The sequence below is a fragment of the Helianthus annuus genome, chromosome 2, assembly GCF_002127325.2.
Source record: "Helianthus annuus cultivar XRQ/B chromosome 2, HanXRQr2.0-SUNRISE, whole genome shotgun sequence".
Lineage (NCBI taxonomy): Eukaryota > Viridiplantae > Streptophyta > Magnoliopsida > Asterales > Asteraceae > Helianthus > Helianthus annuus.
This window is the reverse complement of record NC_035434.2, coordinates 55,403,376-55,475,464: the sequence shown is the minus strand read 5'-3', so window position 1 is coordinate 55,475,464 and position 72,089 is coordinate 55,403,376. Positions and strand designations below refer to the sequence as shown.

Sequence of the window (72,089 nt, the reverse complement as noted above, 5' to 3'; positions counted from 1 at the left end):
TTCCGTACAGTAATTCATAGGGAGCCATTTTAATGCCACTATGGTAACTATTATTATAAGAGAATTCCACCAGTGGTAAATGGCCATCCCAACTTCCTCCAAAGTCTAAGGCACACGCTCTCAAGATATCCACGAGTGTTTGAATGGTTCTTTCTGACTGACCGTCAGTTTGAGGGTGGTAGGCAATACTTATGTGTAACTTCGTGCCCACACTCTCATGAAACTTTTGCCAATAGCGAGAAGTAAATCTAGTGTCCCGGTCCGAGACGATTGACACGGGCACCCCGTGACGAGATATGATCTCGTTCATATAGATTTCTGCCATCCTCTCGGAGGAGTAAGCTTCTTTGATGGGCAGAAAGTAAGCGCTTTTCATAAGTCGGTCTACAATTACCCATATTGTATCATGCCCTTTCTTTGTTTTAGGAAGCTTGGTTATCAAATCCATCGTTAGTTCCTCCCACTTCCATATCGGTATCTCCAAGGGTTGTAATTCTCCGTACGGCTTTTGATGTTCTGCTTTCACTTGGGAGCATGTTAAGCATTTCGCGACATATTTGACTATATCGCGCTTCATGCCCGGCCACCAATAATTGGCCTTCAAGTCCCGATACATCTTTGTAGCCCCGGGGTGGACCGAATATCGTGACTTATGTGCCTCGTCGAGTAGAGCGGCCTTGACTTCACAGAATCGTGGTATCCAAATCCAGCCAAATCGTGTCTTGAGTCCGGTCGAATTTTCTTCTAGTTTATCGATTACACCTTTTAATCTTTCTTTCTTTAAGTATTCCGCTCCGAGCGACTTTATTTGAGATTCACGTATCGTCTCAAGTAATCTTGGCGTAACTATCATCTTCATGGATTTTACACTAAGGGGAGACGGATACTCTTTTCGGCTTAACGCATCGGCTACCACATTTGCTTTTCTCGGGTGATAAAGGATATCACAATCATAATCTTTGATAAGTTCCAACCATCTCCGTTGCCTCATATTTAAGTCTTTCTGCTCAAAGAAGTATTTAAGGCTTTTGTGATCCGAATAAATTGTGCATCTTGTGCCATATAGATAATGCCTCCAAATCTTTAAGGCAAACACTACCGCTGCCAATTCTAGATCGTGGGTTGGGTAGTTCACTTCATGCGGCTTCAATTGTCGTGAAGCATATGCGATAACCCTTCCCCTTTGCATCAAAACACAGCCTAATCCCTGGTGTGAAGCGTCTGAATAGACCACCAGGTCTGCAGTCCCATCTGGTAATGTCAAGACCAGGGGACGTGATAGTTTCTCCTTTAATATTTGAAAAGCCTCCTCCTGTTCTTTACCCCACATAAACTCCTCTTTCTTTCTCGTCAATTTTGTTAAGGGTAAGGCTATCTTTGAAAAATCCTGTATGAACCGTCTATAGTATCCCGCGAGGCCCAGAAAACTTCTTATTTCAGTCGGGTTCTTCGGAGTAACCCACTTCATTACGGCATCAATCTTTGACGGATCTACTAAGACACCCTCCGAATTGATTACATGCCCCAGAAACTGCACTTCTCTAAGCCAAAAGGCGCATTTTGAGAATTTCGCGTAAAGTTTCTCCTTGCAGAGAACTTCAAGTACTTCACGCAAGTGCTTTGCATGCTCAGCTTTGCTTCGCGAATAGACTAAGATATCATCTATGAACACGATTACCGATTTGTCTAACATGGGTCGGCACACCCGGTTCATAAGATCCATAAATGCAGCCGGCGCATTCGTCAATCCGAAAGACATGACTAGAAATTCATAATGCCCATATCGGGTTCTAAACGCGGTCTTTGGAATATCTTCTTCCCGTACTCTAACTTGATGGTACCTCGAACGTAGATCTATCTTGGAGAACCAACTCGCCCCTTGTAATTGATCAAAGAGGTCGTCAATTCTAGGTAAAGGGTAGCGGTTCTTTACTGTCAGCTTATTTAATTCTCTGTAGTCGATGCACATGCGCATCGACCCGTCTTTCTTCTTAACGAATAAGACAGGTGCTCCCCAAGGCGACACACTCGGGCGTATGAAGCCCTTATCTAAAAGATCTTGTAGTTGTGTCATTAATTCCCGCATCTCGCTGGGAGCCAACCTATAGGGAGCCTTCGCAACCGGATTCGCACCCGGATTCAATTCGATACAAAATTATACTTCTCGTTTGGGAGGGAGCCCCGGCAATTCCTTCGGAAACACGTCTGGAAATTCGTTCACAATTTCAACATCTTCAAGCTGCGGGGAACCTTGCTAAGTATCTACCACGTAAGCTAAATATGCCCTACTCCCATTAAGCACATACTTAATGGCTTGAACGAGGGTACATAGCTTCGCTTCCACCTTTCTTTCGCCTTGTATATGTAATCGCCTTCCACTTGGAGTTTGGATAAATATTGTTTTGGTTTCACAATTAATCTCCGCATGGTGTCGGGCCATCCAATCCATACCCACTATCATTTTAAATTCTCCCAAAGCCATGGGTATAAGGTCGATATCTAGCTCTTCATCCTCTATAATAAATTTGCAGTTCCTACAAATCTTGCATAATAAGTAGTTTTTGCTATCTGCTATTTCTACTTCTAGAGGAACTGGCATTAATTCAGTCTTAAACGAGGGATGATTAGCTATCTCGTCCGAAACAAACGACATGGTTGCTCCGGTATCAAATAATACGTAAATCGGCATAGAGTTTAATAAAAAGATACCTGAAACAACATTCGGATGAACTTTAGCCTCTTCGGACGTAATTTGGAACATTATCCCTTTAGCTTTAGAGCTCTCTTGCTTCTTATCTTCCTTTTTCGATTCTTGCTGAAGTTTAGGGCACTCCGATTTAATGTGCCCCCTTTCGAAACAATTAAAAGAAGTCTTTGGGTTGTTCGGGCATTGGTAAGATGAATGTCCCTCCTTACCACATTTGTAACATCCCTTCTTGCCTAGCAGACACTCGCCAGTATGAAGTTTTCCACAAGTCTTGCAAGGAGTAATACCCCCCTTCGTCTTATCTTTCCTTCCTTGCTCTTGATACTTCCCCTTTTTAGATGGGCTCGAACTTGCACCCTTTTCGTTGGGTCTCTTTTCACCACTTTCTTCTTGTCTCTTGATTTCGATTTCTCTATGCCGTGCCAAGTTGATAAGCTCATCAAGGGTCTCACATTTCGAGGGAGTGATAAACTCCTTAAATTATGCCTTTAATACCCTGTAAAAACGATTAATCTTCATTCTTTCAGTCTTCACGAAAACCCCACAGAACTTCATCTTATCCATGAAAATGTTTGATATTTCGTTTATTGACTTGTTTTTCTGTCGGAGGCGCAAGAAATCCTCCTGAATCTTATCAATAGCCGACTGTGGGCAATGGTATCTCATAAAGGGCTCCTTAAATTCTTGCCAGGTCATCATTTGGAGTCTATCCTCCCCTATCTCCTTGCTATGCGCATCCCACCAATCTTTCGCCTGGAGAGTGAGTTGGCCAGTAGCGAACATTACCTGATCTTCCTTATCACATCTACTTCGTATAAATACCGCTTCTATATTTGAGATCCATCTTTGACATGCGATCGGGTCGATCTTACCATCATACGTTGCAGGATTGCACGCCATGAAATCTTTATAAGTGCATCGTCGTTCCTTACTTTTACTTTTTGACCCCTCAATCAGTTCTTTCAATTCCTCAATCTTACTGGTCATCATATCATCCATGACTCCCAAAACCCGGCTTTCTACTTCTTGAGCTAATCGGGGAAGATTAGCTTGCATAACTCCTTCTGCCACCTCTACGACTCTGCTATTGAATGCTTCTTGTCTAGTCATATCATCATCATTATTAACGTTGCTTGCATCAGCCATCTACGCAATGTCATGTTTACATTTAATACGGATCATAAGCTTTCAACATATCATAGTTCATTAGCCCATATTACTTATTCTCATTCTTACATTTCGAGCTTCACTTCATACGTTTGTCGTTTGTTTCATACCCTTACATACATTCCATTCAACGTTTAATGGTTTTATACCATTGTCATTATTTATTTATTACTTACATACTTAATTTGCCTCATAATGACTCGACAGAACCGTGAATCAGGCTCCCGGGAAGTACTGTTAATTAAAATTTGGAAAATCTTAAAATTTTCGTGGGCTGAATTACACAAGCCGTCGGCGAAGGCTTACCAACCCGTCGGCGACGGGCTTTGTAAATGGGCGTCGACCAGGTTATATCCCGTCGACAGAAGGTTAAGGCGTCGGATAGTGGGGTGGCGTCGGCGACGGGAGGGTAACCCGTCGGCGACGGCCCTTCGTTATGCAAAAACGCTGCAGATTAGTTTTGGGCATTTTTGTTCGTTTCTTTCTATTCCGTTTCGACTCTACAGCTCCTGAAACTTCTCATTCAACCTCCCCACATATCTAACTTACTAATTTCATCATACACATAATAAACACCCTTACAATTTTGTTTATAACGTAAACGTTACCTCATTGGCGATCTTGGAGTGGGCACACTTTTAACGAGCCGTCAGTTTGAGTTCAAGCATCTCATCATATGCTTGAATCCCTCAAACCTCGGCTCTGATACCAACTTGATAGACCCGCTTTTTCGTCTTTATAATTTAACTCACAAGGGTAATTAAAAGACTTTAAAATAACAACATTAATCATGATTTTAGAAAATTTGGGCATGACCCGTCCGTAAAACAAGCATGCCCCTGTTTTTAACATAATCAAGACAAACACCATTCTACAAGACACTACTAAAACCAAAACATCAAACGCTAAAAAGTGTATCCACCAACAAATTAGACAAAAAGGTATTTTGACCCAAAACATAAGTATCAACTAGCGGAAGCGTTTGGCATCACATACGAAGGACACGTGCTCGCTCCAATTCGCCGAATCGTCTAGATTGAGGATTTACCTACACATAACAACAAACTTTAGAAAGTTAGTCATAATATCTATTTTGCTTGCAATACCAGTTTGTAGTTGCATTCGTTTATATACTTTTCTTACTCTTACGCATTCGATTACCCAATTAAGTGGGTAAAGCATATACCCTAATAAAGAGGTTCAAGCATACCATTTCAACCCGGTAACATCGGGTTAATTGCTTTCAACATAAATCTTTCATTCTATCCATACAACGGATTGAACTTCATGCATTTGTATTTGCATTCATGACCACCTGTTCTATCCGGATGGTATATATTCTTATTCGACATGGTTCAACTAGTACCGGTCGACGTGCATAGCTTAATGTAACTTTCGTTGGCATCACCAAATCTGCAAGGGATTTGTAATCCACTTAATAATCATCATGTTCATTGTAACAAGGATTGTTTTGCATAATATAAACAAGATTTAAATAAGGTTTTCTATGCAACGGAACATACCTCGATCTTGTGCGCCTTCCGTTTTCTTGGTGCTTGTACCTTCTTCCTTTATGCCTACATTACAACATTCAATCTTTCATTTAGTCTATTAACCCATTCTACCATTTTCCATATACATTCATCTTTTAGGCATTTCATCGAACACGTGGTAAGCATCATAATTAAGGTACAAGGTACAAGTTTATAAAGCATATCACTACTAATTCATCATCACACAACAATCACATTCATTCAAATTTACATAGCTATTACATCCTACATCAGTTTAACTAGCATTCAAGTGTTGCAAATAAAATCAAAGCTAACATATAATCATAATCATTATGAGCTTCCTATTCATAACACAATTTTTACAAGGTGGGTTTTCACTATACCTATCATACAATCCCAAAATCAAGCATGATTCTTGTTCTAGAAAGCAATCTTAACTCAGATTTCTCTCATTTGATACAAGAAATCGAAATTGGGTTTAACCCCTCATTCTACAAATCACAATTTCAGAAAATTAAACTCACCACTTCACTAATTAGGGTTAGATTTTCGGAAAAGATGGCTCATGCAACGAATTTTCTTGTGATTTAGGCTTCAATTTCTTAATATCTTGAGTTTAGGGTTTTCCCTTCTCTTCTTGTTCTTGGTCGATCGATCCCCAGGGATCTTTACTATCTTTTTTTGAGTTTTAATTTGTTTTTAGTAATTAAGTTTAATCATTTAACACTTAACCCCCTTACACTTAATTACTAATTACAATTCTCAATGTTAAACCACATTTAGCTATCGTCTTGCCATACATCCTTAACTATGTTAAGTTTACTATTTACCCTTACTTATTATTTATCACTTTTGGGGTGTTACAGCTTTTTGTTTTATTTTCTTTGCACATTGTTTCAAGCTTTTTTTATATTTATTATAATAGTACTTGTTCAAAGTAATTTTGTTATAGTTTGGTAGTTTTGGGGGCGTTTTATGGCATGATGGCGTTTTACAAGCATTTGCCTGTTTGACATTTTATTATTTTTTTCATTATAGGATTAATGTACTTGTTGTTTCTTAGCTGAAATTACATAACAAACAACAGATAAAGATAATTGAAAAAACAAATAGAAGCAATTTATGATCTAAATCTTCAGTGCCATCAGTCTCTTTCTTCTTTTGAAACTACAAGAACTGTCACAAATAAATGGCGTTTTGGGTTTGGCGTGGTTTATTTTCTTTGTTTATGTGTTGAAGTATCTTTGTGGATGTTGGAGACATAGATCGACTCCGTGTGGGTGGATGTCATCTGCCCGTCGTCTTCATTATAATCATCGAGGCCAAAGTAACATTTACCCTGGGATGGGTCTCTTCTATTCATCCAAACCTTCTTCAAGAACAAAGAAGACAAAATGACATATGGGTGTCATCAGTCCCGCTTTCTTGAATTTAGTCCATCCCATGCAGCAAAATCTTACTCCCCTCACCTAACAAATCATTCAGCGAAACTTCATCTAGAACATTACTGAGTATGTTAGGATCTGAGTTTGGTTTTGATTGTGTTTTACGTTTGAATAAAGATGAAGATGAATGAGTTGTGCAGCGGAATTATAATGGAAACAAACTTTAGAAAGTTAGTCATAATATCTATTTTGCTTGCAATACCAGTTTATAGTTGCATTCGTTTATATACTTTTCTTACTCTTACGCATTCGATTACCCAATAAAGTGGGTAAAGCATATACCCTCATAAAGAGGTTCAAGCATACCATTTCGACCCGGTAACATCGGGTTAATTGCTTTCAACATAAATCTTTCATTCTCTCCATACAACGGATTGAACTTCATGCATTTGTATTTGCATTCATGACCACCCGTTCTATCCGGATGGTATATATTCTTACTCGACATGGTTCAACTAGAACCGGTCGACGTGCATAGCTTAATGTAACTTTCGTTGGCGTCACCAAATCCGCAAGGGATTTGTAATCCACTTAATAATCATTATGTTCATTGTAACAAGGATTGTTTTGCATAATATAAACAAGATTTAAATAAGGTTTTCTATGCAACGGAACATACCTCGATCTTGCGTGCCTTCCGTTTTCTTGGTGCTTGTACCTTCTTCCTTTATGCCTACATTACAACATTCAATCTTTCATTTAGTCTATTAACCCATTCTACCATTTTCCATATACATTCATCTTTTAGGCATTTCATCGAACACGTGGTAAGCATCATAATTAAGGTACAAGGTACAAGTTTATAAAGCATATCACTACTAATTCATCATCACACAACAATCACATTCATTCAAATTTACATAGCTATTACATCCTACATCAGTTTAACTAGCATTCAAGTGTTGCAAATAAAATCATATATCAAGCTAACATATAATCATAATCATTATGAGCTTCCTATTCATAACACAATTTTTACAAGGTGGGTTTTCACTATACCTATCATACAATCCCAAAATCAAGCATGATTCTTGTTCTAGAAAGCAATCTTAACTCAGATTTCTCTCATTTGATACAAGAAATCGAAATTGGGTTTAACCCCTCATTCTACAAATCACAATTTCAGAAAATTAAACTCACCACTTCACTAATTAGGGTTAGATTTTCGGAAAAGAGGGCTCATGCATCGAATTTTCTTGTGATTTAGGCTTCAATTTATTAATATCTTGAGTTTAGGGTTTTCCCTTCTCTTCCTGTTCTTGGTCGATCGATCCCCAGGGATCTTTACTATCTTTTTTGAGTTTTAATTTGTTTTTAGTAATTAAGTTTAATCACTTAACACTTAACCCCCTTACACTTAATTACTAATTACAATTCTCAATATTAAACCACATTTAGCTATCATCTTGCCATACATCCTTAACTATGTTAAGTTTACTATTTACCCTTACTTATTATTTATCATTTTTGGGGTGTTACAACTTTTTGTTTTATTTTCTTTGCACATTGTTTCAAGCTTTTTTTATATTTATTATAATAGTACTTGTTCAAAGTAATTTTATTATAGTTTGGTAGTTTTGGGGGCGTTTTATGGCATGATGGCGTTTTACAAGCATTTGCCCGTTTGGCATTTTATTATTTTTTTCATTATAGGATTAATGTACTTGTTGTTTCTTAGCTGAAATTACATAACAAACAACAGATAAAGATAATTGAAAAAACAAATAGAAGCAATTTATGATCTAAATCTTCAGTGCCATCAGTCTCTTTCTTCTTTTGAAACTACAAGAACTGTCACAAATAAATGGCGTTTTGGGTTTGGCGTGGTTTATTTTCTTTGTTTATGTGTTGAAGTATCTTTGTGAATGTTGGAGACATAGATCGACTCCGTGTGGGTGGATGTTATCTGCCCGTCGTCTTCATTATAATCATCGAGGCCAAAGTAACATTTACCCTGGGATAGGTCTCTTCTATTCATCCAAACCTTCTTCAAGAACAAAGAAGACAAAATGACATATGGGTGTCATCAGTCCCGCTTTCTTGAATTTTGTCCATCCCATGCAGCAAAATCTTACTCCCCTCACCTAACAAATCATTCAGCGAAACTTCATCTAGAACATTACTGAGTATGTTAGGATCTGAGTTTGGTTTTGATTGTGTTTTACGTTTGAATAAAGATGAAGATGAATGAGTTGTGCAGCGGAATTATAATGGAAACAAACTTTGTACACAATCAAACAGGAGAATTTCTTTAATCAAACATTTTCAACAAAGAACCGAAAGATTGAATTTATTTCAATAACGATTACAATGCATGAATGAATACAAACTCCCCCTCAGCCTGAGCTCACAGTATTTGTTCATGTAGGAAAGAAATGGTGAAAGAGCTAATAGAACAGTACAGAGCACTATTCTATTTATAGGCACGAGCAAACCACTGAAGCATCTAAGCTGACGTCACCATGAAAGTGACATCTAACCTCCTAACAAACTCTAACCTCTGATCTATACAACCTCTGCTATGCTAACTACTGATATTACAATACATTACATAAAGTAAACAAAACTACTATTGCATCCTTCCACTGCTGTGAACCCAGCAGTACTTGTCATGATCAGCAGTGCTTGACTCAAGGCAGTAGATTAGGCAGCAGGGCTTTAGTTCTTCATCAGTCTTTGACTAGATCAGCAGTTGTAGGTCAGCAGTTTGTATGATCAGTGGATAGGAGGTCAGCAGATGTTGAAATCACTTTCAAGGGGAGAGACTTGTATGCATAACATCTGCTAATTCTGGATCCACCGACCTGATCCAGTTTTGGCTCTAATTATCGGTTCCTCTGATAGGGTTCAATCCCAACAATCTCCCCCTGGAACAGATAATGCCAAAACTCTTCATTATTGTAGATCTTTATTGCCTCATCAGCAGTTCCCTTATTTGCCCTTTGAGTTGAAGTTCAAAGGCTAAGGCATCTGAGTCATCATCATCCCTGCTAAGTGGAAGATCAAGGAGATCCTGCAAATCTTCAAGACTCAGGCTAAGAGCTTGTTCCCTTGATATATTCTTCACTTCTCCACTAGACTTGAGCAATGTCAGTACGATGGTCTGTTTGTCAGTTTTCCACTTTAGTACTTTTGAGTCTGGTGGGGTTCTTGGGAGATTTTTATTGGACGAGGTGTTTGGTGATGCAGGCCTATTCATGACTGTCTGAGCAGTGTTTGTAGATTGTTCCAATACAAGATATTCTTTAATCATTATCTTAATGCCTGCTTTTACAAGGTCATCACCAGCCATTAGATCTTGGATTGTTTCAGCTCCCAACTGTTTTTGTGGCCTTCTTTTAAAGATGGCTGCACCAGCTGGAGTATTGTTTCTCCTGATTTGCAGTTTTGATGGCCCTTTTGAAACCTTTGCTTCAGGATAGTCAGGCTTTTGTGGAACTTTTGGATCTTTCTTTCTTAGTTCCTCCAGCCTTTTGTAGGTGGCCCTGACCCTATCTTCTCCCCACTTTGACACAGAATTCTTTGACCCATAATCAGCTGCTATCAGCTCCTCTTTCATTCTCTTCAACTCTAAAGCTTTGTCAGATACAATCTTTTTGAATTTTTCAGGAGGAGTATGTTTGACCTTATTTTTAATCATTTCTTGAATCCTGGCTGCTTCATTTTCCAACTCAGGAATGGTCCAGTCTTTGTACATGTATTTCTCTCCTTTGTATTTCTTGTAAGTCATTATGTTATCAATGTAGTCTTTTCTCATGGTCTCATCTGCCCTTTCTGAGATTTGTTGACATACATTTTTAGCAAATCGCTCCAAAGCACTGACTTGTGAAAGTAGAAACTGATAATTTTGCTGAAATTCTCTATCAGATTTCCCTTGTTTATTTCTATTTGAGATATCCTCTGCTTGCTTAGCCTTGACTTTCAAATATTCTTCAATATTGTTTGGCCTGGGATATCCTTCAACTGATGGCAAACTCCTTTTAGCAGGGTCATCCTCATAATAGAAAGATTCGATTTCTTCCCTAACTGCTATGAGTTCCAGAGGAAATAAAACACCTGCAGGAGGTAATGGCTTTTGAATTTGAGCTGAAGAGAGAGGAATGGGATTTGGAATTGTGACAAGTGCTAGAGGTTTTGAAGATGTTGGTGGTGGTGATGGAGAATCATCATCTGGTATGATAATCCTTCTCCTTTTTATTTTAGGAGAGGCAGATGATGTTTTGGGTGGAACAGTGGTGGTGATATGAGTAGCAGTGATTTGTGATTGACTAAAAGCTGTTGAAACAACTGGTGTTTCAACCACTGTTGTCATTACAACAGATGTTGTAACATCTGCTGTCTTCTGCTTTTTGACAGGAGGTGAGGATGAAGATGTTGTTTTTGGTGGTGAAGGTGGTGGTGGTAAAGCAGTGGTTTGTGGTGTGTGTTGAAGTGGTGTGTGTTGAAGTGGTGTGTGTTGGAGTGATGACAGATGTTGAAACAAATGAAGTATCAGCAGATGTTGATACAACAGGAGTTACAACAACTGTTTGGTTGGAGGTTTGATGTTGGTGGCTTTTGGATGGTGGTTTTGAAGTATGCTTTGTGAGTCTGGATGGTGTGGACTTGGGTTCCCTTACTTTTCTAGTAGGATTTCTTTTTTGGCACAGGATTTTGAACATCCTTTAGCCCAGAACAACCCTGAGCTTTCAGCTCCATGTAAGCTCTTTTCTCCTCATTCCACCTTGACATATCCTTTGCTGCTCTGTCCCTTTTTACACTTGCTACTCCTTCATCAAGTGCATTTTGGGTAACATCAACCTTCTTACTGCCATCTGGCAAGGGGATTTTTCTGAGCATAGCATCCTTTTCTGGCTCAACATACAAACCATCATCAATCCCCTTCTTCTTCCACTCCTAAATTTTCTCCCCCTTTTTGGCATTATCTGGGGGCAGTTGATCAATGAATAGAACAGTTGGAGGAGCAGTGCCAGTGGTTGTCAATAGATGGGCCTTTATAGCCTTGATGTCAGCTTGTGTGTTTCTGAACCTAGACTCCATTGTGTTTCTCAGCTCTTGGACATGTTTTTCATGTTGCTGAGTAGCCATTTGTTGTTGTTGTTGTTGGAGAAAAGGTTGGAAGAAGTTCCATATCTCGTCTGTAGCAGATGCTTGTGGTGGAGCAGGTGCTTGAGGTGGAACAGCAGTGGATTGCACCTTTGGTACTGTTAACAACTGTTGCAGCATTTCTTTGATCTCTGCAACCGAAGTATCCAGTTTTTCAACATGTTCCGTCAATTCCAGGTACTTTAAACCGTCACCCAATTTAATGGGATCATCTGATTTCCCACTAGCAGTGGTTTTATCAGAGGTTGAGGTAAGGAGTGTACTCCAAACATCAACAACTGATGCCCCTTTTTTCTTGGTACTGGGGTCTTTTTCCTTCAACACTTGACAACCTTTTGATGTTGCCGGTGGTCAAAACAAATCCACTGGTGGATGTCAGAGGTGCTATGGAAGGAATTGCCTCCAAGGAAGTCTTATGGATGTAACCACTGTCCAAATGCAAACCAGTGGGTTCAGCACTTGTATTGGCTGCTCCAGTTGGATTACCACCAAGAGTTACTTGTAACTCAAGGGGTGTAACCTCCTCAGGCATTGTTGGTGGGTTAACTATGATTGATACATCAGACCCAGTCATTTGTTGAAGTATATTCTCATTGACAGATGATTGAGAAGGACTGGTTTGTGCCTGGTTCAAATCAATAGCATCCAACAAAAATTTAGTTGGTGTGGGAATTATGGATGTGAGGCTGGGTGTACAAAGAGAATTTGCCCCGGGCATTGGGCTGTGGATGATGGAAACGAGTGATTCTAGAGCATCATAGAGTGGTGTCCCTTGTTGTACAACTTGTTCTTTTTTAGAAGAAACAGGAGGAGTTTCAGCCATGGTGTGAGATATTTCTACCAACTGCTGTGAGGAAGTAGCAGCAGTAGTTTGTTGTGACTTTTGTGTTGTCACAGGCAGTTGCTCTACTATCTCATCTTCCAGAGTTGCCTTTTTGGGAGGTTTGGGGGGGTTTTGAGTTTTCTTTTTCTGTGGCTTTTTGGTGATTGTAGGTGTGGGTTTCAAAGCAGTTTTTTTGCCACTTTGATCACCTTGAGCAGTGGGCTCAGCAGCAGATACCTGAGGAGCAGTGTTTGCTGCTAAATTCTGCTCAGGCACCTCTGCTTGTGTTTTGCAAGGTGTTGACATTCTTGTAAAAGTTTCAGCAGTTAAGCTGTGCATTTGAAAAGATTCACCTTGGTTTATTACAGAAATATCATCCTTACTGAATTTCTTTTCAAAATAATAGCTTAGAAATCTTGGAAACAGTAAGAATGATTTTGTTTCAACATTTTTAACCATATCATTAAAGATTACCTGGGAATAATTAAAATTTTCTTCTTGAAGAATAGCATACCCCAGGTTTTGAATCTTTAATGGTATTTCATTAAAAGAAGTTGTTTTATTTGAAGCACACATTAGCAGGGCATGGAATAAAAATCTTTTTGCAGGAGGGAAGAAACCTTTTTGTAAGGTATCCCTCTTCATCATTGTATCAGCATACCCTCTTTCAATGAAGTCAATTTTTAACTCATTTTTGGGAAAGGAAGTTTTCCGTTCTTGATCGTTGAGTGCAAAGACTTCAGAGATGGATTGTGGTGTGATTTTGACAGCTTTGCCCTTTAAGGAAGAGTTAATGGTAGTGACAGTCTCACCTTGTTTGTCAGGGGTTGCATTTTTCCAAAACTCTCTTTGGGTTGTCAAGTAAATTGGTGCATCTGCTGTTAACTAAGTTTTGTACTTTGAAGCAGTGATTATATCGAGGATGGAATCGAAAGCATCTGTGGTGCCGGGTTTTGTGAGAAGGCCCAGAAGATTGTGAGAAGGTTTATGTGGAATTTCCGTGGTTTTGGCCTTTTAAGAGGCTTATTTGGAAGATGATTTTGCGGAAGACTTCGATTTAGTCATTTTGAAGAAGACGACCGAAGAAATTTGTGAAGGAATTTGAAGAAATATGAAGGAAACTGCTTTGAGAAGAGAATTTTTAAGAATTCAATTCGACAGTAAAACCCTCTTTGGGGTTTTGAAAGGGGGTTTTATGGAGAAAAAGTGAGTGCTGACGTGGCAGCGGTTACAAAAGGTCTGACCACTATGTACTGTCCACGTATCCCCCTGATGAAGCGAAGGACAGTACTTTTCTGAAAACTACTGATGAAGGCAGTGGTTGCAACGGTAATGAAGACAGTGGATGATTTTTACTATCAGTGGATAGCACATCAGTGGATACAACACTGATTTTGAACAACAGTGCTTATCAAGGAATATGAGAACAGGGGATGACTTTCAGCAGTGGACAGACTTTTGAAGTTGCGCAGACTTTTGAACTCATCAGTGGTTATGGCAGACTTTTAGGATTTTGATGAAAAATTCATTTTTTTAGCTATTTTTAAGGATGGAGTTTTGATTTTCTGAAAACATTTTAATGCTTTTATTCCTAGAAAAACAAGATTTTGCCTGTTATTCCATGTTTAACATGCCAATCCTAGAGATCAAGCTTTCAAAGGTGGATGTGTCTAATGCTTTAGTTAGCACATCTGCCAGCTGATCCTTAGTTGGGACACGATGCAGAGAAATCAAACCTTTTTTATAGCAATCCCTCACAAAGTGATTTCTGATGTCAATGTGTTTGGTGGTTGAATGAGAAACTGGATTTTTGATGATATTTTCTACTGCCTGGCTGTCCAACATGAGTGGTGTCCTCAAGGCAGTGATACCAAAATCCAGTAACTGATTTTGAAGCCAGAGCAGTTGGGCTGTACAGCTTGCAGCAGCTATATATTCTGCCTCAGCAGTGGATGTGGAAACAGCCGCTTGCTTTTTGCTTTGCCAAGACACTAAGCAATTGCCTAGGAATTGGCACCCTCCTAAAGTGGATTTCCTGGTTTTGTCACATCCAGCAAAGTCACTATCTGAAAAACCTGAAAGCTCAATTTTACCATCAGCTGGATACCAGATACCAAGTGTGGGAGCACTTTGAGGTATCTGAATATGCTTTTTACAGCAATAAGGTTTGACTTTCTAGGGGCTGATTGGGATCTTACACAGACACATGTTGCAAACATGATGTCTGGTCTAGATGCAGTTATGTACAATAAAGACCCAATCATGCTTCTATATAAGGTCTGATCAACCAAATCATCCTTCTCATCAGACATGACTAGTTTATTGGTTGCAATGGGTGTACTGCATGGCTTACAATAATCCATATCAAATTTCTTTAAAAGTTCTTTGGCATATTTGCCTTGATGGATAAAAGTGCCATTTTGCCGTTGTTTTACTTGGGGACCAAGAAAACACTGGAGTTCACCCATTGCACTCTTTCAAACTCAGCTGTCATGAGTTCCCAAAACTCCTCACACATTTTGTTACATGTGCTTCCAAAGATGATGGCATCCACATAAATTTGGACAATCATCAAATCCTTCCCTCTCCATTTTAAAAACAGAGTTTTATCAATTCTGCCTCTGGTGAAACCAATGGAAAGTAGAAAGGTGGAAAGAGTTTCATACCAGGCCCTTGGTGCTTGTTTCAGGCCATACAAAGCTTTATTTAGCTTGTAGACATGATCTGGATTAAATGGATCCTCAAAACCTGGGGGTTGACAAACATAAACCTCTTCTTGAATCTTACCATAGAGAAATTCACATTTAATGTCCATTTGATACACCTTGATGTTGTGGTTGACAGCAAAGGCCAGAAATAATCTGATAGCTTCAAGTCTTGCTATAGGGGCAAATGTTTCATCTTAGTCAATGCCCTCTTCTTGTCCGTAACCTTGAACCACAAGCCTGACTTTATTCTTGTCAACAATGCCCCTTTCATCAGTTTTGTTTTTGAAGACCCACTTTGTGCCAATAGGACTAACATTCTCTGGCAGTGGTACAAGCTCCCATACTTGTTGTCTTTTGAACTGTTGGAGCTCCTCTTGCATGGCTTCTACCCAGCTATTGTTTTTCAGTGCCTCTTGGTACTTGACTGGCTAATGGAGTGATAGAAAACCAGCAAAAAGACAAATGTTTTGGGCTTGGCTTCTTGTGAGCACCCCTTCATTGATGTTGCCAATGATTTGGTCAGGTGGATGTGATCTCAAGAAGATTAAATCTCCTTGGTATGGTATGATGGCATTTGTTGGTGAAGGCTGCAGATGTGTATCATCTGTGCTAACCACTGCTGGTGACTTTGATGATCAAGCAGTGGCTTCATAAGGTGGTGGAATAGGAGGTAAAGGTGTGGACACACGCTGACTTTGATCCACTGTTTGAGGATTTTTATCAACAGTGTTTGATGATGTGGAAGCAGGGGTTAAGGTGCTACTTTGGTCAACAACTGTTGAGGTAGCAGTGGTTGAGCTTTGACAGCTGTTTTGAACATCTGCTGCTCTTCCCATTTTGACTGACTTTTGAGGGATGATGATTTCATACCCATAGTCTGGTGTTGAATCCTCTGATGGACCTGCACTGTTAGTCTTGACAGCAGTGTTTTCAAAAGTGAATTTATCAAGATCAAACAAATCAGCAGGATTTGCTGGGATTTTCATTGATGAAAGTTCATTGAACTTTACATTCAAAATCTCCTCCACTGCCTTGGTCCGTGTATTAAACACTTTGTAGGCTTGGCAGTGGTTGAGTATCCGAGGTGATAACCACAATCTACTTTGGCTACAAATTTTGAGATGGAATCTTATAAATTCAAAATAAAACATGGGCAGCCAAATACTTTAAAGTATGAGATCAGTGGTTTGATTTTATACAGAATTTCATAAGCAGTCTTTTTGTGCCTGAGGTTGATTAAAACTCTGTTTTGGATATAGCAAGCAGTGTTTACTGCTTCTGCCCAGAATGTCAAAGGCAAACCTAAGTCAACAATCATGGTCCTAGCAGCTTCAATCAGAGTCCTATTCTTTCTTTCAACTACCCCATTTTGCTCTGGTGTTCTAGGGATGTTGTACTGCCTTACTATCCCTTTCTTCACACAGAAGGCATCCAACCCCTTATTTTTGAATTCTGTGCCATTGTCACTCCTGAAGACTTTTGGTGGAAGATCAAATTGCTTTTCAACCTGTGTCACAAAGTCTTGCAAAATGCCTGCAGTCTCATCTTTTGAGTGTAAAAAGAAAGTTCATGTAAACCTAGAAAAGTCATCAATAATAACCAGTCAATATCTCTTCTTTTTGAGACTCATGACTTGAACTGGGCCAAACAAATCCATGTGCAGCATTTGCAAACACTGGGTTGTTTTGACTCTTCAATGGACTTAAAAGAGCTTTTATGCTGTTTTCCTTTTAAACAGGAAACACAATGCTCAGGACATGAAAACAATTTGTGTGGTAGGCCTCTTACTAGGCCATTTTTTGAAACTTCAGTGATTGTCTTGAGATTTGTGAGCCCCAGTCTTCTGTGCCAAAGTTCAGTCTCTTTGTTAGAGGCAGCTGAGAACAGACAGGCATCAGTTCTGGGACATTCTTTTGACATATCAACAACATAAACATTGACACTTCTTTGAGCAACAAGTTTTGTTTTTCCAGTTTTTATTATTGCTTCAATCTTTTCAACCATTTCTGGTCCAACAATCCTACAACACTCCTTTGTGAAGAATGACCCATACCCCTTATCACTCATTTGTGAGACACTCGGGAGGTTGAATTTCAGATTGTCTATCAGATTGACATTTTCAAATTTTACATTTCCAGACTGAACTGTACCAGACCCCAGAACTTTCCCTTTACTATTATTCCCAAAGGATATATCACCCCCTCCATGGATTTTGAAATCTTTGAGTAGGGCTTTACATCCTGTCATGTGCCTGGAGCCTCCACTATCTACATACCAAAGACTATCTAAGCATGTAGAAGCTCCCTGCACATGAAGTAAAAGGATTAGTTCATTAAGGTCTCTAAAGCCAATAAGGCTTTGGATAGGGTCTCAACAGTGTTTGGGATGGTGGCAGATGCATGGACAGTGGTTAGCTCAGGGTTTTGAACATTTTTGGGAATGTTTTTCTCTAACCACTGTTGGGGGTCTTGGCCAATCACCTGTTGATAACCAAAAGGATGCCTGTTCACTCTTGGTTTAGAGGGCTTTTTGTAAGCCTCATAAACATGTGGGATCCTTTGGTATGATGGTTGTCCTTTGCCTCTCCTGAATTGATTGGCAGGAGGTGCATCAGTCACTTGAACATCTCTTTGAACAGATGTTTGATTCAGCTGTTTTGTGACAGCTGTTTGGACAGGGACAAACAGTGGTTGTTTCTTGGTGAATTTGACAGATGATGCTGATGAACTTAAGGATGTTTTTGCAATGTACTCATTCTTTTTCTTATCAAAGTTTTTGAGATACACACATTCCTTAGTTTTGTGGTTATTTTTACCACAGATGGTGCAGCTTCCAGCAGGTACAATGACACTTGTTTTGTTTAGATCATGTGCTTTTAGATGAAAGCAGTCTTTTGTTAGATGATTCCTTCTTTCACAAAAATCACAAAACAAGTTTTTAATCTTTTCTCTCTTCTTCCTTTTCTTAGATTCCTTTGCAACAGAGTTTTGAACCACTGTTGGGATATCTTTGATAGGAATGACCTTTGCTTTTGGAGCTTTAACACCATCAGTGGTTGTGAAATCCATTGGTTTGAAGTTTTCCAGGATGCACACTCATCAGACCATGTGGGTTTAAATTGATATTTCTCAATCTCCTCAAAAGTTGAGGATCCCACAGATCTTTCCAGAGTAATTTTGTTACCAAGTTTGTCAGTTATTTTAACCTCTTGTCCATTCTTGTTGGTTGGTATTATTTCAATTGAACCAGCTTGTTTTTCAGCAGTGTTTACAAGATCATCATATTTTCTATGTCCTATACCAAACTTGACATTGCTTTCAAGCTGTTTTGCAAGTATAACCTCATACCCTTTACAAGATTCCACCCATCTTTCACAAGTGATTTGGGTGGACTCCAACTCCTTTTTGCGAACTTGGTATTTTTCTACCATAGTTTGGAGTTGAGTTTTGGTTATGCTCTGCTCTTCTTTGAGACTGCTGATCACTTTATCCTTTTCAGCCAATTTGTTTCTAAGTTCTTTTAATGATTTTTCAAATTTGACTTCGTCAGACAAGACTTTATCCCTAAGGTTTTCATTTACCTCTTTAATGTTAGCAAATTCAAGAACTTGAGGTGTTACCTTTGCAGCAGCCATCATGGCACAATTACATTGATGATCACTTTCTTCATCAACTCTCCCTTCTTCCTCACCAGCTTTCTTCACTTCTTCTTTCTCTTTGTCTTCTTTGGACCAAGGGTCAGACAGTGGTTCAATCAGGGTTTCTGAATTTTCTCCCAGATGTAGTTCACCAGCAACTACAGTAACCACTGCTTCAGCAACTTCATCCACTGTTTCAGCACTTAGCTATTCACCTTCAGTTTCTGCCCCTTCTAGTATTGACTCTAATGCCATCAAACAAAATTCATCATCAAAAGTATCATTAGAAGCATAGAGAGCAAAATTTTCATCACCAAGTTCATCAGGCATGCTGCTCCAATCAACAAAACCTTGTGTGAAAAAGCTTTGCTGATCTGGTTGTGCCACTGTTGGAGCAGCTTGTTGAGGTGCAACAGGTTGCACTTGTGCCTGAGGAACAGGGGCCTGAACATACTGAATTTGTGGAACAGTGGTTTGAACATAATGCACAGGCACAGGGGTTGTAGCATAGTGAGCAGTGTTAACATGTGCTGCAGGGGTATATTGGGTATAGTGCACAGTGTTTTGTTGTTGTGGTCTAGGGTTTGAGCTAGGATGAGTAATTATTAGACCAGTGGTTTGACTCCTGCATTCCCTAGCAAAATGACCTAGCCTATTACACTTGTAACACTTAATTTTTGACTTATCCAACCCCACCCTTAAATTCCCATGAAGCCCTGGGATTTTTCTCCCTGTTCTTTTGTAGAATTTGCTTGTTCTAACACTAAGCAAAGCCAATTGATGCAAAATGTCCATCTCTTCTAAGTCAGTGGGATCAAAATGTTGCAAATCATTGAGTTCAAAGCACAAGTTATCTGACATCTGGTTTTCACAATTTGCAGTGAAAGCATAATTTGCAGAGTGAGGATCAGAGTTGTTAAAACCAGCAGTTATGTCAATATGTAGGTCCCTCTAAGGATGACGAACCTAAACCTTGTTATACTAACCCACTAGCAAGTGCGGAATCCAAGCTAGTGAGCAAACCGGGATGAAACAAGCACAAACACAAACACACAAAGATTCACCGATTAACACCACTTGTATTAATGCGAATGAAAGGTTTCGGTTACAAGCACAATGTTTACAAATCAGTTTTGCAAACCCTCTAGTGTGTGTGTGTTTCGGACAGAATGCTCTCAAGTGAGTGTGTGTGTATCTGTCTTACAAGTCTCTCAAGTCTTACTTTGAACACACACTGCATGGGTATATATATACCCAGCATTGATTGTCTGTCCGAAGGATTCGATAGATGGTCGAAGGATCATCTATCGATGTCAAAGCCATCGAAGGATTCACAAGCACCTCGAAGGATGGTGTATCCTTCGAGGTCTATTAGTTTCCATCGAAGCATATCTTTCGTGGGCATCGAAGGATTTACACTATCCTTCGATGCCTTATCCTTCGACATAGACAACCATATTTCTAACAGATTGGCCAAGTCAAACCAGGAGGACGGTTGACTTGGTCAACTTACAGGACTGACAAGGACATCGTTTACATCGTGACCGAATACAGACAAAGTACAGACACAAGTGCACCAACAAACTCCCCCTTGGCTGTAGCTTTGTCTCGAACTTCGATGTTTGCAGATTTGTCTCGATATTGATCATCGTTGATCTTCATGTCTTCAAGACTCTGATGTCCTTTCAAGTCTTCAAAGTCGGAGGATCTTCAAAGTCTTCACGTCTTGAAAGCAGAAAGTGTATCAACAAACTACCCGTATCATGTAGGAAGTGTGTTGACAAACTCCCCCTTAACATAAGCTCCCCCTTGAGTTATGCTCGTGAAATGACTTGATCTTTATGAAGTGAGATCCTTGTGGTGTTGATGATGGTCAGCGGCAACTCGATCATCTTCATCCTTTGAGTGCCTTCACGTCGTGTCTTCATTCCAAAGCTTGTCATCGACCATGTTCTCCTTGCCTTTAGAATCTGCACATGCAAGAAATCTAAACGCGTAATGAGAACAACTGCTTGGAATATAGCATAAACAAATGACACACGAATGACCATGTCACAATCAAACACCGTCCGACAGTTTGAAAGTTTTACAAATTTATCAATTTTAATTTTCAACTTTCAAAACTTGCAAATTTCGACCGTTTATGAAGATTTAGTCAGTTCGGTTTTCAGTCAGGTTTCAGGTAACGAAGACTCGAGTTCCAACATCGTACGATCGAAAATAAAGTAGAAATAAAATCTTTTTGGTATTTTTGAATTTTTCAAATGTAAAGACTGAAAGCAGTAAATAAATATATACAGACATTCTTTTTGCGAGTTTCGAGGGTAAGAGAATCATATCAGTGTACGGTCATGCCAAAACACTCTTGTTGTTCAGTTAGTTAACATTAAGATAAACATCCTATAACAATTATCGGTATTGTTGTCCACTTAAACTCAACTTATCAGATGTAATCATGGCGAGGGGATACGTTAAGGTATGATTTATACTTACCGACCGGTGTTCATCCACATCACGACACATTCCCGTATCAAGGTATGCACGAGAGTTCATCTTACCGGTGAGTATACCGATTATCATCTGTTTGACCGTATATGATGTGAGATTCTCACTTATTTTGATTTGAAAACAAGCCCTATGTGATAAAATCACTTATTGATGAGGAACTTGATTTTCATATGCATGAGGGCACAGGTGCAAGTCCGTGAACAGGTCAGTACTTTCGTACAGCAGAGAGACGAACTTGACACCTGGATAAATGTGATATTTTATCACTTATTAGATTTGGACATGTGATTGTTTATCACTTATTGAGGTCGAATGCAGTATGAATTATGTACACGTATGTATAGTATCATGGAAGATCTAGACTTGCGTCCCCGTTATTTTTCGGTAAAAGATACAACCATGATACCCAGATGATAAGCAGCATAAAGACCGAATATCTCAGAACCTCGGCAATCTACCAAACGAAATTTCGGTACTAAGACCATATGCCAATGAATGGTTCCCACCTGGTCTTCAGTCGATTAAGATTTATATCACCCTGCACACTTTAAAATGATTGTGAGCCTACCGATACATCTTATATAGAGCTGCTTATCGTTTTTCATTTAAGGTTTAAAGAGGTTTGGATAGACCACTGACGTACTATCATTTTCTCTTTTGCTCGCCAGGAAACTCATTTTTGTCTTTCTATTGTTTTTGTGTTTTTGAAATTTTTCGATGTTTTTGGATTTTCAGATTTTTGGATTTACTCCCCCTAAAATCAATAAACTAAGACAAATTTAAAACACAAAGATATTTACAAAAATGATTTTCCGATGTTGGTTTTACTCTTATTTTACCTCAATGCCGTTTACCAAAATTAATTTTAATCAGAAATGATTTTATTGAATTTTGGAAAAATCAGTTGGCATGTCGGTAAGCGGTGCGGACCATGACAACATTGACGAGTTTAATAAAGAAACAATCACGTGTGAGGTGATATATGAGATCAACGTGTCAGGCCAAAGAGTGCTGTACGAGACGATATCATGCATATAGCAGCTTAAATATCGACAAGCATAAGAGAGATTAGAAGTTCAAAACCGTATCCTGCAACTGCTTCGTGCGTTGCAAGGAATCTGAATGCTCTCCCAACTGGATATCCACCCGGTGTGGATTTCAAAGTCGATTTTGTAGCTACTGAAGAATCGTTTCACAGCAACATGATCAAAAACCTTTGGTTCCGGCTGGCCTTCCATATTGCACCAGCGAAGGTCTTTGACTTTCTCTTTCAGAAATGATGTGCGGATGTTCAATCCATGCCAAGGCTTCTGCACACATTTCATTGTATTCTTTCCTGAGGACCCGATCAAAAACCATAACAACCAAAATTTTGTCACGTTCTTCATTTGGTCGAATTTTGCAACTTCATTCAGCCACATTCTTTCATCAGACATTTTTGTCTTCTTTTCCTTTTCCTTCCTCTCCATTAATGACAACATCATTCTCCTAGATATAACAATATTTCGGAGCCTTATGTCGCCAATCTTGTGCATGGACGCTCCACTATCAACAATCCTAAGACTATCAATAGTTCCTCCTGGAACATCCTGCACACTCATTCAGAGATTAGTTGGAGAGGGGGACCCAAGCCTTCACTGACTTGGGTCGTCCGTCATCATCGAGAATTGTAACATCCATTTCCCGATGATTCGGAATTGATGTAGCTCCCCCTGAAACAATTACCGGTTTTGGTATCCAAATTTGTTTATGTTTTTCATGTTTAACATCTGATTTAACAGATTTTGTTTGGATGACCTCCGGTTTTAAAACCTTTTCAACTTCTTTTCTTTGTTTCTTTTTCTGTTTCTTTTCTCGTTGTTTAACAAGACGAGGGTCCTGTTTTGGTGAAACATATCGTTTATGGTAATTTTTACCATGGGGGGTATCAACTTTCGACTTTCCCTTGGTGAGATATGGACAATTCTTAATGATGTGTCCATACTCACAGCATTCAAAACACGATCTCCGCTCAACAAACCTCGGAGTATATAACTGCAATAGCTGGATGATGAACTTCGTGATCTTGAGGTACTTGGTCCTACATCACAACCGTTTGTATGTTGTGTATAGTTGTTTTGACTGTTTCTTTTCAAAATTTTACTTTGTTTAACAGAATCCTTGTTGGATTTGTTTTTGAAAGTATCAATTTTATCAGTCCCTCTTGATTTCACGAAGTTTATCTTCCGATCCTTTTTCTTGTTTTCGCCCTGTTTGCCTTTTCTATTCTCTTGGGCGGCACGATTTTGTTCACGGGGATCATCAACCTTTGCTTTCAACTTATGAAGATATGGACAATTTCGAATTATATGTCCAATTGTACCACATTCAAAACAATATCTTCGTTCAACAATCCCCGAAGCATCATGTGATCGTCTTGCCGACGATGATGAACTTTGTGATCCCGAGGTACTAGGTTTTGAACAGTTTGGATCATTTCTCTTCAACACTGTTGCTTGTTTAACAAAATCTAAGTTAGATTTGTTCTCAAAAGTTTCGATTTTGTCCGTTCCCTTAGATTTCACAAAGTTCACATTCTTGTTTTTCTTTTGGGTCTGTTTCTTCTGACCCTGAGTCGGTGCTTTTCCTTTAGGTTTGGTATGATTTGGCTGCCTCTTCTCTGTTGGTAATTTCTGATTGCCATATTGTTTTCGAATTTCAGCCTTTGGAATAGGAGGACACTGTGTAACTGTAACACGTGATCCTGTCTTTCCCAAAAACTTACTTGTCGAATTTTGAAAGACTTCACTGATTAATGATTGATTAACATTCTTAATCGGAAAATCTTTGTCAGAGTAGATTTTATCATCACCAACAAGAGTGTACAGCAAGTTCACACCCTCCGACTCTTGTGCAGACGAGGACTCGATTGCAACAGTCTTAGCGGGTTTTGCAGGAGGATCACATAGAATGTAATTCTCGAAAGGTATGTCCCCATCTTTGACTTCCGCATCAGACTTTGCTGGGACAGCATCATCAGATTCATCATCAGAAGAATCAGCATCCTCAGTAATGACTGGAGGATCCTGATTCAGTTCAGCAGAAGACACACACGTATCTGCTGACACATCTGAATCTGATGATACTTCCTTCTTATATCCGAGTCCTGTTGCAAACTCCTTTACATCTAGAGGAACTGATGGTTCAAAGAACACTCTATCCTCCTCGTCAGGCATTGCATTATAATTGTGTCTCACTGGTGGTGGACATTTCTTGTAGCCTATGCATGTGACATCCCGTTTTTCTTTCTGAACGTCAATGATGTGATCCAACACATAGCTAGAGCTCAAATAACTGTCTAGCTTAAGTTGGATCGCCTCACTTTCGGTTTTCACACAAGCCATCTCTTTTTGCATAGTCTCAAGGCGAGATATATACAAATTTATGTCAGTTTGTTTTCTGGAAACCATTTTTGTTAATTCGGTTTTATCTTTCTTCAAGTTCTCAATTACCGACTTAAACTCTTTTTCATGGTTCTCATAAAACATGTTGGCTTCAGTGCATTTTGAAAGATCCACGGTCAACTTCTGGTTGTGGATAAATGTCACATCATATTTCTCTTGCAAAGCTTCGTGTTTGCTTTGCAATTCACACCACTTGGCATTCAATGAAACATGTTTGCCTTGCAAGTCAAACAAACTAGCTTGTAAAGCATCATGTTTGCCTTGCAACTCAGACATGTTTGCTTCTAGATCAGCACACTTAACTCTTAATCTAGCACAATTATCACAATCTACAGTAGTGGGTTTATCGACACATACCTGACTGGAATCACTCTCAGGTGTTGGCCTTTCTGTATCAGAATTAATAACCTCCCTTGATGATTTACATTCAGATCCATCCTCGCTTGAACTTGAAGTTGTATCACCCTCAACTGAAGTTGAGACATCTTCATCTGAACTTCTATCACGTTCAGAACTGTTATCATTTCCTGAGGATTCACCATTGCTTGCATCTTTGACAATTTCAGCATACAACGCCGATTTTGTCTGACAACTGTTCTTTGGATCAAGAGATGATGGTTTTACAGTAGAACAACGGTGTTGTAAACCAACTGGGGGTAATGGATTTCCATACAAGTCTGTGGTTGGAGCTGGCTTTACAGGAACTTGTATTGGATTGCCAAACCAATCTGTTGTAATTGTCATTTTCGGTTCACTTTGCTTCTGATTTGTAACAGATGCCCACATTTCTGCAGTAATTCGAGGTGGTGTGGGAGATTCGGCCCATGATGGAGATAAGCTTGTACATGTGTACTTTCCACTATCTGGAGCTGGAGTTCCCCACCAACTTGGATTCATCTTTGATAAGAAAAATAAATTCTATATCAATAGCTTGAAAGATGATTGACGAAGGATTAACTTATCGAAGGATCAACCGAAGGATCACACGAAAGACAAACACCAAACCGGTCTCGAAAGATGATCTTTCGTAAGTTGATACAAACGAAAAATGATTAGCAGATCTTTCGTAAATCTTTCGGGCACATGTCACAGATCTTTCGAGCACATGTCAGATCTGGATCTCACAACCCTAAACTTCATCAGCCGTAAGTGGGGCGGTGGAGATGGCGGTGCTTTGGGTCGACACGTGGGCAACAAAATACGAAAGATCGGCGGGTTGGCAACAAAATAATCTGATTTGATCACTTGGGCGGTGCACAACAAACAACAAAATGGCGGTGCTTTGGGCAGTGAACACAATGATTTTAATTGAAGCACATGGGCTGTTGGAAACTTTATTTTCTTAGTGGGGCGTTGCTTTGGGCCGACTTTCAATTCTTCGAAACAACTGATCTTTCGATTAGTATACCAAGGATCCTTCGAAACAACTGATCTTTCGAAACAACTGATCTTTCGATTAGTATACCAAAGATTTAATTGAAGCACATGGGTTAGTATACCAAGGATCCTTCGAAACAACTGATCTTTCGATTCTGGATCCTTCGAATCAATCCAGAAATCTTTCGAAAACCTTAATATCCTTCAAAATCTGTTCAGTCTTTCGATGTTGATGATCCTTTCGAAATCCATTTGATCTTTCGACAAGAGAAGATGACCCTTCGAAAACTTCAAGATGACCTTTCGAAATCAGGTTTGATCTTTCGAAGTAGTTGACTGGAAATGGTGATCCTTCGAAATCTTGTGAGATGACCCTTCGAAAAGATAAATGATCCTTCGAAGTACTGTTTTGATCTTTCGAGGTTCTTAGATGATCCTTCGAAGTATGAAGAAAATGATGAAATTTATCTTTCGAAATATGAAGATGATAAGATCATCAAGAACACAGCGACTGTTAGTTTTCCAGATTTGACGAAAACTAACCCAAGACTTGAACAAAACCCGGTCTTAAACAAGGTAAAGAGCCTTAGCTCTGATACCAATTGTAGGTCCCTCTAAGGATGACGAACCTAAACCTTGTTATACTAACCCACTAGCAAGTGCGGAATCCAAGCTAGTGAGCAAACCGGGATGAAACAAGCACAAACACAAACACACAAAGATTCACCGATTAACACCACTTGTATTAATGCGAATGAAAGGTTTCGGTTACAAGCACAATGTTTACAAATCAGTTTTGCAAACCCTCTAGTGTGTGTGTGTTTCGGACAGAATGCTCTCAAGTAAGTGTGTGTGTATCTGTCTTACAAGTCTCTCAAGTCTTACTTTGAACACACACTGCATGGGTATATATATACCCAGCATTGGTTGTCTGTCCGAAGGATTCGATAGATGGTCGAAGGATCATCTATCGATGTCAAAGCCATCGAAGGATTCACAAGCACCTCGAAGGATGGTGTATCCTTCGAGGTCTATTAGTTTCCATCGAAGCATATCTTTCGTGGGCATCGAAGGATTTACACTATCCTTCGATGCCTTATCCTTCGACATAGACAACCATATTTCTAACAGATTGGCCAAGTCAAACCAGGAGGACGGTTGACTTGGTCAACTTACAGGACTGACAAGGACATCGTTTACATCGTGACCGAATACAGACAAAGTACAGACACAAGTGCACCAACACAATAAAATGATCAAAACTCTGATCCTTACTGCTGCTACCAGATTCTTCCTGATCAAAAAGAGCTGTGCTGCCAAATGAATAGTCACCTGCAACTTTTCCAGACTCTTGCAACCTCTTTTTCTGGTTTAACTCCCTTTCATAAGTCAGGAGTCTACCATGAAGTTGGGTCAGGGTCAGATCTTTGAACGCAGCTGAATTTCTAGTGACAAAAGCAATTGTGTCTCATTTTTCAGGTAGTGATCTAAGAAACCGGCTATTTTGAGTTGCATTTGGAAATGTAACTTTAACAAGCCTTAGTTCACTAATGAGACAACTAAAACGTTCAAACTGTTGGGTTAATGATTCACCCTTAATGTGACAGAATGTTTCATACTGCTGATTCAGAATTTCCCTGTTGTCTTCAATGACCTCTTCCGTTCCCCCAAATTGTTCCTTCAATGCATCCCACAATTCTTTGGCACTGTTACAATGTAACAGCCCAGCATAGATTTCATTGGGTAATGCAGATGCTATGATGCTAAATGCTTTGGCATCGAGTTCGAACTTTTGAAAATCAGTTTCAGTATAGTTTTCAGTTGGTTTAGGTACGAACTTCTTTGTATCCTCAGCACTTGGCACCATAGGAACATGGGGACCAAAAACAACAGACCTCCAACATCCAGTGTTCTGTTGAGCAAGGATGTGACCCATCCTTCTCTCCCAGATGTTGTATTCATTACGTTTAAGCATGGGTGGTTTGAAAAGAGAGCCAATGTTGTTTTTATCATCTTGTGATTGTGACGTCATCCTGGTTATTTTACAGGCACTGATTAATCAACTTTAATGGTGATTAAACCTTGCTCTGTTTTTCAACAAAACGAACAAACTATCAGTATCAACGATTGCGAGCTGAACTATTTATGTCAAAATGATTGTTAAATCAAATTTGACTGTCCAAACTCTGATACCAATTGTTAGGATCTGAGTTTGGTTTTGATTGTGTTTTACGTTTGAATAAAGATGAAGATGAATGAGGTGTGCAGCGGAATTATAATGGAAACAAACTTTGTACACAATCAAACAGGAGAATTGCTTTAATCAAACATTTTCAACAAAGAACCGAAAGATTGAATTTATTTCAATAACGATTACAATGCATGAATGAATACAAACTCCCCCTCAGCCTGAGCTCACAGTATTTGTTCGTGCAGGAAAGAAATGGTGAAAGAGCTAATAGAACAGTACAGAGCACTGTTCTATTTATAGGCACGAGCAAACCACTGAAGCATCTAAGCTGACGTCACCATGAAAGTGACATCTAACCTCCTAACAAACTCTAACCTCTGATCTATACAACCTCTGCTATGCTAACTACTGATATTACAATACATTACATAAAGTAAACAAAACTACTGCTGCATCCTTCCACTGTTGTGAACCCAACAGTACTTGTCATGATCAGCAGTGCTTGACTCAAGGCAGTAGATTGGGCAGCAGGGCTTTAGTTCTTCATCAGTCGTTGACTAGATTCAGCAGTTGTAGGTCAGCAGTTTGTATGATCAGTAGATAGGAGGTCAGCACATGTTGAAATAACTTTCAAGGGGAGAGACTTGTATGCATAACATCTGCTTATTCTGGATCCACTGACCTGATCCAGTTTTGGCTCTAATTATCTGTTCCTCTGATAGGGTTCAATCCCAACAGAGTATTTAAAGAAAAGATGTTTGTCATCGTTGTATTTTTTGGCGTTTTACATTGATTTGTATTTTTTAGGAACCACTGTGTTTTTTCTGTGTTTTTTGGGTGTGATAAACGGGAGGTGGTGAGAAGTTTCTATTTATAGGATTTTTTGGCGCATAGTTTAGGCGGGATATTATTGTTATAACAAAAAATGTAATTAACATTTATCCGGTTGTAAGGCTTGGCGTTTATATATTATGGCGTTTCACATTTTGTGGCGTTTTTGTAGCCTGTGAGCTTAAATAAAAACACAGAAAAAAACTACGCAGTGATAAAATTGGCATTTTGTATTTATTTGGCCTTTTATTTTTCAACGGCGTTTTATGTGAGAGATGATGTTTTACCTTTTTACCCTTAATGAAGCGCGTCCACGTAATAAAATTGATGTTATTTATGAAAATGCCACCGCGCCAATCTAGTCCATAGTTTGTTTTGATCGGACGATCCATAACCGTTATCACACTTTCCACCGTTTTCTCTAAATACTGACCCTATATATATAGGGTTAGTTTCATTTGTAAATAACCCCCTTGATTATGAACCCCTAGTGAACTAATCATAGCCCTTGATTATCAAGACACAAGATACACAAGTGTAAATCAATGGCCAGGATTTTATGATGAAAATACACTAGTATATTATATGGGGTGGGGTTCTAGAGTGAACACTAGTGTATTTGTTAAGTCCGTTTTAATTTCCCTTCCAACTTATTATTTTTCTCTATTCAAAGCCCCAATCCAAGTGTTAAAAATCTTGGAGAGGATGCGTGGAGAATTCTTGTGGGGATACACGCTGGAACAAGCAAAGATGAATTGGGTGGCCTAGAAGAACGTTATGGCGGCCAAGGATTTTGGAGGTTTGGGTTTCGGGACCCTCCGGGATGCGAATCTTGAAATGTTGGCAAAGTGGTGGTGGCGGTTCAAAGTGGATCAAAAGTGCCTATGGAGGAACGTAATTTGGAGTTTGCATCATAATTCGAGGAATTGGAATTTTATACCGGTAAAATTGTCTGCTCTGGGGCCGTGAAAGCAGATTGTAAGCATTTCAAATGACCTTGCAGCTTTGGGAATCGATTTAACGACCTTTTTCAGGGCATCACCGGGTTCAGATTCAAAAGTGGCTTTTTGGAAAGAAAGATGGTTGGGTAAGCAGCCTTTGTGCAGCAGGTTTCCGCTATTGTATTCGCTGGAAAGGTATAAATCAACAAGTATTCGAGAAAGGGTTTTAAGTTCAAATAATGAGCAGTTGTCTCTGTGGTTTGAGTTGTCCAGAAATCAGTTTAGCCAACCAGAATTGGCTGAACTAGCAGAATTCACAGCAGCGCCTACTCGTTGGGGGAGGGTATCGATGGATGGTCTTGGTCAGCCTTATCATCAGGGGCTTTTTCTGTTCCGAGTATGAGAACGTTAATCAAGGGAAAATCTTTCAACAACACAGGGTTCAGGTTTTTTTTTGGAATGGGTGGGTTCCGCTTAAGGTGAATTTCTTGGTCTGGCGGGTCGTTTTAGATAGACTCCCAACTGCGGTGGATTTAAGAAGAAGAAACCTCCAGATTACGTCACTTACGTGCAAGGTTTGTGGTGATGGTGACAAGTCGGCGACCCATCTCTTTGTTTCCTGTAGATTTGCTCAGTCTATTTGGGATTTAATCACTAAATGATGCAGGCTTGGTACCATGTACATGCTCGAACTCAAGGATTTCGTGTCACTGCAGCAGTGTTACCGAGGGTCTCAAAAGTGGAAGCGAGTAGTGGTATCCGTTGTTCAGATTGCATTATGGATCATCTGGAAGAAAAGAAACGAAGTCGTGTTTGATCGGAAGCAATCAACCTTGTCGAGATTGAAAGAGGAGGTAAAAGCTTATGGGTATCTTTGGATAAAAAATAGAGCGAAGTGCAATGCCTTATCGTGGGAAGACTGGAACTTTTTTATCATTCGTGTATGCGGGTGTAATGTTTTTGTTATGTTTATCTGGTGGACGATGTAGTAGCTCTGGGTTAACTGTTGTTACCTTGGCTTTATTAATAATAGATTTGTTTGGCTTTAAAAAAAAAGAATATTTTTACCCATTTTTCAGGCTGATGTGACACTGAATGTGTTTTTAGCTATTGTGGGCTCGTATTTAGCTTCCATTTTTTAGATCATTTTTGTAGTCAAACTACATAAAATAAATAAAAGGTGGGAATGGTGCCAGTTGGTGGGTTCGGGTGGGAGGGTTGAGTATAATTTAAAAAAAAAAACTTTTTATTTAAAAATGGTGATGACGTGACATTACGTTTAGGTTTTTTAAACATTATGTTTAGGTGTTTTTTAGGTTTTGTTATTGGTGAGTTTTGAATTTTTTTTAAGAATAGATGTTTTTATGATGTGACGTTGACTAGACACGTTTTTAGGCGTTTTTATGTTTCTTATTGTGGATGCTCTAAGAGCATATACAATAATACGTTTTTGGGTATTTTTTTTACTCATTTTTCCACATCATCCATTTATCCATTTTTCCTTATTGGGGACCTTGTTTTTGTGCCCCATAGATATAGGGCTGTAAACGAACCGAACGTTCAGCGAACAGTTCGTGAACCGTTCGGCGGGAAGTTCGTTTATGTTCGTTCGTTTAATAAACGAACGAACATGAACAAGAAATTCGTTCGATTAGTTAAATGAACGAACATGAACAAAAGTCTCATCCGCAATTGTGTTCGTGAACGTTTGGTAAGGTGTTCGTGAACATTCGTTCATTTGCGTTCGTTTATGTTCGTATGTTCGTGCTTTAATTAAAGTTTTTTATACTTTCATATATTTTATCTATACTTTTTATACTATTAAACTTTTATTTATATCATTACCCTAACAATTAAACTAGGAAACCATCTTTCACCTTGTTTATACACCATTTCCCTTTCTTTTCTCATTATTACACCGACGAATATGATCTACATCCGTTTCACAATAAGGGATTCACGTTCTAGTGCTACTCTCTGGCCATCCACCTTTATCCTTCATCGCGTTCGCCAGATTTATTTGTGTTCGTGAACCGTTCGTGAACACGCTCATTTACTTAATGAACGAACACGAACATGAAATCTCGTTCGGTAAGTGTTCATGAACCGTTCGTGAGCACATTTATTTCCTTAACGAACGAACACGAACAAGGCCTCGTTCGTTTCGTTCGGTTTGTTTACAGCCCTACATAGATATGTTCTTCTACAAAAATGACTAAAAACAATCAAATGGCGGGCCACCTTATCCTTTTAGTTATATATTATTTAGGGTGAAGAGAGTGGTCAATCACTTCCCATTTTCACTACCCAATAATCTCATGCTATGTCAACTCTCTCCTTCACTCCTTATTTTTCACTCAAACACTAGCAATGGTCAAACACCCACTCAATAAAAAAATGATTGGTTGAAAAATGGTCAAGTCCCCTTTCTCTCCTCCATCACTTCTCTTCCCCGCTCGGTGTATACTCACCGCCACGACATCTCCCCGCTCCCCGAATTCACCCAGGCATCCGTTCACCGATCGGTGAACTTGACTCCCCGCCCCACTCCCCGAATCCACTTTGTCCCCCCTTAGATAGAGAAGGATTTTTTTTAAAAGGTGAGGATGTGGTAATGTTTTTGGATATTTTTAAGTTTTCTTATTGGGTGAGTTTTAGGTGTTTTTAAAGATAAGTATTTTTCTGATGTGTCAGCTGACTACTTACGTTTTTATACGTTTTTAAGTCTTATTATTGTGGATGGTCTAAATGCGATTTATAATTTGTCAAACACATGTTATACGTGTCATCTAATAGGCCCATGATTTGAAACAGAGACAACGAACTTGGCTAAGGACACACCAAAAAATATTTCAAAAAATACTTTTTAAATCAGGAAATATACAACTATGTGAATCCCGGCTACATAGATGTGTAATATTCTTTCGGAAATGAGACTTTCAAAAATATGGAGAGCACGATTATGTAAACCAAACCAACAACCTATATAACAATGATGTAATCAACAAAAAACCAACAACCTATATAACAATGAGGTAATCAACAATTAGGACAATGTGCCCCTACAATCCATCAGAATACTTACATCTAGCCACATATCATTAATCAATAAGCTAGCCATACAAGCATTTTACTTACACTTAACTACATATCATACCTCGATAAACTAGCCATACAAGCATAGATTATTATTATTTATTTTTTTTTGAAAAATAAACTTCATTAAAAACCACCTCCGACTCAAACGGGCAAAAGGCAACAAATTACAACATATACACGGGATATTTACACCACTCCGTCCAAATGATATGATTACAAGAAAATCTAGCTGAAACCCAAGCAAAACCTCTCGATTTTATCTCCCTAGTGATATCCTGCGCATTTCCTTTCTTCTGGTTAAAAACAATCTCATTCCTCTTTTTCCATCAGCACCATGCAATCATAGCCAGCCATATACAAGCATAGATAGTGTCAGTTTCATATTTTAGCGAATATATAAATTGAAAGGGGTTTTGTTGTATACTTCATTTTGGAAGAACATTATACATTTACTTTAGATTTTCTTAGTGACCGCACTACCGAAATCCAGAATCTCAACAAGTTACAAACTTTCTACATGAACTTATGCCTAAACTCACATGCCTCAACTCAAATCAAATAAACTCGTTAAAATTTTAGCACCAATTTAATCTATTAGTTAAAGAATCCTTTTAGTGATCAAAACCACTAGCAAACATTCATAAACTTTCACATAGTTAATAGTTGTAACAACCACTAGCAAACATTTATAAACTTTCACATTGTTAATAGAATTCTACTTTGAATCAAACAATTGACTAGTGACTAAATTTTATACATTTCACGTTACCAGGATTTTTCATTAAAACAAAATTTATTTCATAGATGAAATTAGCCACTTGTAAATAATAATCATAATTAAAAACATCACATTATATAAAAGACTACTGTAAATTACAATGGCAATTTCTCATATAATATTTTAATAAAGATTCGTAAACCAGATGTCAAGTTGTTAATGTCACAAATCATGTTTAATAATTGATTTACTTTATCCACTTGACCCTTTTTCAAAAGAACTTTAGCTATGTTTGATAATGTGATTAAATATTTAAATATAATTATTAAACCATATAAATTTGTGAAAGAAAAAAAAGACAAATACAATGTATCTATACATTTTAATTTCGCCCCTTTTTGCAAAAAAAAAAAAAAAAAAAAAAAAAAAAAAAAAAAGTTTCTTATTTAGCTGGTCAAATCGTAACTAAAAATCATGCCAACTAGAAATCTGCCGTTGATAATAGAAGAGAAAAATGCTCAGATAGTCCCTGTGGTTTCGCCTTTTTTCACCTATAGTCCCCAACTTTCTAAAATTACCTGAATAGTCCCCAAGTTTTCAATTTTTGTTCCCGGATAGTCCCTGGGTCTAACTTCAGTTTGTTTTCCCTGTTAAGTGGGTGTGAAATGACCAATTTACCCTTAATGTAAAAACAAAACAATTAATATATTAATTCAGGTGAGGCCCACATGGTTTATTATAAACATATCCCTTGTAATAAAAAAATAATAACTAAAAAACTAAAAGAAATATATTGGGTCCCACTTCATCTAGTTTCACCTGCCACACCCCTACCCACCCCCACTTCACTTTTTCTTCTCCGGCACCTGATTGTGGTCGGACCACTAACATTGATGAACTCGATGAAACCAACACCAACATAATCAAGACTCCCAAGCTTCCTCAGCAGATCCAGACTGCACCTAATTAACAACAGCACCAGCAACTACTTTCGGGAAAGATACAGAGATTCCGGCAGCGTCAGATCCAATGACCGGCAACGATCGGAAAACGTGTGAAGTTTCAGGTTACCTAACTCACGGAGGAGGACGACAGCTGGGAACGGTGTGAAGTTTCCCAACGATACAGAGGTTCATGCAACTGCTTTCGACAACTATCGGAAAAACGTGTGAAGTTTCAGGCTACCCAACGTCGCAGAGGACGGCGGCTGGGAATGGTGGTGATGACGATTGCGAATTGATACCGGCTATGCTTCATATTTTTGCTCACATGGTGTTGATAGCTGGTAATGGTGGCCATAACTATTGACTAGGAATGGTGGTGATTATGGTGGAGGAGGGTGGAAGAACTATTGCAGCTGATGTGTAAGTGGTGATGGATTAGAGAACAGCTGATGTGTAAATTGTGGAGGTGGAGGTGACGGTGGTGGTGGTACGAGAGAGAGAGCAGGGATGAAGAGAAAGGGATAATATGTGGGTGTATATATTTTGTTTTATGATAAGGGTATTTTAGTAATTTCACACCTATTTAACACCAAAAACTAACCCCCATCCGTTTCAGGGACTATCCGGAAACAAAAATTGAAAACTTGGGGACTATTCAGGTAATTTTAGAAAGTTGAGGACTATAGGTGAAAAAAGGTGAAACCACATGGACTATCCGGGCATTTTTCTAATAATAGAAACATAAAGTTTATAATCGTATCGAACGTGTCCCTAATGTTCTATATTTTACGAGGATTTTAATGGCATCAAATTATTTAAGATTGTTAACCGTGTCAAAGGGTAGCAATTTTTTTGACACGACACGAGAACAATATTAACATAGTTGGTCATGGGTTACCATATCTTACCAGTTTAATAAATGGGTTGTATTCGGGCTTACATATTTATTTAAGTGGGTCGTGTTCGGATTAATCTGTTCAATTAAACAGGTTGACATGCCAACATGTTAAACATTTGTTTATAAAACTACTAACACACGCTCATTAAACTTACTATTAAATCTACATATATGTTCACTATGAGACTGTAACCGTCAACCATTTAAGGAGTAACACATTTACTATACTCCTTGACGACACTAGGCCATAAACCCTTTGCGTTATTCTAATACTTTTCACACACTAGTGGTTCGTGTAGTCCGTTTTGTATATAAACTTTTCTTATACAATTATTTCATTTATCAAAGAAAATAGATAAATGAAATGTACAAGAAACTTTATATATAAACAGATGTAAACAAAAAATGTTTTGTAAATATTTATTTTTTATTTTTTGAACAACAATTTTTTACACCTAAATACCACATAATCTTGCGTCTACAAGAACTTAGACAAATATAATATCATTAGACAGCTACATCATGGTTTATACGTGTTTAATTAAACAACTCCACCCTAGGGATGAGCAATTTGTATTGGCTATCGAAAAATACCAATTGGGAACCGTACTACACCGGTCAAATTTCATTACCAATTTGGTACCCTTTTTTACGTTTTTCGGAATCGGTATTTTCATTTTGATAGCCTTTTTTTTACATTCGAATATCGTACCGTACCGTACCTGTATCTTATCGTGGTACCAAACACTTTCGGTACCAGTACTCTGATACTTTCAGTACTAGTACGGTACCAAGCGACTTCTACGGTACCCACTAACCTGATTATGACAATTCAAACATTTTTTTACAACCCACCAATCTATTACAAAAATGTGTAACCAAGAGTCCATGACCTGACTTCTGTTAAAAGAATGACTAAAAAGTTTTAGACCATGTGTAGTGGGAAGAGGATTAGGCGTTTTTTGTCCTAATTCACGCCCAAAAACGCCCCAGCACCGGCGTTTTTTCGAAAAAATTTTGTTGGGCATGGCCAAAAACCGCTAGATTGTTAAACTTTTGGCCAATGAAATATTTTTGATGAGTTTTTTTGAATCTTATTTAAATGCTACACTCATTTTTAACTTTGAGCCTGATTTGAGGTTATGTGTCGCTTCATGCCCAAAAGTAAAGACTTTGTTTCACTCACCACTACACATATACACATAGGCTAACAAATTTGGTGGCGTCTGGTCGCCGTGATCCGTCGTCATGGGCATCACTATACGGTTGCCAATACGTGTCACAACCATGCGTCTCGAAAGAATCAACACTCGAAACCGAAGAAAAAAGGTAGACCAGATTTCAAGATTAATTCAATTCAGTCTTATTATTTATCTTTCCTAGAAATCCACCATCGAAACTTGTCTGATTTGTTGCACTAACGGAGACATGTAAACGTGATCCATTTTACTCCTCACTTATAAAGTTCATCTTCACCAACTTTGGATCCATAATTAATTTCATACCCAAATGCAATGAACAGGTATTAATCATGTTTTTCCCATTAATTTGTTTCATTATTAGTAATTTTGTATGGTTGTTTTGATCTATCAAGGCACATTTTATGTTATCTGGATTAGAGTTAATTACCGTTTTCATCGTTGTGCTTTATCAAAAGTTACTATTTCAGTCCATTAGTTTAAAAATTGCGATTTCATTACCTGTTGTTTTACTTTCGTAACCATTTTAGTCCATCTCGTAACCATTTCAGTCCCTGTACTTAACAGAATAAATGGATTGAAATTGTTACGAAAGTGAAACCACAGGACTGAAATCGCAATTTTTAAACTAATGGACTGAAATAGTGATTTTTGACAAACCACAGTGACGAAAACAGTAATTAACTCTCTGGATTATTATACACGTAAATAGGATTTAGTGTTACCATTATTAGTACTTTTGTATTTTTTGTTGCTTTTTTTTATTAGACGCATTGCATTTTATGTTATTTGGATTATTATACATGTAAAAAAACTAGTATCATTATTAGTACTTTTATATGGTTGTTGTTTTGATATTATTAGCCACATTTTATGTTATCTGGATTATTATACACGTAAAAAAAAGGATTATTGTTATTGTTATGAGTAATTTTGTAAGGTTGTTGTTTAGATTTTATCAGCCACATTTTATGTTATGGGGAAAGTTCAATTAAAAACCACTAGTTAGAGTGAAAACCCGAAAACTAACTAAAAAAACCTATAAAAACATACAATTTTTTTTTTACAAATTTTAGCCACTTTTTATATATAAAAAAGTTTTTTTCACAAAAAAAAAAAATTGTACTGCACATGTGAATTATATGTGTACTACACATGTGTATTATAGCACATTTGCACTACAAAAAAAAAATTTGGAATTATTTTTATATATATACAAAAAATACCGATTTTTAATAAAAATTGAAAAAAAAAATTAGTATGTTTTTTAGGCTTTTTTAGTTAGTTTTCGAGTTTTCACTCTAATTCGTGGTTTTCAATTGAACCCTCCCCTATATGTTATTTGGATTATTATGTTAAACATGTTAATAAAAGGAGCTATATTTATTTGTTTAATTTGTTGAGAAATTTGGAAGGGGTTTGCTTTTGTTCTAGAATCATTGTGCTTATTCTTCCATCATGTTATGTAATCATGTAGGGTTTATGCATGAGTTTAAATTTGCTTACTTTCACAATACATTGCATAAAAGAATTAAGAATATATTCACTTCTTTTTCATCATAGTCATATCTTCAACAAGATCTTCTCATAATAATCCCTCCATGTGTTTGTTATAATGCCTAAACCAGTATATGTTTACTGATTTTATACAGATTTGTTATACAAGAGGCATCCATTGTGCCTATACACAAAGGTAGCATTTTCACATTTTGATGTTTCAAAAAAAATGTTTACCATATGGGGTTTTATTTACTTTATCCCTTTCGAATTCAGAAGCGCGAATTATCTAAAAATGCCATTCAAATGCCTAGTTGGAGGGGATACAGAAGAGGGTATAACCGAAAACAAGTTAAGAAACAGAACTCAGAAGAAAAACATGCTTTCACGGGGTCGATCGCATATTGCTCCTGTGAACTATGATTCTTCGACGTTGACACCACCTTTGATCAACACTGGCGGATGGGAGAATCTGCCACCTGAGCTGCTGCTTGATATTATTAACCGAGTTGAAGCGGGTAAGACTACGTGGCCCTCTAGACGAGACGTGGTTGCTTGTGCAGCCGTTTGCAGATTATGGCGTCTTACGATAAAACAAGTTGTTAAAACGCCGGAACAATGTGGCTTGCTCACTTTTCCCGTGTCGTTAAAACAGGTATTTCATATTTACTCCACTAAAAGAGTTAAAAGTCCACACACAAAATAGTTAATTATGCTATCAAATTTGATTGTTTTTTGTTTGATTCTTCAGCCCGGACCAAGAGGTGAACCAATACAATGCTTTATAAGGAGGGATCGGGCTGCTTCAACGTATAGATTGTATCTAGGCTTGAGCCCAGGTGATTATTACAGTTGGCAGTTTCGACCCGTTTACTTATGAATGGGCCGATTATGTTAATATTTAATCTCAGACGGGTCAAATACGTGGAAATAAAAGGAAGCTAAAATGAGAACGGGTCGAAATTTGCCTGAAAGTTAAGTGTATATTTTAACGTATCCAAGTCGACAATCTCCTAAATTATTTTATTAAAGATTTAGATTACTATTGTAATAGCTTTGTTGTTATGATATTTAGTATATGACTATATTCATTATTAAAGAAAAAAAAATGAAATTTAGAAAAGAGTGTTACCGGGTCAACCCAACTGACCAGGCCTGTTTGACCCGTTACCAACCCTACTCATTTTGCTGTCTCTAGTGATATTGACGGTTTATGATAATTACAGCGCTGGCTGGAGATGCAAGCAAGCTGTTGTTGGCCGCAAGGAAGGTGAGAAAGGCCACCGGGACGGATTTTTTGATATCCTTAGCTGCTAATGAATTTTCGCGAGCTAGCAATACTTACGTTGGAGTATTAAGGTTATTGTTTTATAATATCTTTACATTTATTTCTCTTTTTAAAATAGAGGCGCGAATATGAGTATGTAACCCATTTATATAATATTGGGTTGATTCGGGTTATATTTTACCTCTAACGGATCAAATGGGTTGGCGGCCAGTTACCTTGTACTTCAAAATTTATGACCTCCTAAAATCGTTTTATTCAAAAAAAAATATATTTTATGTTAGTTTTGAATTTTTGAATAATATAAAATTTATAAATTTATTTAATACATTAATTTTCTAGATGGAAGGAACATGGAGAAAAATATCTATTTTGACCCGTTTAAAAACTTGCCCATTCTGACCCGAACTCATTTTGACCCATTTAAACTTTTCTTCCGTTTTGCATACCGACTGATGTTATTAATGACCAGTTCCAATTTTCTTGGCACCAAGTTTGTCATTTACGATGATCAACCACCTTTCGACCCTCTAATCCCGTCGAATTCTAAATTTGGCATAAAGACGGTAACATGTGGGGTATTACCAACGGTCAAATCTAAAGTGGTCAACATATCGTACGAGCTTAATTTTCTACGAACCAAAGGACCAAGAAGAATGCGATGCACCATGAACACAATCCCTTCCTCTGCAGTTCAAACAGACGGGACCGCCCCTACCCCACCGACATTTACAGACGAATTCTCACATTTTTTCGCAGCTTCAAACCGAAAAGAAGCACTGGTTTTGAAAAACAAAGCGCCTAGGTGGCACGAGCAACTGCAGTGTTGGTGTTTAAATTTCAAAGGGCGTGTTACTGTAGCATCTGTCAAGAATTTCCAGCTGGCCGTTGACCCGCCGTTAAATGATCAAAGTACAGGTCAACAAGATGATGTGGTTCTTCAGTTTGGGAAAATCGGGAAAGATATATTTACTATGGATTATCGCTACCCGTTGTCTACTTTTCAGGCATTTGCAATATGCTTAAGCAGTTTTGACACGAAACCAGCATGTGAATAAAAAACTTTGTTAAACGCTCCTGTGACCCGCGTGTTATCATGAATTTAAAATGCTTTTAAAGAGTCGTAAATAGTTTCTTTCGTGTTATGTTTTCAATTCAAAGAACAAATGTATGCAAGAAAACACATGGGTACATGTAATATCATACTTATTCTTTACAGTTTTTTTTTTTTTTTTTTTTTTTTTTTGCAAATTAAATCAAACAACATCCGTTTTGTCATCTTTGTTACTTTTATCTCCCGGAACATAACGGCAGCCATGACGCCTAGGCGTATGTGGATCATTCGGGTCAGACTCGCTCGACTCCATGAACAGACCTCTAAGACACCTCCTTCTAACTGTCTGCTTCTGTGACGGCATACCGTTGACTTTGAGTTTCTTCATATCAGTTGACTTTATATACATCCTTTTCGGTTTCTTCACATTCTCGTTACACGACCCGAAATGAACTCCAGGACTCCTTTCTGTAATCGAGCAATTGAACACCATCGAGTTGTTGATACCCTGAATGTTGCAGTTGATGTATGAAGATTTTTCTTCGTTTTCATCGGGTTTTGAATCATTCTCCTTTTCTTCTTCGTCGTCAGTAACAGTGTCTGTGCTTTCTTCAGGGTTGGCTTTATACCTTCTGAGAATATGGATCGACTTTTCTCGTTTCGTTGCACCAGAACCTATATGCATGGTTGTCCCTCTATTATCGCCTGCAAGTGTAATAATCGCGGGTTTTTCGTTAAAGAGTTGATCTGGCAGGTTTGTATGCATGGTTTGTGGCCCGTCTGGTTTACGGTTTTTAGGAGATTCTGGTACTGGGATTATGTCATGTGGGTGTGAAAGCATTGGTTTGGTTTCGGGTGTGTTTGGAACATTGCTGGTTGTGCTACTGGCTTCATGGTTGTCATGATGATTGTGTTGTGTATGTGATTCTGAATCAGAATGCTCACTTGATTGCTCCATGGATGTTATTTGATGGTTATCAGATGGGTGTACATGCTGCGGAGATGACGGTTGAGAGGTGGGTTGTAATGTTGTGGATGGGGATGGCGGTTTAGTTGAGACACCGGGGTGAGATGGTGAAGAAGGTGGTGTAGCTTGTTTTGATGTAGGTGCCATGGAGGCTGGTTCATCTTGTGGTGGTGGTGATGGTGATGGTTCAACTGGTGGTGGAGCCGAGACATTGCCTAGAGATCCAACAGACGGTGTTGGTGGTGATGCAGGTGGTTTTTGTGGCAGTGGTGGTGATGCAAGTGGTTCTTGTGGTGGTGGTGGTGATGCGGTTTGTTTTTGTGGTTGTGGTGATAATGTAGGTTGTTTTTGTGGTGATGGGGGTGGTTTTTGTGGTACTTGTGGTGATGCGGTTGGTTTTTGTGGTGGTGGTGGTGATGATGATGATGATGTTGGTTCTTGTGGTACTGGCAGTGCTGCGGGTGGTTTTTGTGGTGGTGGTTGTGATGATGATGTTGATGGTACAACGGGTCGTGGTGGTGGTGCAGGCGATGGTACAACGGGTCGTGGTGGTGGTGCAGCCGATGGTACAACGGGTGGTGGTGGTGGTGGTGCAGGTGATGGTACAACGGGTGGTGGAGTAGGGGGTGTACCCGGAGGCCGAGTTGATGGTGTAGGTTGTGTTGTTGATGGTTGGGTTGGGGGCCGAACGGGTGGATTTCTTGTAGAGGTTCGGGTGGTGGCAGCAGTGGTGCGAGGAGGTGGGACGGAGGGTCTCAACCGCGGAACCCGAAAACGGAAGGCGGTTCGCTGCTGGTCTGTCATGGTGTGATTGAAAGAGAATGAATGTAGTGACAAATGGAGATATGGGAATTAGGGGTAGATAAGAAGTGTTTGATACCTTGGAAAGGTTATGGAAGGCTTCTTAACCTCCATTATGGGCAACTTTATGTTTCTGTCTTTACAAGTATTCCATATCCATTCTACCATCCTTTTCAAAAGTTCTTGTTTACTCTTATTAAATTTTTATTTAACTTTAACTCATATTAAAATGTACAATGATTTAAACATGTGGCTTCTCATGTTTATATATATAATAAATTATAGTATAACTGATTTTAAATATATATTATTATGTTGAAAACAAAAAAATAAATGTTATATGGTAATAAGAAAATGGTTATATACTTATATGTAATAGTCAACAAGACCTATGTAAAACAAAATTTGCTCAAGACTTCTTCACACCAACTTATTGTTCATCTAAGTTTCATTTCTATTACTAATTGAATCGGCCACTCTACCGGTTCACTAGTCAAATTGCCCACTTCAGTGATACGAACTGAATCGTTACTCAAAGGGTCCAAAGAAATAACACAAGAACTTGAAGAATTTTAGAGTAAGATTCGAAGACTAATTCATCATTTCGTTGACTTTTTTTTACTCATAAAACTCAAGCCCTTTATAAAGGCTTACAAGCATAACTAAACATAAGATAAATACGTGGTCATGATGTAAACAACCATCCACTAGCGTAAGCTACACAAACTCAGTAAACAAACTAAAAGAAAACTATAAAGATATAAAATAACATGCAAGGTTGAATTGCAAAAGTGGGTGCATGGAAAAATGGGGTTGGACCAAGGAAAGGACACGTAAAAGCCGTTAATGACTCGGTATCATGTTGCCTTGATTATCTTCGGTGAATGCTGCCGAGCTAAAGTTCAACATCCTGGGCTGTATAGGAGTAGCTGCATCCTCAGCAGGTTTCTTGGAGTTTGACTTCAAGAGTTGTATCTCCTTCATTATAACCTGGTTGGTTTCCTGCTGCTTTTTCATTTGATCATGTATGCTACCAAACAAAGACAAAATCTCATCATTAGAAGCAAAGACAGGAGTTCGTCCTGAAACTCCAGATCCAGAAACATTCTGAGCATCAGAAGCGTCTCGAGGTGTTTGGCTTTCATTTCTCCTTTGGGAAGTTTGAACTTGTGGATGTGGAAGAGGCAATGAACCAGTCGCAGCAGAGGTGGAAGTAGGCATTGAAGAAGAGCTCAAGTTTGATTGCGAGTCCATTGAAAACAGGTTTGTAAAAAGTTTTGAGAACAAAAAACCGATTAATGATTTTAACAAAGTTTTGAATAGAAATAACACCACTTGCCCCACGCTAGGCGCCAAATTGTTTTGGTCAAAAATTATCGAAGCAATTAAGTGATCAAATTTAGTTTGTGAGGTAGGGTGCTATAGAGATTTGCTAAAATGTATTAAGTTGATTAATAAAGAAAACAGTTTCAGGATATAGTTTCAAGATATCAAACTATATCAATTATCAAGTAATGAACAATAAAAGTAAAGATTGACACAGGATGTACGAGGAAAGCGAGGAAACCCCTTGATCTATCTAGATCGCCGGCACACAAGACCTCAGGAGCTGCTGACAACTGCAAGCTGCCTTTGTTCTTCTTATTGATTGAAATGCCAGGATACAGCTTCAAGATAATGCACGGATCAGCTTTAAGTGTTACAATGATTGTGAGATGTGAGTGAATGGTCGTGAATATAGCAAGTAATCAGTGTGTGTACGAGATTACATGTGTTGTTCTAATGATTCGGCATCCTTTTATATAGTTTTTAAATTCTAACTGAATATCCTATAATTCCGGGATACGGGGAATATCCCCTTGTGACCATTGTAGACCTCTTCATCCGCTATTAATGTTCACCTTTCAACCACTTTGAGCGAGTCTTCAGGTAGACCTGGTCCCTGTTAACGTTGGTCCCTTGCAACTGAAGTATACAAACAAACCATTAGTAACGAACAAGATACTTCTGCAAGGATGTTACCAATATCCTGGTTCGGTATCCGGTTGCAGATTAGAAACATAAAGTCATGATATATTATCAGGATATAGGTTCAAAATTCCACCCATAACAATCGGATGTTGCCAAGTGTTGCCATATGTTCTAGGCTGATCACAAGTGCCTACTGAGGTGTTAGATAGTGCTGGCAAATCGTGTCTTAACAGGTTTAACAGGTTTCTGACGGCGTGCACAGCATAAGTTTCAAACATGATTACGACTCGTTTAACTACTTTCTACCTCATGTTTATAAAACAGTTTTATGTTTTATGTACAAAGAAGAATAAATGATAGATCCTAACATTGTAATTTTAATTATTTTAAAAATTAAAAAAGTCAAAAGGTGTATTTTTCAGTCAAACAGGTCTAATCGTGTCTTAACAGGTACCCAATTGCCAGCCCTAGTGTTAGAACCAGAAGGAAGGTGGCAATAACGAGCTAGGTGTCAAGAAATGAGCATGGTCAATTGGACTTGGAGGCCAAGCAAAAATTCTGCCACTGGGGGTCCCTTACGGACCGTATGGGCTTTGGCCTTACGGTTTGTAAGCCCTTTGCAGAAATAAAGTTTGGTTTTTGACAGATTTGGCCCCTGGACTTGTAATATCGTATTTTTGCTATTTCTAACCCCTCAAACTTAATATCCAAGTTATATAAATGGTATTTAGGGTATGTGTAACTTATATCCTTGTCTCAGAATGTACGTTACGTTAAACTGATTCTGTTTGAATATTGGTTAACGAAATACTTCCAAAAGAAAAAGTTTTTGAAAGTTCGAAATTTTCACCAGGGTTACAACTATGGGATTGTTGGAGGAAACTACGTTCCAAGTTACGACTGTCTTTAAACATTTCATTAGTTGAAATTAATCTCAGTCAATAGATCAATAGATGAAACTTGTGATTATTAAAATCCAATAACCCTCATGAATATGATATCTTCTTCTTCTATATTTAATAAATAAAAATAATGGAGAACACGTGTCAACTTTGTAGGCCATCTAACAGTTGGTTTTCCGACTTCTCTCTCCTATTAAATATTGGATGTCACGTGCCAACTTCGTGAAATCTAGATTTTGATTTACTTCATCTCTATCCTATTTATCCTATTGCATAATAATGATTTTCGTTAATTTGGTAAATAATATGATTACAAAAAAAAACATGTTCTTTAAATTTTTATAAACCGTACTTGAGAAATATACCTACTTGAGAAACATATGATATATTATTCCATATATAAGTTTGCAAGTGTTTTGTGCAATCATGAGTTGTAATTTGTGCTTTGGGAGTATTTCCAAAAAAACTTGATTTTTTAATTTTAACTCAAAGTTTTTACCTTTTTTCAATTTTAACCCTACATAATTTGTTTTTTTAACTTTAACCCAAAACTTTTCATTATTTGCAATTTAACTTCACAACTTTTATCACTTATACTTTTTATCTTTCGCAAATTTTCGTTTTACGTATAGGTCTAATTTTTTCGAGTTAATACGACGCAATGTACATCTGTGGTTCAATGTTTTTACCTCTATTTTTCCATGTTTGACAGGTTCGTCGCAACACGCATATCCTAGGTCGAGTCAGTGTTGGTGGTCGATGACGGTTGTGTGACATTAGTACTATTTGACACCGTTTTACGCCCCGCCGCAACACGGGGTGTGCTTTGTGAGGTTTCAAAGAAAAATGGTTATGCATGTGGTTGTCATAACGTTGGCTTTGGGGGTTTTCTAAAAAAAATTGATTTTTTTTAACTTTTCACCCAAAAGTATTTCATAAATTACTTTTAACCCAAAACTATTTGTTTTTTTTTTACTTTTAACCCAAAACTTTTTATCTTTTGCAATCTATCCTCATAACTTTTTATTTTCAACTTTGATCGTTTATAGTTTTCATTTTCTGCAATTTTTTTGCTTTATGCTTGGTTCTAAATTTTGTGACGTAACACATCGCAAAGTGCGTCTTTGGTTTAACGTTTTTACATTTCGTTCTAAATTTTGCGAGTTAACACGACGTAGCATGCGTGTGTGGGTGAACGTTTTTATATCGTCTATTTTTCTCCGTTTGTCAGGTTTAACATAACGTGCTGGTCCTTGATCGACTTAATTATAACTAAAGTATCCCCGCCGCATTGCGGCGGGTCGCAATCCTAGTTATTATAACTTAAAAAAACTTATTTCACTTGTGTAAGAAAGAGGTTTTAACCTATTGAAGAATAAACGTTAGACCATACAGAATGGGGGTGTTGAGAAGGGAGGACAAGTCCCTCCATTCCACCCTGCCACCATCTTTTTGAGGCATTGCCTCTTCCCATTGTGGGATTCTACACGACGTTGCCCCTTTGACCAAGCATTCAACATGCCTGATTTGAGTTTTTGTCGTTACCCTTTGCTCACAACACCATTGCTTTCCTTTTTTTATGTGAAGGGAAAAGCCTCCACTTTCTATGTGGTGCTTATATGGCAGAGCTTTGCCCTCATACCATTGCCCATGACTCTATGTAGTCTTACTTTACCAAAAAACTTTATGCTTTTCACTTGTAAAGCCTATACAATGCGGAAATAATTTATACATATAACTAATAATGAAAGGTCTTAGGAACACTATTCTTTTTTTTTTTGTGTGTGGTTTTTGACTTTTAGTAGCTTTTTTTTCGGAACCAATATTTATATTCGCTTTTATCAATCTTTGTTATGGTATCCAATGAGTAGAGCTGATAGCCACCAAACTTACGTCGCGTAGTATGGGGGAAAAACGATCAAACCTCTGCCGCATAGCGCGATGGGAAAAACCTAAATTTATTTTTATTAATTGGTATTATCGGGACCAATATCAATATTCACTTTTATTGATCCTCACACTTATAGTTTTCCGATGATTCGAGCCGATAATGTCCAAAGTTACGTCGCATAACACGAGAGAAAACCGATCATACTCCCGCCGTGTAGTGCCGGGGAAAATCTCGGTATCGATATTCGCTTTTATGGTTTCCAATGAGTTAAGCCGATAACGATCAAGTCATGTCGCATACCACATAAAAAAACGTCAAATTCCTGCCGCGTAGCGTGGGGGAAAACCTAGTTATCTAAATTACATGTTTGAAAATGAAATTTGAAAAAATAAATAAATACTTTATTATAAAATTATATGCTTTAAACAATTATTTTTGAAATTTGGTAAACATAAATCTATATACTATATAATAAAAGAAACTTGATTTGGGACACTTGTCATTCTCTCATTTAATTGATTAAAATTAATAATAATAATAATAATAATAATATTTAATCTAAATTAAACAAATTTTCATATGAAAAGTATGAGAGATAATTATTAACTAATCGTTTCAATAGCTTACGTAGTTAATCAAATGTTACAGTATTTTAAAGATAAATCATAAACATTTAAATTTATATCTATACTATATAATAAAAGAAACCTGATTTAGAACACTTGTCATTCTCTCATTTAATTGATTAAAATTATTAATAATACTAATAATAATAATATTTAATCTAAATTAATACAAATTTTTATTATTATCCCTAGATCAAGTGGTGGAGGACTTGCATTTCTCTTGAGAGATGCAGGTTCGACTCCCACTTGGTGCAGAGTGAGGCACTGGTGGGCAATGATAGAAGACCCAGAGAAACTTGGGTTGGATCCTTGAGACAAACGGGTTTTACCGGTAATTTTACTGTCGTGCCTACGGCCGGGTGGGTTATCGGGTTTTCCTCGAAATTGGTGGTGGACTCGGGTTACTCTCGGAGTACTCCGTTTGTCCAGTGGGTGCCCCAAGAGTGCCCGGGATTGAGTTTGTTGACCGTTCAAAAAAATATATATATATATATATTTAATCAAATCTAAAATCTAATCTAATACAAATTTTTATTATCAATAATATTTAATCAAATCTAATAAGAATTCATACGAATTCCAAAGTTGATATTAACTTTCAAATAATTAAAAAAAAAATCCACCTAACATCACAAATGTTTCTGTTAAATTCGATTAATTAATTTGTTCAACAATCACTATTATCTTTATCATTCAGTACAGTTAACCGATTTATCATCATACAACCTCCCACCTATTCAATCATATGGTTTTTCAATCTTATATTAACTAAATAAATAAAGATTAATATTCAATCTTATCCTACTTTAAATATAAAAAAAATCCGTTAGTTCAGATTAACATTCAATCTTATCCTACTTTAAATATAAAATAATCCGTTAGTTTTTTTAAATATATTTTTTTTATTATTTGGTATATAAAATCATATTTATTCAACTCATGTAATACACGGGGGTTTTTAAAAATATAACTTTTTTTATTATTTGGTAAACAATATTACATTTATTCAACCCGTGTAATACGATGGTTTTAAAGATATAATTTTTTTATTATTTGGTATATAATATTACATTTATTCAACCCGTACAATATATATGGTTCTTATAGATATAATTTATTTTATTATTTAATATATAAAATTACATTTCTTCAACCCGTGCAATAAATGAGGCTTTTAAAAAGATAATGTTTTATTATTTAGTATATAAAATTTATTTATTTAACCCGTGTAATACACGGGGTTATAATCTAGTATATGTTTTAAAATAAAATATGTCAATATGTAATGTATATAGAACCATTTTAAATGTAAACACGTTTACGTTGCTTCTGAATAATTAATTGGAATTGTTTATAAACATGCCAACCGGAAGATTGGAATAAATTAGGGTGCAATGTGTGTCGTGTACGGGGGTTTGTGTCGAATCTTAATGAAGAGATTATATGAATTTAAATATCTTAAGATTTTAAACACAACACAAACCCAATAATTACCTATGTTCATTAGCAGGGTTTTTTTTTGAAAGGAAAACTTCATTAAAGAACACCCAAGTCCGAAGACCGAGCCAGGAAACAAAACAACTTACATAATTTACATATTTACACCAATCCGACCAAGAAATAGGATTGCTCCTGATTATATGTTTAAACCACAAAAACCCCAAAGATTTAACTTCAGTAAAGATCGAATCCACCTTGACCTCCTTATCCGAAAAAATGGCGTTGTTCCTCGCTAACCAGAGACACCGGCAGCCCACTCGGATGATGCCTTGCAACGCGAACTTCTCCCCAGCCTTGAAATTCCCAGTTTTATGAAGCTCCAGCAGTTCTCGAATCGAGAACGCGAAGATAGGAGGAATTCGGCACCAATGACTAACTTTCTGCCAAAGAGTCGAAGCAACAACACACGAGATAAACAAATGATCCGCACTCTCCTCCCCGGACCGACATAAAGAGCATAGACCATCACCAACGGTAATTCCCCTTCTACGAAGCGCATCCACAGTGGGAATTCTACCCATCTCCGCTCTCCAAACGAAAACATCGCACTTGATCGGGATCCATTTGCACCATTCCAAAACGAAGTTACTGCCATGATGAGCACTTTTCTCCATTAACCTCCTCACAGAGCTGACGGAAAACACTCCCGAGCTATCACCCAGCCACTTCCACGAGTCAGGACTATTATTCAAGGTGACCGAAGAGAGGTCCAAGGTAAGAGCATTCAATTCAGTGACTTCATCCATAAAATCCGGGTCATGTTTCCAAAGCTAATCTCCAAGAACTCGATCACGAACCGAACAAGTTTTGACAATTTCCAACGCAAACATCTTGGGATACACATCTTTGAGGGGAACGTCTCTCAGCCACTGTCACACCCCGATATTTCCACGTATTACCGGTGGGGAGTATCGTGACGTAGTTGATATCATCATAGTCAAACAACACAATTTTAAATGCACAGCGGAAGCAAAAGATAAATCACATTACAAACCGAATATAAAGTAATATCAAAGTATTACAACCGGACTGTAAAGGATCCACAGGCGGATCAAAATAAACAGGAAACATAGTTCATCAGACTTAAAATGCATCCAAGCTTGCAAGACTCTTATTGATGCTAAGGAGAGGCCAGCCTATTTCAATTAGTACCTGCACTTAGCCTTTTTGGGAAAATACGTCAGTTTACACTGGTAAATACACTTAACTGGCTCATTTTGAAAAGGTTTAAGAAAATTGATTTGAATGCACAAGGCACAAAAATATTTTATAAATTGGGACAATTATTAAAAATAATCTTGTATACAGATTTACTTATTTGTCGTCCGTCAGGGCCGGGTAGAAGAGCCGGACAATATTAACTGACACGCCACAGGTATAAATGCCCACAAGGTTGATTCCTTTAAGTGGATTACCAGTTTTTACATAATGCAACTGTAAGGTGTATGCCTACACCCCGTGCTTAGGTCGTGGTCATTTCTTTGAATGATGCCAAGGATATCCGGGACATGGTCATTTAACCCCCAAAGGCCATACACCAAATAATACAGAATAAAACGAGTTATGTAAATACATTAATCACAATCCGATTTAAATGACTACATACCCGACCAAGCGGTATTATTATAATACCGTATCCCAAGCCCGTATAGGGAAAATAAGTTAAGAGTATTTACCTGAGCAAGTACAATTCACAAACAGTAAGTGCAAGTAGCTTTTACCGGGTCTCCTAATCTGGAACGAAGGTTTTTAATAACCTATAAGATTCCTAACGGGTCTTTAATTAAGCCTAAACTTAGACCGGTTAGTTTTAAAGGAAGATACGGTTCAAACGCACGATTAACCGAGGACCGGAATAGAATATGATTTAGACCTAACAAGTCTGGAGACTTGAGTAATATGGGTAAACTAAACACATTCTGGATTTTGAGACAAAAATGATAAGGTTTGACCCGTTTCGGTCAATTTATGCAAACTAGTTACATAAACCGAACCGAACGCGAAAAATGCATAACGGGTAACCATAAGAGTCATATACAGGTTTCCTAAGTTAATATGCCTTAAATATGTTGTGATATCAGTAAGATATCTCGTATTATGCCCAAAACGGATTTAAACTCAAATTATGCCCCGTAGGGGTATTTTGGTCATTTAAAAGGTTATAAAAGAGTTTAAATATAAATCTGAGTTTCAGGTCTGATATAATCAGTAAAAATACCTAATTTAATAAGTTATATCAGTAGGGTACTACCTATATGTGAAATTTATCATTTATAACCAAACTATGCACCGAAAGGGCATTTTGGTAATTTTACCTAAGGTTTAAAGGTCAAATCTGGAAATCTAAGTTTAAAACTTTTGCTTACTGTTAAAGTATAAAAATTTACTTAAAATATCAGTAGGTATCAAGTCTTATATATCTAATATAGTTTTAATACATACTATGCGTTTAAAACGCGTAAAAAGACGGTTTTAAGCGATTTCCGGGTTTTATAAGAAAAGCTGATATTTTTATTATTCCAGAAGGTTCAAAATATTTTATTTATCATATTGGATCAGTAGAAAAAGGTTTGGTATCAAAAGGATTTGTAAAACTCATTTTATAGCCTAAAAGGGCAAAACCGACAACTACCAAGTTAAGCTTAGAACCCTATGTTGTGCTCAGCCTAAAAATAAATAAAAATCTTCAAAAAGCCCAAAATATTATTTTATATCAGTAGGTAAAAAGTTTGGTATTAAAAATTGGGTTTAGATAGGCTTTATGCTAATTACGCCGTTTAATTACTAAAAAGCTTTCTAATTACGCTAATGAGCATAACTCCTAATCTAGACCTCAAACTGATGTCAAATTTTAGGTACAAGTTTATAAATTAGTAACTAAGGCTTCTATTCTTTTACACTTTCAAAAATCACGTTTTAAGGTCATATGGGCATAATAGTCAACATATAAGCATTTAACGGAAACATGCATGTGAATCGGATAACTAATGAACCAAGTTGTATAATCACAGAGGGTTATACTAACATGAAACCTGGTCCTAAATAAGCTCTAAGGCATTTCTAAACTATGCTCAAATGGGTCAGAACTGAAAGTCAAAGCAAAAGTCTACTTTTGCGATTTTCGGTTCCGAACCGAGCATAAACTGAAAATTGTCGGGGTGAACATGTTTAGACATGTTCTTACATTAATTACCAAGTTATATGAGTGATAAAACAGGTTGCATGGCTTCTACATTGTTAATTATGCGTTTATGCGAAAATAAGCTTTCTGTTGACTTTTTATAATTAGCTTTGACCCGACAATTGACCTAGTTAGAGTGGGAATCAGAGGGTGCCCTTTTAAGGGTTTATTACCCACATAATTACCAACTCATAGGTACTTTCAATTCGAGATTTGACTGAACAAATTGTGAATAATCACGAAGTCAAACCTTAATTACGATGGTTTGACTTTTGGCTAATTAACTAAGTAAAACTGAATTAAGGAATGTTAAGGACACTTACTGAGGTCCTATGCACGACTAAGAATCCCTAGGAAGTGTGCTTGAGCTCCAGGAATCTCCAGAAGTTGAGTTGTGAGAGTTTTCAAGTGGGTGTCAAAATGTAGCAACCTTGGAGTTCTTATATAGGAGTTTAAATGCAACAAGATGGTGCCAAACAAGTCTATAGATGATCCCAGATGAGTCCAAGTGCCCCCCTATGCATGAAAAACCACTGGTGCAGTCCCTGATTTCGAATACAAGGCTTCAAAGGCGGTGGAACTGGCTGTACTCGCAGGTATGCATGAATTCTGATCAGGTCAGACCGTCGCGTCGCACGACAGCAGAGGGGGATGCTGGTGGCGCAACGCCAGCATGTGGGTAACCAGCCAAACAAGTTTCAACACTTGGCAGATTTGACCCCTGGACCTTAAATAGTGGTTTTAACTTATTATTTTGCACTTTTAACCTTCCAACTTGATTTCTAAGGACCCTAAGTTATAAACAAACTTGGTTAAGTCCTTGGTTAACTTTGTGATCACCCGAAAAGCCTTAAATTTCAGCGTTGACGCTTTTAAACCCTCGTATACGAATGTTATCATAACTTTCTCATACTTTATCGAAACCTTATGAAATTTTTATCACGTATTCTAGTGAGCGTAATTAATCGTTACAAAGCTTCGGGTTTGCTAAAAGGTCACTTAGAGGTATACTTTAAACATGTTGACACATTTAACCCCTGTAGTTTGTAATCTCTCACTTTCTTCCACAATTAGCTTCATATGATCCATAATTCATTCGTTTAAGGGTATAAACATCGTGTAGGGTTATTGTAAAGTATATTTATCCATTGTTGACACTTTGAACCCTTTCATTCGCGTACTTCCCTTGGTTGTCAACTTTAGTCCTTCATACGTAATCTTTTACATGTTTAAAGCTCATGACACGTGTCGATACATTATTGGACAAAATTTTACGAGGTGTTACAGCCACGGGTCGAGCCAAAATAAAATACCATCACCTTTACCCACCGAGCCCCTAAAAACTTCCGAAGACGAGTATCACCTAAAAAAGGCTTGTTAATAACCGAAACAATACTGTGCCAAACACCACCGAAGGAATTCTTGACCGGGAGAAAGGACCACTTCGATCCGTCGGAATGAATAGCGTCGATCGTCTTGACCCACAGGTTTTCTTTTTCACGTTTATATCTCCAACCCCATTTACATAAAAAGGGCGACATTAAAGTTACTAAGTTTACTAATACCCAAACCCCCACATTTCTTGGGAGACGCCACTTTATCCCAAGCCACCCAATGGGTCCTTTTAATTTCGGCCGAACCACCCCATAAAATTTTTTTGATTAACCCTTCAAGGTCCTTAATCACTTTAACGGGCGCTTTGTAGAGAGAGAAGAAATAGGTAGGGATACTCTGGAGGACAGAGCGTATCAGAGTAATTCTCCCTCCAATAGACAGGAGCGACGACTTCCATAGAGCAAGCCTAGACTCGAAGATGTCGTACACCGGCTTCCAGTTACTTATACGATTCATGTTCGCCCCCACTTTTAATCCCAGATATTTAAACGGAAGAGAATCGGGGTTATAGCCTACAATATTAGCAGGTTAACACGAACAAATTCCATTTAACTTAAGAATCAACACGTGTTTGTCATGTTCTCTTTCGATACCTTTGGCGCTCTCGCCCCTGATGTGGTGCGGTTCCTCAAGCGAATTCAGCAGGTGGTAAGCAGTAACACCGCACATGTTGAGGGGCAGAATTTTGTATTTAGCATGGTAGGGTTTGCTATTCAGAAGGGGGTAGTGGCGCAGCTTGTTGCCCGTCTACTTACCAATAGTCTGGAATAATCGGTTAAACCTCGCCTCCCATCCAAGTCGAACCTGCACTATCCGTATTCGCTCTTCACCTGGATGCCACATAAAATGTTGAGGAGAGTAAGAATCGAACCTGGGTCTCAAGGAAATCCAATTCTTTCCCCAACCACTCCACCACTACCTCATTGGCATTTATTAGGCGAACTATTAGACTATATTGAGTGGGAGGGCATGAGGAGGGGGCATTAAGGGCCATGTGGCAGCTACACCAGCAAGGGGGCGTGGTAAAAACTTACGGAGTGAGAGGGGCGTGAAAGTAGCATTTTTATTAAAAAAAAGAAATTAAAGTCAACCAATTTAAACCAACCTAAACAACACCCACCAATCAAAGCCTGCAACCACACCCCACAATCCATCAACACTGTGGAAAATCTCCCACCCCCTCCCCTACGCCGTCCTTCACGCCATCCGCGGGCCGGTGTGCCTGGTGTGGAGAGGCTTCTACGCCCACTCGGTATGGTCTTTAAGTATTCCAAAGATTTGTTTTAGTTTTAATAATTTATCTATAAGTTATAAAAGGTGCTATAAAAATATATGGGTAAATTAAACTTTTCGTTCTTTATGTTTGTATTGGGTTAAAGTGGATTCCATTTATGATCTTTTAAGTATTGAGGACTTGTTGATCATGGAACAAAATGTGAGGAATATGTTCTATGTAAAGTTGAGTTCAATAAAATGATTTTAGGAATTCATGAACTTCGCATAATTGAAGTTGAGAAGTCTCACATTAGTTATTGTAAACCATGCTTAATACAAATTATAAGTGGAACCTTGAATTAAAAGCTGTAATTGGAGACTATAATACTTACTAATATATCTTTGGAACCATATTGTTGGGTGTATTTGGGTGATAAGTAGTTGATAATGATAGGCTTATCAAATGCATAATTTTAGTTTCTAAAGCTTGTATTTAAACTTCTTTGTTGAGTCGTGTGGTTTGAATAGTTGAATAACATCTTTAAATTTGCTTATTGAATACTTGGAGTTGGAACAATTACGGTGAACAAACCCTTCATGCATAAATCAACGTAGCAGGTTATATAATCACGTATTAAGTTACATATTCACGTAACATCTTCAAATAACAATACTATACTTAAATTAAAGATAATAAAGCTATTTATTTTATGATATAATATTTTCTAAATAAAATTGTATTAAAAAGTTATTTTACAAAAAAAAAAATGATGAAACTATATTTAACTCATAAAAAAGTCAACAATGGTGATCATTCCCTTTTCATCCTCATATCCCTACTTTGTGTGAGACTTGATTAGTAGTTCATCACCACCTAGACTGAACGTTGTGGAGCCGCTAGCCACATCGATGCCTAGCTGGCTTACGAACCGCAACAGTGTACCGCTATCGGGGCTGCAAGCGATGACTCGTGAGTATGGTAGTGAGAGACATATGACCGTTGGGGCATGGGGAAGGCCACACTAGCAGTTAACGGGTTAAAAATTGATTTTTAATATTTTAACCTATTTAAACCCTTTTAATCTTTTAAAAAATATTCACTCTTTCTCTCCATACATAATCTTTAAAAACACTCATATTTTTCATCCTTTTATTAAAAAAACAATGAATCCCGATTTGTGGCGTGAGATGTCACGGCCCCAGCCCCGGTTTGACCCGGTCAGGAGCCACAGGACAGGAACCCGTGGTATTTAATTGATGTGATAGCGGAAGATTTTAAACAGGATCTTTTTAAAACTTTGAAATGCCCGTTTATTTTATTTCATAACTAGGTTAGAACCCCGTGTATTACACGGGTTTAATAAATGTAATTTTATATACAAAATAAACAAACAATATATTTTTAAAAACCTCATTTATTACACTTGTTGAGTAAATATAATTTTATATATTAAATAATAAAAAAATTATATCTTTAAGAACCTCGTGTATTGTACAGGCTGAATAAATGTAATTTTATATACCAAACAATAAAAAAATATTTTAAAAAGAAGTTGTTTAAAATAATTTCTCATATTAAACAATAATAATATTAACAGTAAATAATATGCATGTTTATCTAGTGTTAAGTGATATAATGTTTTTTTTTAGATAAGACTATGCCATTGATTTAGAGTTGATAAGATTATACTAATTTAATTAATATTTAATAATTTAAATTAAATAATAATTATCTATAATTGAAGATGGTTTGGATAATGTAATTTTTAGATAAGAAAGAAAATACTAATATTAAGTATTTATTTATCATTTAAATACATATCTTGTCGAGCGTACATGTTATTATTTTGTGTAATATACGGGGTATTTTAAAGATATAACTATATCGCTTATTATATAAAATAGATATTAAATGATTTTGGCCTAGATAATGGTCATTTAACTCAGTTTGTAAATCAAATTACAAAATATTGAATAATGAAAGTTTTAATTGTTAGATATTAAAAAGGATTTTGGCCAAGCCAACTTATGTGAACCGGGTCATTTTTAAATCAAATTACAGAGTAGTGAATAACGGAAGTTTTAATAATATTATCTATTAGTGAATAACGGAAGTTTTAATAATATTATCTATTTTTCTCAATGATATTAAGTCGTCAACCACACCTTAATTAATATAAATCCAGTGGTTAAATTGTTTCATAATTTAAATTAAATAATAATTATCTATAGTTGAAAATGGTTTGGATTAATGTAATTTTTAGATAAGAAAGAAAATACTAATATTAAGTATTTGTTTATGTCAATGATTTAGAGTTGATAAGATTTATATTAATTTAATTAATATTTAATAATTTAAATTAAATAATAATTATATATAATTGAAAAATGCCTAGAATAATGACAAGTGTCCCTTTATTGGTCTCTTTTATTACATAGTATAGATTCGGGATAAACCCCGTAATTTACAATAAAGTGATTTTACTGGGAAATCCTTATTTTTACAAAACATGTTTCTTTATTTATATTGAGCCACTTCCTTTAAGCTTGTAGTGTTTCACGGCACTTTTCCTGGATCACAACAGATCACCTGAAACATGTTTGAAAAAGGTTTTGTCAGCAGGGAAATACTGGTGAATCATTCTTTTTGTCTAAAATTACGTATTGTTATAATTTACAGTATTAAGAGCGATTACAATGTTTATATATATCAACCATCTACCCATGGTATTTGTCACTCGACCACCTATTGGCTATCTTGTTGTCCAATGGTGTCTGTGACTATGGTCATATCACCCCTTGGCTAACCCGTTGTCCAATGGTGACGGTTATCAAGTAATGTATACAAAACCCCACATATCGGCTGTAATGGAAGACTACAAAGACTTAATCCCCGTAATTATAACTTTGAAAACAAACATGATTTTGAAAGCAAGTTTGGTAAAAAGAGAATGACTCACATTGCAGATTTATGCGGGCAGAGTTTATCCTACTGATTAGCCTGATAACCTAATTTAAATAACAATGCACACAAACTAGGTCAGTAACTAATACAGCATTTACGATAACTCATGAGATTAAACCTTCACGACGAATGACAAAGTGCAATACTTAAACATCCATCGAATTTATGACAAATGACAAAGTATAAACCCTAATTTGAGCAGCACTTAAACATTCATCGGATAGTTTCAATCGATCGGACATTGAATCGTAGCAACGATCGAGTTAATACCCGGTATCGTAGCAGCACCTCGCTATTATGAAATTATAATTTCTAACAGTGAGAATTCGTTTTGATTGAAAGTTTTCGACAACAGAATGAAGCCCCATACATAGTCTATTTATAGCCTGACTTTGTGCCTTACGCGGCCCGCGTAAGATTTTAATAAGGGTTTACGCGGCCCGCGTGGCCGCCCAGTCTACGTATAGGTTGCATGGGTCACGAGTAGGGTCACCAGGTAGTCAACACGTGGTCCCGGATGCTTATTCGGTCAAACCTCACATTGACGCGGCCCGCGTAAGGTTAAGCTAACCCTTACGCGGCCCGCCTGAAACCCATGTTTCACATTTTATTGACTTTCATGCACAGTATGGTTTCAAGGGTCCGGGTTTTCATTTATGGGTTGTTTAGGGACATTTTTGAAGGTCCTTACATGAGAGTTCTTACAGACAGGTTGTTAACTTCGATCAAGACGACAAGTACGACATGGGGTTAGACCTTAACATGAGTCAAACGCCACTGCTTTCTCCCGACTTTGTTATTCCGGATACGCAATACGATCCGGTTGAAGGTAAAAACAAATAGAAGAACTCATAAAGGTTCCAAGAAAACCCGAAGATGTGGAAGTTTTAAAAAGACGGGAGAAACATCCAATAAATAGAAATTAGAACTCAACAATATATTTGTTTTAAATAAATCACTTTTTGATAGAAATAAATAGAAACTAGAAATACAAGAAGTTGTCCCGTTTTTTTGAAGGGTGACTTTCAATATGTACATGGACCATTGGTCATCGGGTCCCCGTCAAGGACGGTTACCCGTCAGCCCAGCATTCTCAGACGCGATATTCTATCGGGCGCCGGCTACCGCTCTGACTGACCTTCGCCTGGAAACCATACTGCCCCCACACGAGAGACTCGCTGGGTAACAGCTGGGTAAAACTGAGTTACCCTCCGGATCAAACCATGCCTCGGTAGTAAACGATCCATCATTGGGACGCCCCCCCCCCCCCCCCAATACGCCGCAGCCGAGAGTCGAACCGGTGACCTCCAAGGAGAAACCGGCCTAACCAACCACTTGGGAACCAACTGGGCTGGAAGGGGGTTAAGAAGTTGTCCCGTTAATACATATGTCTCAACCAATAACAAAAAATCAAAAATAATACACATAAACCAATAACAAAAAATAAAAAATAATACACATATCTCAACCAATAACAAGAATTTATATGATCCGTAACAATTAGAACCACTTTAGCTCCGTTTGTCTCTATTCAGAAAATGTTGTTTGGACTTGTCTTTTTCTCTAGATCTAGTGAGAAGAAATTATTTGAGTGTTTGAATCAAATCACACTTGTTTGGCTGGAATTTTTAGCTTCATTTTAAAGCAAAATCCTAACAATTAATAAAACCAATCACATATCTTTCGTGTGTATGTCACATGATCATTAAAAGCATGTAAAATTGGAATGGCTATAGGCCATGCATTTCACTTGTAAGATTGAGGAGGTAGACATCCATGACTTGACTTGCATCCAACACAACTTCAATGTCACATTTTGATTGCTTGTTGATCTTCATCACATATATATCTTATCAAGCATATTTCACATGTACATAAATCTTGGTTACGATTCACATTCACTAAACATGTTAATAGTAACATTTATTCTAATATTACTTTTCTTTCACATATTTATTAATTTTAGTTACCGTATATATTTTTACACTACTATCTGATTACTATTGTTAACTTTTGTTAGGATTCTACTGAAAGTATAATACTTGAATTAACAATAGAAAAAATATATATTAAAATAATAATTTCCTTAATATGTGTAGTTATATCTTCGAAAATATGCAGACCCTGTGCGAAGATAAAATACGGGTCCCTAAAATATAAACTTCTTAAAAAGAATATACAAAAAAGTTTTAAATATATGAACTGAATTAAAAATTTGTGGAATCACCCGCATGTTGCGACGGGCTGCTTTTTTACGTAGAAACGTATATAAAAAGCAAATCACATGCGCATTTGGACAACGAAACGTAGAAAGAAAACACGTTGTAAGGGTAAACTAAGAAAATGTGAAATAGTTACGTCGTAACTTTAAAAATCGTTATTTACGATCATGTAAAACCATCGTAGCCTATACAAATTTATTTAGAAAGTACACATATTTGAAAGAGAAAAAAAAAAATAAGACTTTTTTCATAAAAAAATAGAACACACAAAACTAATTGTAGATTGAATAATGTTTTAAGAAATTAACATAAATAATAAACATTTTTAAACTAGATTTGAGAAATAACTACGATTTCCATTTTGATTTAATGTAACACAAAAGTAGTCAATTAATATCATTTGCATTTAATGCATAGGTAACAAACACAAAGAAAAAAAATCAACTAAAAATGAAGCTATCAAGATTAGAACCCAATACATATTTACTAATAAATTGACATGAGAACCACCAAACCATAAGTATTATTTTGTCATATTCCAATTCAGTACTTATATATTTTAAGTTCTATAACGTAACTTTATTATAAAAAATGAGGCCCCCCGGAGGGTTTGGGCCCTAAGCCGTCGCCCACCTCACACCCCTCCGGGACGCCCCTATTATATCATGAACAAATCACTTATTAGCCATGAGATACATGTCGCGGGCCACATATATATTGTTTAATCTTGTATAAAAAGGAGTAAAATGCACGGATAGTCTCTGTGGTTTTGTAAAATAACATCTATAGTTCCTAACTTGTGGAAATTATACCGGTGCTCCCTGTGGTTTGATAGTTTGTTACTCGGATAGTCCCTGAAATGGATGGGGGTTAGTTTTCTCAGTTAAGTGGATGTGAAATGAGAAACTACCCTTACTATTAAATATAGTAAACTTAAACAAAAAAATTACATATATTTTTATTATTTATTTAATCAAGTGTGCCAGACAATACACAAATCTCGAACAAATATGATATCTGTTAACCCACCCCCTTTCTACACTCTCTCTTTCTACTCTCCCTCTCTCTAAACCACAGCCGCCACCACCTCCCACCACCACTACCACCGCCATGATTTCGAAGACAATCCACTCGCCGTAGAAATCTACGATCTCCAGTCACACCTGGATCAAATCGGATCTGATGCCTAGGATTTTCAACCACTCCGCTTCACCGATCTTAGTGTGATGCATGTTGGTGGTGTGACGGTAACGAAGGAGGTTGCAGGTTTGGGTGGTTGTTGTGAAGATGATGATGGTGAACGATGGGGAACAACGGTGGTTAGGGTGAATAGCGACGGTGGAAGGATGGTTGTGGTACGACAGAGATGATGAAGAGAAGGGTGACATGAGATGACAATGGTGAAGTAGAGGAAATACGAAGAAGATGAAGCAATTTCGGGTGGTGTTTCGCTGTTACGGCAGAGGCTGGTGGTGGTGTAGTTGTTAACGGTGGTACGATGATGGCTCGTGATGGAGATGATGATGATAGTGTGAGGTGTTTGTGATGATAAGCTGACAGAGGTGCGGTGATGATGATCGTCAACTCAAAAACAGAATTCGAAAGCAATCGGAGGTGCGATGGTGGTTATGGAGGATGAAGGTGTAGCGGTGACCGGAGACGATATCGTGGTGATGATGAACGGATCCGAAAACTCCAACTTGAAAGCTTTAATTGGTGAGGGTTTATATTGGGGGTGGGGTTACTTGATTAAATAACTAATAAAAAGATATATATTTCTTTTAATTTTTAAGTTATTATATATTTAATAGGAAGGGTAGTTTTGTTATTTTACCATTTAACTAAGAAAACTAACATTCATCCACTCTAGGGACTATCCGAGTAACAAACTGTCAAACAACAGGGAGCACCGGTGTAATTTCCAAAAGTTGAGAACTATAGGTGTTATTTTACAAAACCACAGGGATTATCCGTGCACTTTACTCTATAAAAAGAGTTCAATAAATAATGATTAAAAATATTATGATACGATTACATGATCACGTATCCTATATAGTTCACTAGGTTAGAACCCCGTGTAATACACGGGTTAAATAAATGTAATTTTATATATCAAATAATAAAAAATATATCTTTAAAACCTTGTTTATTACACGGGTTGAATAAATGCAATTTTATATACCAAATAATAAAACAATATATATTTAAAAATCTTGTTTATTAAATGGGTTGAATAAATGTAATTTTATATATTAAAGAACCTCATGTATTGTATGGGTTGAGCACATGTAATTTTATATACCAGTCAATAAAAAGTTATATTTTGTTATATCTTTATAAACCCTGTGTATTATATGGATTGAATAAATCTAATTTTATATACCACATAATAAAAAAAAAGTTATATTTTTAAAAACCTGGTGTATACACAAGTTGCATAAATGTAATTTTGTATAGTAAATAATAAAAACATTAGATCTTTAAAAAAACCTCGTTTATTACACGGGTTGAATGAATCTAATAAAAAATTATATCTTTAAGAAAACTAACGGATATAGTCGATATATGATAGATGAGGTGATTGCGGTAATGGTTCTTATAAATGTCACGTAAACATAGAATACCGTATTTGAGTTGAGAGTTGAACACGAAAATAAAAGTATAGAACCAATAAACATTTATTAATGTTTTTGTTTACCCCTTATAAACATTTTTTAAATAAGTTCTACCATTAACTACTTTAGTTTAATAAAATAAATAAATCATTTACATTATATTAATTTATAGAGTAAATTACGATTTTGGCCACTGTGTTTATCAGTTTTACCCTTTAGCCCCAAAAGGAATCTTTTAACATTTGAGTCCCCAACGTCTTTTTTTCTAACCCTTTTGGCCTCAACGTACTTTTTTCTAACCATTTTGGCCCCTAAAAGTAAATGGATGAGGTTAGTGTTAGGGGCCAAATGGGTTAAAAAAAGACGTTGGGGGTTCACATGTTAAAAGATTATTTTTTGGGCTAAAAGGGTAAAAGTGATATAACCATATGGGTCAAAATCGTAATTTACTCTAATTTATATTTAGTGTACGTCTTTTGTTAATTTCAGGATAAATAATTTTGAAATCTAATAAATATTTCAAAATATTGTATTATCTCCTATACGAATTGTTTAAATTTATATTAAACTAGGTTATATACCCGTGAGCTTCACGGGTTATGGGTTGTGTTAAAAAAATTATATTTACAAAATAATTTTTTATATGATTTCTTAGAATAACATGCAACGGAAAAAACAATATAAAACCTTTTTTTCTAAATAGTTAAACGGGTCAACCCAAACCCGGACCTGTTTCAATACGGGTCAATCCGAACCCGACACGTTTTTTTTAAAACGGGTTGTGTTAATTGACCCAAACCTGTTTCTTTCGTGTCGGGTTTGTGGCTTGTGTCAAGAATTGCCCCCCCCCCCCCTAAAACACCTATATGTGATACATAAGACATTTTATTCGATCAGTACCATGCACAGGTGCTTAGTTCTTGAACAATCACAACCAAAAAACTAAAGCATTTAAATGGGTAAGAAGCAAATGCAAATGTCAGTGTATTCCCAAATTTATATAGGCTACAAGTCAACCTAAAATCAATGCAACCAACTAAACACAATTACAAAAAAGACCAACATTTTAACACAATCATACCCTCAGACTGCAGCTTCGACGCAAAAGCAATCAATCCGGTTGCGAAGACGACCACTGCAACTGTTCAATCTCAGCACCCGCAGTACACGCCAAAATCGGATCCAACCCCCTTCAACCGGCTGCCCCATAGAACTCAAATCCCAAATAAGAGCTTGCGAATCATCACCCACAGTACAAATATGACACGAACTATGCGGCGCCAACGCAATCGCATTCACACTCGCCTGATGCCTCTGCAGCTCCACAACCGGCAACGTCGGAAACCGAATATCCAACACAACCACCTTCTTGCTATCCATTATAATCGTCGCCATATACCTCGGATCCTGCTTATTCCACCCAAGCCGAACCAACGGCGTATCTGGCTCAGAACTCTCGTAAATAATCGTCGAATGCTCCTAATCCCGTAAATCGAACACCCTCACCGACCCATCAGCCGAAACCGATGCGAACACACCCACACCGCCCCACGCAATATCGTAAACCTCCTTATCATGAGCTATGAGCTGTGTATCAACCATTTCCCTTTCGATATCCCAAATCGTACATGTCGTGTCGATACTCGACGTCCCGATGTGCCTCGGTTCCGCTTCGTCCCAAACCGTACAAATCCAAAAACATCCTTAGTCACTAATGTTTGTTCAAATGGGACAACTAAAACATGCCTTAATTAAGAAGACAGAAAATAATAGAACTTGGATTAAGAGAACCTGCCTTTAGTTGATCTTTTCCATTCGTACCAAACTCCGGCCAAAAATGTGCAACGTTTTCGTCAAGCTTCAGATCCTAAGATAAAAACATATATTGTATATTTGACCCGTTTATAACTTTTTTAAGAACAGTAGAATAAGCATAAGCAAAAGCAATGTCACCGATGGCTTGAAAGGTCCTCCAAACTTTCTCTTGTCCGGATACGTCTATTCCTAATTCCACTCTGTTTAACATATGTGTAAAAAAGTATACATGTTAGATTACATTGAAGAAAAACGTACTATTCTTTGTAAGAATCAACTATACGAGATCCAAGCACTTTTCTGTAGTATTCCAAGTCAATAGGTTCTGGTTCCTGTATTATCCAAAAAAAATCACCTCAATTAAAATATATAGAATCTAATCATAAAGATAACAACTTTATGTGATGTTAAAGTATAAAATAAGGACAATAGCCTAATGTCTTAGATAAGATAATTTCAGAAATACATACAACAGTATATAATTGTCAATATACTCTTGTCATAAATGTCTGTGGCACTTGCAACAAATGATCAAAACCAAAAAATTGCATAAAGCCATCAACTTATCACCAATTATGTCAAATACTCGCTGTCTTATCCACAAATAAATAAAACTGCTTAATATAAAATTGTCCCATATACTCCCATAACTAAGGAGTTATACATTCATAATTTCAAAATCACAAGCCATAATCCTAAAGTTCTCTGCAACAGGCCTAACTGGCATGCTTTAGACTCATAGAAACCCCAGCTATCATACATATCTTCATCAATTTTTACATCTATCAATCCAGTTTCCGATTATAATCAACCGAATTCTCACAACATCGACAATCTGATACAGAAATAGCAGAAAATGAAACAAAACAAAATAAAACAGAAGGAAAATCAGGTTTAGATCATCGGTTCACGCCAAAACGGTACCGGTCGAAATGGTACGGGTTGAAACGGTTCGCGTCGAAACGGTACGGGTCGAAACGGTCGAAGATTCCAATGAATTTTTTAATTTTTTTGATTTTTTTTTAATTTTTTAGATCTTATTTTATTTTTTGATTTTTTTTTTGTGAAGTAAACGTCTATTTTTCTGATTTTTTTTTAATTTTTTAGATTTTATTTTATTTTTTTTATCTTATTTTTTTATTTTTTTTTGTGAAGTCAACATCTACAAACACTCGAATAGGATGGAGAATCTGCCTGTGATGCTATTTTTAGATTTACCCAACGTAATACGCATCCTTACCTACGAATTATTTTAAATAGATATCTTACAACCCATCCTGACCAATCCTTAATTATTTTTTAACCCATAACTGAATATTCAAACCTAATGCATCGCATGCTGATATTGCTAATAGACAAATTCCTAAGTCATAACAACCTACAACTGTTGAATGAGCGTCGAAACATTTAAAATGTGTTGTTTCCCAAAACTTTCGGCTGCTATAGTTAAACTGAAGGAGGAGAAAAAAGGTATATAAGGAGTCAGAATAACGAACACAAAGAACCACTTATAATTCAGATATAAAAGGAGTCAGAAAAACGAACCTCCCTCCCGTCATAGCTGCATACTACAGTGTTTGTAACGCCCAATCGTTGTAGATTCGATGTTAGTTTGCTGAGCCGAGCCTCTTTCATCTCATTAGCGTAAATTATACCTGATTAATAACAATAATCACATTCACATTACAAGTCACGATATAGGAAAAGCACTTAGTTTGATTAAACGTATTTATCAAACAGACAAATCAAATTTCACGAACCACTCTTGAATACAAAATAAAATGCTCGTTAATGTTGATCGGAAATATAAAAATAAAACTTGTAGAAAAAATCATCATTCATAAGATTATAAGAACATGCCAGTGTTTTTCATAAGAGCTGCAATGTAAGTCGTTTTACCACCAGGTGAAGCGCTAGATGTGAAAAAAAACATCATTCATTCAATACCGTAAAAATGTATTATGGTATATAAACTGAAATAAAGATGATAAATACTTACGCCATGTCAACAATGCGTTCCTTCTCCTGAGGAGCGAGTGCCATCACAGGTAAAAAAGAACTTGCACTTTGCACCTGTAAAGAGTATAAACAAAAACAGCCAGATAAAAAAATAAATAACAAAACTTTATATTTTAAAAAATTTAAATAAAATTCAAGTATACCATGTAATGACCAGCCATATACTCCGGGGTTGCACCATATGGCACTTGATGATCATAAACAACCAAACCAACCTGTGTTACAATGTTGCAATGACAATTAACACGATATCAAAACCGTGCCCTAAAAACACCTACACGATCACACAACCGTAACGTCCAATCCAAATTCAACAAAAACTCAGTACTCGTAACTGAAATGAAAGTTATGTCAGCTTCAATTCATCCTAAAACCTAATCGTCAACCGTGCCCTAAAAACACCAACACGAACAAAAAAACAAATACCTAACGAAGCTAATATGAACACCGAGGCTACGGTGCGTAGCAGAGCAATCAATACATAGAAATATCCCGTAGGTCACCGGCGCCCAAGTAGGATTCTTCGCGTTACAATCAAAACACATCTGACACACAACACACAATAAACACAAATCAGATCAATTCAGATGCAAATTCACATAAACTAATCACAGATCTGATGAAATCGAACAAATACATGCAAAATCACATCACCTTATTCTCCGATTTGGCTTTCAGCTTTCTGGCGGTTTTGTCGGTGAAAGGTTCGGTCGCCATTGAAGAAGCTGGTGTTCCGAACAGAAGTGAAATCTTCCATCGTTGTGACCTGGTGTGGCATCTGACTCGTCGGAGGGAACATGTAAAGCTTTAATCAGAATTTCGCCGGAACCCTGGCCGTCTTCGGAGTTCGAGCGGTTGTCTTTGAAGCTTTGTTGCCGTCGCCGGATGTCGGTGATTTGCCTGAAATCTCTTTCAACTCTCGTCTGGTATCTTCTCTCTCTCAGTTTTGGAATTTGTTTTGAATATATGGATTGGGGAAACAATGAATTCAAATTTTGAATGATATAGTTGTCTGAGGAAAGTTGGAAACGCAGAGGTGTCTGACCATTTGAACCAGATAAGCTGGTTTGAGGAGGGTTATGTTTGTGCTATAAATAATTGTACATTATGCTTTAATTGTATGAAAAATATTACACAAAAAAAAAACAAAAATACCAGGAAATGACACATGAGATACGAAGATGGGAGAAGTTGACAAGTAGGAGAGAGAGAAGGGAGGGTGATTGTGGTGTTGACACATCAGATTTTATACTTTTGCTTTATTATATTTAGAGATTTAATTTTATAATTATCTTTTAATTAATATTAATTATCTATAATTAAGTAGGGGAGAGAAGAAAAAACTAAAAAATAGATAGCTCCTTTGAGTGACATATGTCCACTTATTGGTTTCTTTTATTATATAGTAAGATAAGATAAGATAAGATGTATGGATTATGTAGGTATTGTTATTCACATATGTATTATTATTATTATTATTATTATTATTATTATTATTATTATTATTATTATTATTATTATTATTATTATTATTATTATTATTATTATTATTATTATTATTATTATTATTATTATTCGCACACAAAATGAAATATTTAGCATTTAGAAGAGTAAAACTAAATACACGAGTAAACTAGATGAACCAATAGAGATCCACACATCTTAAAACTAGATGAATCATGACATGGTTGAAGGATAGTTTCTGAATTTCTATTATATTTTGGTTATTTGATTTTATCATCTCTAAATATTGGCTATTGGCCGCTGTCACCCTCAACTATTACTTTGACGTTTGTCACCCCCAACTTAACACTTAGTTTGTTCTGTTACCACGTAGTTAACTGATCACTAATTTTTGATCATGTTACTATACTTTTGGGAGTGTCATAGGGATCTTAGGAAAGTTTTAGGGATCTTAGGACACCCCCAAAAGTATAGTAACATGATCAAAAGTTAGTGATCAGTTAACGACATGGTGACAGAACACACTAAGTGTTAAGTTGGAGGTGACGAGCGTCAAAGTGATAGCTGGGGGTGACAACGACCAATAGCCAATAGTTAAGGGTGATAAAATCCAATAACCCTTATATTAAAGGGATATTACCTTTGTTTCATAAGTTAATTGATTTAAATAAACATGAAAACCAATAACCCTTATATTAAAGGGATATTACCTTTGTTTCATAAGTTATTTGATTTAAACAAATATGAAAAAGTTATTACAATCAAGTAATGATGAAACTTGAGTGATTTTATAGTTAAACTAGTGTTGTAAGCGGCATCATGAGTGTTGATAATGTGTTCCCCTTGATGTGCGTGTAGTGTAATATATTTTTGATGTATACGTCAATATATAGAGAGAGAAAGTAGAGAGAGAAAGTATTGTATTTTGTGATTCTTGTACCATACACGTCAAGTTTAGCAATGGAATCACATTAGTAGTACGTTATCGTGTGTTCGGTCACGTTCATTCACGGATTCCGCACGTAAAACGTTTGTTACGCAATCGAACGGCGTCAAAACCGGTCCTACAATTTAAGCCCTTTTTTTTTACACTTTTAGCCAAGTTTTAAATTTATAAAACACGATATTCACTAACACTAAACACACATATGGGCAAGTGCACCCATCGTGGACGTAGTATAGTGTTGGTAAGATACCGAGGTCGTCCAAGGACACAAGAGCTTTTAATACCGGTTTATCCTCAACGTCTAATCAAATCAAAAAGTGAGAAAAATTGTTTTAATCTAAGAAAATAAAAACTAACTAAATGCTGAAAAATAAAATAAAATAAAAACAGATAGACAAGATGAATCACTTGGATCCGACACATGTATTAGTATAACCTTTGATTATTTTCGCACTTTTGCACTTGTTTAAGAGATTATCTTAGTTATTGTAGTAGGCCCCTCTTTTGAAGGCGACGTTACCCTCAACCCAGTAGTTTGAGTCAGCAAGGATACAATCCTAAAGGGTCGGATTATTGAAAGATAATGAATTAAGTTATTAATGCAAATTGTGGTAGGCCCCGCTTTCGGCGGTGACGTTACCCTCGGCTAAGTAGTCTGAGTCAGTGATACAGTCCTAAATAGCCGGGTTATAGTATTAATAGTAGTTAACTTATGAGGGGGTCAAAGAGTTTGGATCCCCGCCATCCAATACCTATGGGCATTGAAGGAGATCCTACTAAATTTGACCCAGGTCCCAAGCAGGACCTCTAAACGCTGAACAAGGGCAAGACCCTTACCAAACCGTTCCCTTAACCCCCGACCAGGTAGCCAACATACCTCCATATAGACCGTGGAGATATGAATGGTGAAAATCTTTTATTTTATATAGACAGTAAAATAACGCCAAGACACCACGGACAAACGATAAGGAAATATCACCTTCAACATAAGTAACTAGTTATTAAAGTCATTAATACAAAACCAAATAAAAAGTGCAAAAGATTAAAAATAAAAAGTATTATACTAAACACTTGTCTTCGCCAAGTGATGTAAGAGACTTAGGCAAACATGGCCTTGATTGTCAAGAACTCTTACGATCAATCTTGGATCCCGAGACGACTCACACACTCTACGATGGACAATGGATGATGGTGGTGGATGATGGTATTATGGTGGTGGTGGGTGGTGGATGAAGTGTGAGAGAGGTGGTGTGCCAAGGGATGAGATGGAATGAAACCAAGCACTCCTATTTATACGCTGAACAGAAGGCTGGGCACGGCCCCGTGTCCGCTGGACACGCCCCCGTGCCCGTCTGACACTCTCTCTCCTCATTAATTGTAATTCGCAATTACAATTAATGCGCCTGCTGTACTTTCACCACGCCCCCGTGCTCGCTGGACACGGCCCCGTGGTGGGCAATGGAAGCTTCTATAGGTTTGTCTTTTATGCTGCTTCTTGGGCACGGCCCCGTGTCCGCTGGACACGGGGCGTGTTCAGTCTTCTGCTTTCTCTTCTTTGCCTTGGAGGATGCTGTTGAGGGTCCGGGCAGTCTACTTTTATTCCTTTTCTTGTATTTATGCTAGAATTAGTTGTCTTTTTGCTTCTTTTGTGAATTTGAGCTCATTTCATCCTGAAAATACAAAAGAAAGACAAAAACACTCTTTTTCCAACATTAGTACTTAAAAAGGGTTAGTTTTATGCCTTAATTGATGTGATTTATATGTTGCATTTTACACACATCAAATACCCCCACACTTGAACTTTTGCTTGTCCTCAAGCAAAACTCTTTAAATGTGGCTTATACTCCCAAATGGAATGGGTAGAAGAGAAAGTTTTTGGCTTGTCCTAGAGTGTTGGGAATCCAAGATCTTTGTAAGTTTTATTTTTATTTATTTACAATCCTATTCGTTATGATTTATTTAGAACGTTTCATAAGATAAATTATTTATTCGGGCATAGCATGCCTTATTAAAATTCCATTTATATACAAGTTCACATACCTCACGGGAGATCACTCAACACTCGGCCGAAGGTGTAATAAATTTTCTTTTTTTTTTTAGTGAATCACTCGAGAGCGGCATGGAACTTACGCCTTCCATAGGCTTGCCAAGCAATCAATCCTCCTCCTTTTTAACTTTTTACCTTTGTAAATATCAAGAGGACTTTTTGGGTGAAGGGTTAGGCTTGGGTTAAAGGTGGGTGGTTGGGTTAGTGGTTAGTAAAAGGGCGAAAATCGTAAAAAGCGTCGGTTTTTGTGACACACCTTGTTTTTAGTGACTTTTTATTTTGAAGTATTTCTACAAACAAGCTTTTATATGGCTTTTGTTTGTTTTTGACTTCATCAAAATTTTTATTTTTTTATTTTTTTATTTTTTTTATTATTTTTTTTTAGAGTCACATAAAATAGCGAGCTTACGAAAAACCGAGCTTGTTACTAAAATAAAGGGTGAAAAATAAAAAGG

The 72,089-nt window shown here is 37.2% G+C and overlaps 5 protein-coding genes and 1 pseudogene across 6 annotated transcripts; 2 read left to right on the top strand and 4 right to left on the bottom strand.

Moving 5' to 3' along the window:
• Positions 1-2,254: 2,254 nt before the first annotated feature.
• On the bottom strand, positions 2,255-3,853 carry LOC110890675. The gene is made up of 2 exons (XM_022138302.1): positions 3,203-3,853; positions 2,255-3,154 (listed from the first exon to the last, which is right to left on the bottom strand). Exons 1-2 carry the CDS (start codon positions 3,851-3,853, stop codon positions 2,255-2,257), a joined length of 1,551 nt encoding a protein of 516 aa, XP_021993994.1.
• A 33,395-nt stretch (positions 3,854-37,248) lies between these two features.
• On the top strand, positions 37,249-41,254 carry LOC110915892 (tubby-like F-box protein 5). 2 transcript variants are annotated; one of them, XM_022160648.2, is made up of 6 exons: positions 37,249-37,579; positions 38,909-38,949; positions 39,030-39,408; positions 39,505-39,592; positions 39,980-40,112; positions 40,511-41,254. In XM_022160648.2, exons 3-6 carry the CDS (start codon positions 39,049-39,051, stop codon positions 41,094-41,096), a joined length of 1,167 nt encoding a protein of 388 aa, XP_022016340.1. In that variant the 5' UTR covers positions 37,249-37,579; positions 38,909-38,949; positions 39,030-39,048; the 3' UTR covers positions 41,097-41,254. The 2 variants fall into 2 exon arrangements, with proteins under 2 accessions (XP_022016340.1, XP_035843084.1); XM_035987191.1 differs by lacking the exons at positions 37,249-37,579; positions 38,909-38,949 and having other exon boundaries at positions 38,964-39,408.
• A 40-nt stretch (positions 41,255-41,294) lies between these two features.
• On the bottom strand, positions 41,295-42,206 carry LOC110915884 (sporozoite surface protein 2-like). Its single transcript, XM_022160631.2, has one exon. The coding sequence runs from the start codon at positions 42,204-42,206 to the stop codon at positions 41,295-41,297; it is 912 nt and encodes a 303-aa protein (XP_022016323.2).
• On the top strand, positions 42,205-42,870 carry LOC118484925 (ctenidin-1-like). Its single transcript, XM_035981037.1, has one exon. The coding sequence runs from the start codon at positions 42,205-42,207 to the stop codon at positions 42,868-42,870; it is 666 nt and encodes a 221-aa protein (XP_035836930.1).
• A 4,467-nt stretch (positions 42,871-47,337) lies between these two features.
• Positions 47,338-50,496, bottom strand: LOC110890666. The gene is made up of 2 exons (XM_022138290.1): positions 49,945-50,496; positions 47,338-47,439 (listed from the first exon to the last, which is right to left on the bottom strand). Exons 1-2 carry the CDS (start codon positions 50,494-50,496, stop codon positions 47,338-47,340), a joined length of 654 nt encoding a protein of 217 aa, XP_021993982.1.
• A 13,958-nt stretch (positions 50,497-64,454) lies between these two features.
• On the bottom strand, positions 64,455-66,717 carry LOC110890660 (annotated as a pseudogene).
• Between the last annotated feature and the right edge of the window lie 5,372 nt (positions 66,718-72,089).

Bases quoted from the DNA above. Each gene is read 5' to 3' on its own strand.
- LOC110915884 (XM_022160631.2), bottom strand. From the start codon at position 42,206: ATGGCACCTACATCAAAACAAGCTACACCACCTTCTTCACCATCTCAC.
- LOC110915892 (XM_035987191.1), top strand. From the start codon at position 38,983: ATGTTTACCATATGGGGTTTTATTTACTTTATCCCTTTCGAATTCAGA. The intron at 39,593-39,979 runs GTGATTATTACA...TGATAATTACAG, and splicing joins GTATCTAGGCTTGAGCCCAG to CGCTGGCTGGAGATGCAAGC. The intron at 40,113-40,510 runs GTTATTGTTTTA...ATTAATGACCAG, and splicing joins ACTTACGTTGGAGTATTAAG to TTCCAATTTTCTTGGCACCA.
- LOC110890675 (XM_022138302.1), bottom strand. From the start codon at position 3,853: ATGGCTGATGCAAGCAACGTTAATAATGATGATGATATGACTAGACAA. The intron at 3,155-3,202 runs GTATTAAAGGCA...TCGAAATGTGAG, and splicing joins AGATTAATCGTTTTTACAGG to ACCCTTGATGAGCTTATCAA.
- LOC110890666 (XM_022138290.1), bottom strand. From the start codon at position 50,496: ATGGATGAAGTCACTGAATTGAATGCTCTTACCTTGGACCTCTCTTCG. The intron at 47,440-49,944 runs GTGGATTCGATC...CGCATTGTATAG, and splicing joins TTTCGGATAAGGAGGTCAAG to GCTTTACAAGTGAAAAGCAT.
- LOC118484925 (XM_035981037.1), top strand. From the start codon at position 42,205: ATGGAGGCTGGTTCATCTTGTGGTGGTGGTGATGGTGATGGTTCAACT.